Below are 72,089 nucleotides of genomic sequence, written 5' to 3' on the forward strand. Positions count from 1 at the left end.
ATTAGATATAGAGATAGTCCTTAACAAAACACCCAAATGTAATATTAAGGCTAGGACCCAACACAATATTTTATAACTTAGAAGAGGGATGCCGTAATCTAAGCTATAAGATATTTGAAGGTAGGTGAATGACGATTCACCAATTTCCACCATGAAAAACGAAATATTTAATTAGGTTTTAATTGGTTTAGAAACTCCTAGATTCTTTGAGATTCATTGAACTTTCTTCAATGTCATGTTTCAATCTCGAGTGTGCCCTTCAAGTTTTGTGACTGGGATGTCGAGGATCACAAAATAAGGTGTGAAGTAACCATGCAAATTACTTGGTACCCTTAATGTATTACCCCTCAATTGATGTGCCGGTTAACCACACACGCTCCATCGATACTATGATAAACATTAAGTCACCCTTTACCTACCTTGTTAAGTTCAAGTTAGTGTGCCGGTTAACCATACACGCTCCACTAACGACTTAAACAAAGTGTAAAGTGTAATTTCATGGATTAGCACCTTATTCACATTTTCCTAAAATAACTAAGATTGGGAATTCAATAAAGTTTAGTTACTTTAGTATTATCATTATACTTTTAATGAGAATTTATAAGTCCTTGTCCTACCCGTTCGGCTAACGACCCTCCACCGATCAAGGAAGCGGTGGGTGAGAGTGGACACCCATTAAGTTGCCATTTTATAGGCAACAACCTTATACCCCCTTATAGACCGGCTTCGTGAATGAGGCGTACTAGCGGTAAGACGACTTGATCTTATACATATATAAATATTATTAAACTTATAATATTATAAAGTATAAGGGTTGAATTTTAACTTTTAAAATTCTAGGGGTTGGAACTAAAGTTTTTAATATGACTTTACATGTTCCAAAACTTGAGGGCAAGTTTTGTAAACTTTCAAAACTTTTCATTTCTCATAACTTATGAGTTAATGGTTATTAAAAATGAAGACTCTTCAGTTTTTGTAACCTATGTGTTCTTTTAATGGTTATTTATAAATGTGACTTTTGGTTATCCATAACTTAAGAACTAGTTATGGACTCCATTAAAACACATAAAGATCAAGAATTAATCTAATCAATTATTAGCACATAATTTCTATGATCTTCTAAACTCATATGTTTATGAATGTTCATATCAAAAATTTCAAGAATCGTAAGTACATATACAAAACTTGAAATTTTGATACGAGCTTTTGAACAAAACTTCGATTTTTCAAGTTTTTTTTTTGCATCAAGTATCAAATAAACAAACCAGGCTCTGATACCACTGATGGGTTTTGAGCATTCTAACACTCCTATGGTGTACATGCAACCCTAGAAACCTTGGATCTATGTTTGACTATGATACATGCAAATAATTATTTTTCCAAGGTTCTTATCCTATCTAGCATGACATGGGGAACTTGAATCAAATAAAGCTAGTAGAATTACTTACCTTGTAGTTGTAGTTGATTGCTTGGAGTTTTAGAGCCTAGCACCAATAGTGTGGATGCCTCAAATGGAAATCACAAATCACCACAAACTTGGAACTTTGAGAGAATAGTAATCACCTTCTTGAAATCGGCCCTCTTACTTTACTCACCATAACTCGTGTGATTTCAAGAACCAAAGCCTCCTTTATATAGTGTGGTGGATTAGGGTTACATTCATGTAAACCCTAATACCCATGTCTTTTCATTTGCATGAGATCCATGGGTTAAAGCTCCATGGAGTATCCATGGACTTTCCATGCAAGCCTAGCCCATTCCAAATAAGCATTAGCCCACACTATATAAATACAAGAGCCCATATTTAATTAGTCATACTTTTGATCTCTAAATTAATTCTAGATTAATTATAGATCAATACTAATTAAATAATATGATTTTATATTAATATATTAGGACTTATAATATATTAATAAATCATAACTTATACCATTCTCAAACGATTATCCATAAATTGTTCGGGTGAAGTGCAACCCAAATGGACCATGCCGGGTCGGGTCAAGTACATACCAAATATAGTTATGGACTTAGACACTATATCCAACAGGGTTTTTGAGAATTAGTCCTGCCCAGACCTTTCTTTGCTCGCTACTCCAACAGTGTGTAGTTCCCAAATGTCTCGACTTGCCTCCGGCTCTGAGGGATCTATTGGTACGACTGTTGGTACATTTTTTAGTGTGTCGGGAATCTAGACTAGGAAGTCTGCCAAAGCTTGGACTTTGATGCTGGTGCGTGGGCGATAATCTATGTCGTGTTCGCCCATCTTGATCGCCCATTTTGCTAGGTGTCCCGATTTCTCTAAGCTCAACAGGATTTGTTTTACTGGGTAACTGGTCAGGACCTCAATCTTGTGGGCTTGGAAGTAGCGCCTGAGACGCCTTGCTGCGTAGATTAACGCGAGCACTAGTTTCTCTAAGACCGGGTAGTTAAGCTCATGACCTTGTAACGTTCTGCTTACGAAATTTATTGGAAATTGTGTCTTATCCCTCTCGATGGATAATACCGATGATATGGCCTCGTCGGATGCTGCCAAGTACATTTGCAAAGTTTCTTCTAGTAGAGGGCTCGCCATGGCTAGGAGCTGGTGTAAAGCTTCTTTCAGGTGCAGCAGGGCCTTGTCGGTCTCTGCTGTCCATTTGAATTGACTTTTATCAACGCAACTTTTCAAGGTTTGGAAGAGTGGGAGAGCTTTCTTAGCCGACTTGGCAATGAATCTACCAAGTGTCATCAACCTTCCATTGATCTCTTGTACTCCTTTGAGGTTGTGAAGGGTTTTAGAGTCGAGGAATTCTTGTATCTTGGTTTGGTTTCAGAGATATGATTCCTGCTCTGATACCAATTGAAGAATCAAAGAATTGAGTAATGAATTAATCAGAGTATGAATTCAAGTATGAATGTGAGATTTGAACACAGAATGTAAATATGATCTGTTATGCTCTATTACGCTTTCGAATTCTTTACAGAGTAAAAGAGACAAGTCTGTAAAAGTTCTTATCTACCTCTAGTAAATAACCCTATATATAGGGAACTGAAAGCGTACAAAAAATATACTAAGGCTTTGACACTAACGCTTCGAACATAATCGCCTTAGTAAAATACATTACAAAATATTCGAAGAGTACGAAACATACTTCGACTAATTACAACTATTCGACCCTTACAGAAAGGTTTCTTCAATGTCGTAAAGCACTACTGTTTCATTATGGCTTTTGATAACCATGCCATCGACATAGAATTTGACGTTTCTACCAATTTGGTTTGCAAACACTTTGTCCATCAGGCTCTAGTATGTCGCCCCAACGTTCTTAAGACCGAATGACATCTTTTGATAACAAAAGGTGTGGCGATCGGTATGAAAGGTCGTTTTCTATTCATCTTCTCTTCTCATCTGAACTTGATGATGAGCCCTTGTAGGCATCGAGGAAACGCTTGAATTGAAATCCTTCCAAGGACTCAACTTTTTGCTGTATCTCCGGGAGCGGGTAGTGATCCTTTGGGCAGGCGTTGTTTAGATCGGAGTAATCGATACACATCCACCACAATCCATCATGTTTTTTTCACCATCAATGGATTTGTTATCCAGGTAGGTAAAATTGCTTAGTGGAGAATGCCTGCGTCTGTCAACTTCGCCACTTATGCATTTATTTCCTCGTTATCATCACCCGTTTGCCCCCTCTTTTCTGTTTGATTAGGACACTTCCTGTGATAACATTCAGGTTATGCTTGATGACCTCGCGATCGACTCCTGTCATGTCTGTAGGTTTCCAAACAAGGACCTTGGAGTATTGTCTTAGGAGTGCAACTAATATTTCTTTGGGTTCTTCCGATAGGCTGGCGCCTACTGTTTGCTCTGGATAATCCAGGTGGATGATGTGTTTTTCTGTGTGGCATTCTTTGTTTGATTTTTTTTAAATGGCACCAGCTCTGGTGCAGCAATGACTTGATGGCAGTGGTATAAGTGTAGGTTAGTAGCGACGGTTGTGGCTGACCCGATGCGTGTGATGAACTTGACGATACCGTGGATTGTTGACAGTATGGCTTGTAGCTAGAAAAGTGTGGTCAAATGTTGTGCTCGACTGGAAAACGTATCACTGAGAATCCAATCGTTCGTGTGGTCTTGTCTTTCCCATTGTGACTAACTAATGTGAGTGGTAGATGTATGGTGCCCACTGGCCATAGGTTATGCCCAGTGAAGCCTACGATTAGGCCGCCTGTCATAGGTTTTAGAACTTCCTTCCAGGAGGTGGGCGGCTTCATGAAGCAATGTTCATAGAGTATATCGGTTTTGCTAACGTTGTCTATGTAAACATGGTGAACTTACGTTTGGCGTATGTAACCAGTGACCAGGAGTGGATCCCTGGGGTCCTAGTTGGGTGGCCTTGGATCTTCTATTGAGAATTTGATGTTGAGTATATTTCTAGATAATACCTCAATGTCGACCTCCACTTCGTGTGTTCACTTCTCTTGCGGGGCCTGGAGATGGTGAAGATGTCTTTTATGATACTCACAATACTTGTCTTTTTCTTTTTCAGCCGTTGGTGGCGTTTTCTCGATGGCATGTATTTTCATTCGACGATTTCGGTGTTCGTCTTTGCTGAACGGACGATATCTCCGAGACGAATGTCGCGAATGCCGGTTTTGCTTGTCATGGCCCCCGCCCTGGCGCTCTCGATGAGCAGTATTGGGCCGGGTGACTGATTCTTCTTGTTTTATGTCAACATTGGCAACAACCTTTAGGTTGGCTTCTTTTCTCTCTTCACCCTTGATTTACCTGAGATATTTCTCAACTCTGTACTTGAGTTTTTCCATTGATTGGGGTACCGTCGCTTGCATCTTCTTCGATAGAGGGTTGGGGAGTAAACCTTGGGTGAAGGCGCTGGTGACAAGGAATTCCTCTTGACCCGTGACGTTTAGCGTTGCTAGAGTGAATCTATCGCAATACACTCTTATTGACTCTCCATCCTTTTGTTTTCACGCCATGATTGAGTTCGTGTCTACCTTAACTTTCCTTAATTGCGTGAAATTATTGAGGAAAAGGTACCGTAACTGCTCAAAGCTTGAGATGCTGTCAAGCCGTAGTGCCTTGAACCACTTTTCTGCATTTCTTGATAGCATGACAGGGAAATACATGCAAGTGAACCGTTTGTCCATTCTCAATGATGTCATGGTCCACTCGTAAGTGTCGATGTGTTCGTCTGGATCAGTGGTGCCATATACTTTTGGATGTTCGGTATCACCGTCAAGTGTGGGATCTCGAATTGTAAGAGTTCATGGCAGAAAGCGGAACTGGTACTCCTCATCGGGTTTTCCATGTGTGGGTATGGAAATCCACCGTACATCATGAATTGTTGAGCGTAATACGGGTTGTCGTATGTCTGATTGTACATCGCCACTTGCGATATGTACGGTTGTTATTATGAGCTCATTTGTGTGTTTTGCAGCAACTGTGAGCTCGATCCCGGCTACTGGAGCGTGTGCAGATTCGGCTCCTGCGACTGTTGTGTATGAGGATTGAGTTGATGTGTCGATGACATGTGAAGATTAGACTCCTGCGTCGATATTGTGTGAGGGTTGGACCCCTACGATGGTGGCACTTGGGGAATGGATCCCTACAGCTACTGGATGTAGGGATTGAGCATCAGTGGTTGCCGTACGAAGAGCGGAATGTGTGACATGCCAGCTATGGGAGAGATTCGATAATTCGACATTGGGTGTTGCACGGAGGACAATATGGCTCCTGTGGACCTAGTATTCGTCCCCGCTTGCTGCAAAAACGATTGTGGCTGAGAAGCCGGTGGCTATGACTGCTGATTTGGTGGTTGTGACTGCGGAGTCACCATTATTTGTGGTGTTGCGGTCGTGGTTATGACCAGATGCTCTGTTATGATGGGTGGTGATCTCTATAAGGCGGCTATTGACGCCGCTGCGGTGTCCGTCGTAGAGCCTGGTGGTTGTGCAGCTAGCGTTTGGGTGGAGGCTTGTCCTTCTGATGCAGATGCTTATGTTCCGTCAAGCGACGACATAGATCTGAGAAGACTTAACTCTCCTATTCTGGGTGCCATAGGTCCTTTTCCCATCATTTTCGACGTCTAGTGTCGTATCAAGGTTGTGTAACTCTGAGTACACGCCCGAATGGCGCCAAATGTTGTTATATGTAGTCTGAGCTTAACATCGTATCATGGTGTTTCCGTCTAGGTTAAGCCCTGTAATCATAGCAATGAAGAAGCAACATCAGTCGACGTCCAGGAGGTGGTCCTAGGTCGAAGCTCCGATGGTCTAGTTCGTATGAGTGTCTGTGGGAATATGGAGAATAGGGTTTTAGACAGAAGGAGGTGATCCCTTCCTTTAGAGGAAAAGGGTTACTTTTATACATGTCCTCTTCTAAACGTGATCCCAACATTATCCTTTGTCCCGTCTGGGCCGACAGGACGTGGAGGAGTCCCATTGGTCGATCGTGCACCATTAGTGGTCATCTGCTATTAATACAGAGGAGACAGAGGACAACGCTCTGAGCGCTACACTTGTCACTATGGGAAGTGACCAACTGTGTTTTGGATTATTATATACAGGAGATTATCGTCTGGTATTGGACCTGGGTGCGAGAGCGCCAAGTACCAAGGTCGTAGTACGAGACCACTAAGGCGAAGCCCGGGTCAGGCACTAGGCTGGGTAGCGACCGTTAACTAGTTCATCCTAAAGATAACAGTTCTATTATCTTTAATGTATTCCTAGTGGGATATGTTAACACCGATATACTAGGAAAATATTATACCCAGAAGTTATGTTGGCCGATTTCCTAGGATAACTTAGTACCTAGAAGTAATGCTCGCCAAATCTTAGGATAGACATTGTACTTAGCTGTTATTCTTCCCTAATATCTTGTTATCCAGATAATCGTGTATATATATATATATATATATATATATATATATATATATATATATATATATATAAAGTGATAATTATGGAAGAAAACGTAAGGATGGACAATGTAATTAACTGTACCATAAAACGATAATTATACTTAAGATCAAGTAAGGAAAAGATAAAACGATAATTATACTTAAGATCAAGTAAACACGTATTAGTGAGCTGTTATTATTTATCTTATAGCTTGATTAAATTCGGCTAATCCCGAACCTATAATCGTTAATCTTGGGAGAGCCAGAAAGAAATGTATAGATCTATACGGGGCTGACACATCCACCTGCGATTGCTAGCTACAATCCGGACATGATAACTTTCTTAAGTATAAAAGTAATATTATTTGACGTCCGATGAAGCGTCTTGTGAGGTATGTATCTGTCCACATCGTCGATTATAGGGGCTCATAGTAATGCTATTTAAGGGAATCTTAATTTAAAACTACCTAGAGGAACGCCTTCGAGTAGTTGTATGATTAGATTAGATAAAGATTATAAAGATTAGGATATGTAATACATCATAATGGAAAGAACGGTTTTTAAAAACATGAATAGTTTTCGATCAAATAAACTAATAAAAACAGAAAACTATAAACCTATTAATTCACCAACTTTATATTGACGTTTTCAAAATACATGTATTCTCAGGAAGATGAGCGTGGAGAGTAGCTGTGGAAGGAAGGATGCCATCAAGGAAGTTGTTGGAAGTCGTTTCCGTTTGTTTTATGCCTAGTTATGAATAGAATGTGTGCGTGAACTCCAAACAATGTAACCCTGAAATAATTTATAATAAATAAAAGTAATGTTTGTGTTATACTTTGTGTATTGTTCAACATACCTTCCATCGTGATCCAATGTCCCTATGTCGCACAGCCCGACGTTTCCACCGCCGATCGGGGGTGTGACATTTAATATTCCCCATCTTCCTTTTAGAAGGCCAAAACATCATTTGATAACATTTCTTGTTGATGAATGTTTCATGTTAAAGAATTCATTTGTTATAGTTGTTTGGTGTCCATGACACCATTCATTTAAGTGATACATTTGCCCTCTATAAGGGGTTAGAAAACTCTCTCCATTTGTGTATATGACATCAACTAAATAATAACCTGAAAATAAGTTTTATAGTTAATAACAATTTATAAATAAGATTTATAGTTAAAAAAATATAAATAAGATTTACATATCCGGTCTTAGAACTTTCAATCCATGAGAGCAAACAAATAACTCAAGTGTGAAAATTTGTTTCTTTACCCTTCAACTCCATTGCAAGTAGAAAGTTAATATTGTTACCTTATTATGTTGTCAAGTTACATATTTTCTTGGCTTCATACTTATACAACTGACATAACATGTCAAGACTTAAGACATATCAAGGTAAATCTAAATCAACCAAGATAAATTATAGGAACACATTACCAATGGTAAAATACATCAGTATCCCATTAATAAAGCAACCTTGTATGCAGAATCAGGAACCGCATTGTTTGGTTTATCCTAAATAACATGTGTTAAATTGTTAGCAATATCACCAATATAGAGGATTAAGCTTAAACATCACTATACCTAACACTACAATGGTCTCCAAAGTTTGAATAAAAAATGAATTGCCAAAAGCGAATTTGCCACAAGCCTTATAAGTCGTAATTTTCAGTTCAAGGTGCAAAATCCTTCCAATTAACATGCTATGAGTATGGTTAGTATTACTGCAATTTGTGATTTGTCTTGCACAAATTTTCTTCTTCAATATGGGGTGTACAGAAAGCAAGCATGTGTGCTTCTACAATACATATGGTCTTCTAAGTTTAAACAATGCAAGGAATTCCCTGACTTTCAGGTATGGATTTTATTATGAGTGCTTGAGGAAGTATGGAAAAGCCAATGTAACTTTTAGATTATCTACCTCCTGCCCTTATTGAGATCCAAGTATGCAAAAACACCCACCTTGCTTATTTATTACCTTTTTTATTTACCAAAAACTAGAACAAAATGGTCAACATTTGAGATTATTAATTTAATTTTACTATGTGTTTTTTCATGTCCTGAGCTTTCGAAGATTTTGAGTTATCTCTGTAAGAAGGTCAACTCTTTCATCACCTTTTTGGAGTGTCATTCCAGTGTGCTTCGAGTCCATCACACTCATTCTCTCCTTAATCAAACGCATATCTCTTTCCAAGCTTGCCTTCTTTTCTTCTTCTGCTAATTAACATACAATCAAAATTACAAAACCAACAATATAAACTATTAATTTTACTTGGGTTTTAGTGTTTTATATGGTAATGTAATATTGTCTCGAAAGTAGTAATCTAAGGGGGAATGGAATGGAGCATTACAAAATGAATGAAAAAAAAGCATGCTTGTTTTGCTACATAGGATTGGAATGGGATGTTCTTCATATTTCGGACTTTTTCTTCGCATTCCGAAGTACGAAGTCATTTCAGAGTATTCATAATGGCGGATAAAAGTTGTGAACATGAACATCAATGTAACACCCGAAAATTTCAAGCAAATTTAAACTTTTAAATTCACATCAAATTCGTCAAACATTACAACTTTGTTTTCAAAATATTATTTATCAGAGTATATCCCATAAACATAAACATAAAGTGAGGAGCTGTACGATCATGCCTTCGCCTTGCCGCGATCCCCTGATGTACCTGAAACAATAAACTGAAACTGTAAGCCCGAAAGCTTAGTGAGTTACCCCCAAAATACCGATACACATATAGTCCACACAATCATATCATAATAAACTGAACAGAACAACACATAACTGGTCCACAGCCCTACAGACTGTAATACCCACGAGCCCACAATACGAGTCTCCCTCAGCCCGTAACTGGAATGCTTCCAAACCCACAGTACGAGTCTCCCTTAGCCCGTAACTAGAATGCTCCTAGGGTTTGTTGGCTACCGCACGAAGCAGTACAACCTCAACCCATCCCATATAACAAACACATAAATCATAAGAATCGAGCATGCCATAATCATATAACATCACTAGTAGTCCTACAGACCTACCTAACAGGCATATCTACTAGCATGTAATACTAAGTCGTACTCAACATCTATCACAGCTCAAGATAACATATCAAATGGGCCGGCCTTGGTGTCTTAGACCCCTTAGTATAGTGAGGATAACTCACCTCGCAACTGTCATCTGAAACTAGAAAGCTCGACTCTCGCATCACCCACGCGAACTCCCCTACCTATAGCTACCATAAAACCCTTTTCATAAGTTTCCAAATTACCAAAATACCCTCAGAAGTCAACTGGTCAACTCTTGGTCAAAGTCAAAGTCCACAGTCAAAGTCAACAGTCCATGTTGACTCGACTCGTCGAGTGTAGTTCACCGACTCGTCGAGTCCTTCCTGAACTCGAGAAGTCGTGAAATCCTTGATTGGCTCGTCGAGTTCCTTTCTAACTCGCCGAGTTCATACGTGTCCAAGAATTGGGAGAAACCCTAGCCGACTCGCCGAGTCTTCGAACGACTCGTCGAGTTCAAGGCAATATTCAACGGACTCGCCGAGTTTGTTCATCAACTCGACGAGTTCATGACCATCTTCAAATGACTCGTCGAGTTGACTATGCAACTCGTCGAGTCCTTGCAGACCTTCATCCATGCAGACATTTTTTAAGCCATGCCAAGGTTCCAGATTACAGATCCAAGCTTCTAAGGCATGTTTATCACGTAAAGTTGCAAACTTTACACGCATGCAAGGCCCTAAAGGCTCTAAATGACCAATCTAAGCTTCTAATGGAGCTTCACACCTTAGGAGAGTCTCATCCTTGCAAGAGCTGGAAGCTTTATGGATTTAGGACTCAAAAGTGGTTCAGATCTGAAGTTTCAACTTCAGATCTAGCTCCCATACCCAAAATTCCTTCATGAATAACTAAAGAAAGCCCTAGTTTTCTCATATGAATGATTATAGAAGAAAAGAGATTAAGGTATCAGCTTATTACCTTCAAGATGTGCCCAAACAGAAGTAGACTCTGGATCCACACAAAATCCTTGATGCTAGCCTCTTGATCTACAAGTTTCCTTCACAAAAGTCACCTCTCAAAGCTCCAAAACACTCTCCAAGCTCTCACTCACGGGAATTAGGGTTTCTGGATCTCAAGGGGTGATAGAGGACAGTGGGAGGCGCTAATGGTCCAATATATAGGGTGCAAAAACCCTGAAACTTAGGGTTTCCACTGCCAGCTCCTACTCGTCGAGTCCCCCATGCCGACTCGACGAGTCATTCATTAATTGACGTGTCCTGGCCCGCTGCTACTCGACGAGTCGTAGCGTCAACTCGTCGAGTAGACCTTAAACATGAAATCTAAATGGAAAATTAATGATACCTGATGGTTGGGATATTACAATTCTCCCCCACTTGACTTAGACTTCGTCCTCGAAGTCTGCTGTAGCGAATAACTCTGGGTAATGCTCCCGCATCTCAGCCTCCGACTCCCATGTCCACTCGGATCCCCTCCGATGTTCCCATTGTATCTTCACCAACGGAACCTCCTTGTTGCGCAAGATTTTCACTTTCTTTTCCAAGACGGTAATCGGCCTCTCAACATAATTCAGGCGCTCATTAAGCTGAATGTCATCTAGTGGCACCACTTCCTCCTGGTCCATAATGCACTTTCGCAATTGCGAAACGTGAAAAGTGTTGTGAATCCGGCTGAGCTCATCGGGTAGTTCCAGCCGGTACGCCACTTTACAAATCCTGACGATGACCCTGAACGGCCCAATATAGCGAGGACCCAATTTTCCCCGCTTCTTGAAGCGGATCACACCCTTCCAGGGTGAGACCTTCAGGAGTACCATGTCACCGACCTGAAACTCTAACTCGGATCGGCGCCGGTCGGCGTAACTCTTCTGCCGACTCTGAGCGGTCTGCAGCCGCTGCCTAATCTGCTGAATCTTCTCGGTAGTCTGCAAGACCACCTCCGTCCGACCCATCACCCTGTGACCAACCTCTCCCCAAAAAACCGGGGTGCGACATCTCCGCCCGTACAACAGCTCGAATGGCGGGGCGCCAATGCTGGAATGATAGCTGTTGTTGTAGGCGAACTCTGCAAGCGGTAGGTGGGAATCCCAGCTCCCACCGAAATCAATGACACACACCCTCAACATATCCTCGAGGGTCTGAATGGTCCGCTCGCTCTGACCATCAGTCTGCGGATGGAATGTTGTGCTGAAGTGCAACCTCGTGCCCAGCTCCTCGTGAAACTTCTGCCAGAAGTGGGAGGTAAACCTGACATCCCGATCAGAGACAATGGAAACGGGAACCCTATGGCGAGACACGATCTCGCGAACGTACACGTCGGCCAATTTCTCGGTCGATGAGCTCTCCCGTATGGCCAAGAAATGGGCACTCTTGGTCAATCGATCCACGATGACCCATATAGCATCAAACCCCTTCGCCGTCCTCGGCAACTTGGTAATAAAATCCATCGTGATCTGTTCCCATTTCCACATGGGAATCTCCAGGGGCTGCAGCTTGCCATGCGACCTCTGATGCTCGGCCTTGACCATCCTACAGGTCAAGCACCTCTCGACGTACCAAGCGATTTATCGCTTCATGCACAGCCACCAATAGCTCAAACTCAAATCTCGGTACATCTTGGTGGCCCCAGGGGTGAATAGAAAAATGAGACTTATGAGCCTCCTCCATGACCGTCTGCCGGACCCCACCAGACATCGGGACCCAGACCCAACCGCATCGGGTCAATAATCTCCGGCTATCCTGCACAAACCGGGCATGCTCACCCTTGATCCTCTCCAGCTTCCAATTTCCGGTCGCACGCCCTCAACCTGGGCATCCCTGATCAAACTCACAAGCGGAGAGTCTACTGTTATCCTCATACATACCGCTGGGGCGGAAGACCCAGCTGACTTGCTACTTAGAGCATCCGCAACCACATTCGCTTTACCAGGGTGGTAAAGGATCTCGCAGTCGTAGTCCTTGACTACATCCAGCCACCTGCGCTGCCTCATGTTCAGGTTTGGCTGATCCATGATATGTCTCAAGCTCTTGTGGTCCGTGTATATGGTACAATGGACCCCGTAAAGGTAATGTCTCCATATCTTGAGGGCGAACACCACCGCCCCCAGCTCCAGGTCATGCGTAGGGTATCTTGTCTCGTGCGACTTCAATTGCCGCGACGCATAAGCTATCACTCGTCCTCTCTGCATGAGGACCGCCCCTAACCCTGTGATGGATGCATCATAGAACACCACAAAATCCTCAACTCCCTCGGGGAGTGTCAAGACTGGGGCCTCGCACAACCGCTGTCGGAGGGTCTCAAACGCCCTCTGCTGCTCAGGGCCCCACCGGAATTCCACCCCCTTCCTCGTCAGACGAGTGAGGGGTACCGCAATCTTGGAGAAGTCCTGTATGAATCTCCGGTAGTACCCTGCCAATCCCAAAAAGCTCCTGATGTCTGAGGGAGATTTCGGAACCTCCCACTGCATAACCGCCTCGATTTTGGCCGGATCGACCAAAATCCCCTCTTGGTTAACGAGATATCCAAGGAACTGGACCTCTCGTAGCCAAAACTCACACTTCGAGAACTTGGCGTACAGCCGTTCTCGTCTCAGAACTCCCAACAACTCCCGCAGATGCTCCTCATGCTGCTCTCGGGTCTTGGAATACACCAAGATATCATCTATAAACACTATGACCGAGCAATCGAGCATCGGTCTGCAGACCCAATTCATCAGGTCCATGAACACTGCTGGCGCGTTGGTGAGCCCAAACGACATCACCATGAACTTGTAATGTCCATAACGAGTTCGGAATGCGGTCTTCTCCACGTCCTCCTCTCTGACCCTGACCTGATGATACCCAGACCTCAAGTCTATCTTGGAAAACCAAGATGCGCCCTGCAACTGATCTAAGAGATCGTCTATCCTCGGGAGTGGGTAACGGTTCTTCACCGTTAACTTGTTCAACTCCCGGTAGTCAATGCACATCCGATGCGAACCGTCCTTCTTCCGGACAAAAAGAATCGGTGCTCCCTAGGTCGAATGAACTGCTTGCCCAACAGTTCCTGTAGCTGTGACGACAGCTCTTGCATCTCTGGGGGTGCCAATCGGTACGGTGCCTTAGCGATAGGGGCCGCACCTGGCACCAGGTCGATCTTGAACTCGACCTGCCTCTCCGGAGGTACACCGGGTAATTCCTCTGGGACCTCTGAAACTGATGTCTGATCTCTCACCCGCGTATCTACCACATACGCTAGATAACCCACACACCCATGCTGAAAGTACTGCCGAGCCCTGGCAGCTGAACAAAACCCTAATCCCACTCTGGTGCCCTCGCCATATACAATCAGTTCTCCCCCACTTGGGGTTCGAACTACCACTCGCTGGCCCTTGCAATCAATCATAGCACCGAACCGACTGAGCCAATCCATGCCTACAATCACGCACACCTCCCCCATGGGGATCGGAATCAAATCTATCGGAAAGGACACCCCGAAAATCTCCAAATCACACCGTCGATAAACTGAAGAAGCAGAAACCCCGTGTTCATTGGCGATAGACACTCGCAACGGACACTTTAACTCGCCTACTGACACACTGAACTCTCTACTAAATGTCTGGGATACGAAGGACCGACTCGCCCCCGAGTCAAATAAGACCAAAGCAGGCAAATAGTTAACTAAAAACGTACCTAATCACAGGTACAACAGATAATCATACAGCAGATATAGTAAACGAGATAAAGGATAGAAACATACTAGCAACTACATCCGGTACTGTCTTGGCCTCCTCAACCGTCAGCTGAAAAGCACGCCCCTGAGCCCTCGGGGGCTCCGCCCTACCCTGTCTCCCATCTGTAATCCTCAATGTAGTCGGTGCTGGAGCCTGCGCCGGATTGGCGGCGAGTAACGGGTAGTTGGCCTTCAAATGGCCAACCTGATCACAATGGTAACATAACTTCATACTCGGAATCGGAGCGGCCTGGCGACAATCCTTCGCATAGTGCCCCCCATTGCCACACCTGTGGCACCCACTACTGGCTCGACAAATCCCGGAATGAACCCTGCCACACTTCCCACAAGAGCGGCTCTGCTGACTCCCAGACCTCAAATCAGCGGTCTTAGACCGCTTCGGCGCCGGCTGCGACTGTGTCGGGGTCTGCCGCTGCTCCCTCAGCTGCAGCTCAATCTCTAACTCCCGCCGTCTGGCGGCCTCCTGCAACTCCAGAAGAGTATCACATCGTTGGGTAGATACAAACTGTCGGATATCAGTTTTGAGCATACTCAGATAACGGGTCATCTGAGACTACTCGGAAGCAAACTCTGGGCAGAACATCTCCCGCTCAGTGAACATACGGGTGATCTCCGTCACCGACTCCCCATCCTGTCTCAAACTCAGAAAATCATGTGCCAATCGTTCCCGCTCGACCCGCGGAATGTATCGAGCACGGAACATGTCCTGGAACTGCTCCCACGTAACTGCAGCTCTCTGCTCATGAGAGTAAGATCCTGTAGTCAATCTCCACCAGTCCTTGGCCCCAAGCCTCATCAGGTTCAGGGCACACCTGACCCTCTGGTCAGTAGGACATGAGCAAGTGAAGAAGCACCCCTCCACGTCAGAAATCCACCTCATAGACTTGATGGGGTCCTGAGTCCCATCAAAAGTAGGGGGCTTCATGTTGTCGAAGTCCCTGTACTGGAAAGCCCGGCTGGCTCCTCCTCCTCCTCCTGCCGCTGTTACAGCCGTAGTGGCTGCAACGGCAGTCGTCTCTGCTAGGGCTGCGTATCGCTCGTCGAAGTACTCGACCATGGCGGTCTTAACAGACCCAAACATCTCCGGTAGCTGAGCCCGGAACAGAGCATCAACCTCATTATGTAGAATCTCTCGGATCCTGGCGTGCAACTCATCTGTACCCATCTGCACCACAGGCTCTGGTGCTGGTGGCCCTTCCTGGCTCGCATCTCCTACCCCTGATCCTGACCCGGAACCAGTGAAACGTCTCGTGATCGCCATACTGAAACACACCATTAAAACAATCAGATAAACACATAGTAACTGGGAGCCAACTCCCGACTAACCCTAGGGATTGTGACTCACTTGACACGCGTATGGGTCCTGTGCTTTCAGTAGTATGGGCCCCTACTACCTTCCACACCTACCCATATTTGTCTCAAGCATCACCACAATTCCCTAACTGAATACACAACATAGCGAGCGCTCAGTCCTCACTCCTAGAGGAATGCTAAATATCTCCTAACTGGCCTCTCGGCCTCACACAGCCCACCTATCCATGAAACTTCCACCAACCCTGCAGCACTAGTGTATGCTAGCCATACATAATGTTGTACCCTATAGACTTTTGAATGTCCAATCCTACCCTAAGCTCCCAATCAAACAAGAACAGAACATAAGGCCAAATCAAACATTCTCAGGCTATAAGATCTTGGTTATGTATAACCGTGATGCATACACTAAGCAACTACAGTAATGATGTCAATCTCATATAAAGGAAACCCTAGGCTAGCAGGCATCATGTAATCAGACAATTCTATCATGCAATTCCTGAAGATCCCTAGCCTAGTACTAACATGTTGTTCTAACATATCTCATAATCAAATAACTTGTATGGTATTTTGGGGTCTACTTACTAGCTCCGGCTGATCGTACATCCTGCATCCTCCTTTACTTATTTTGAAAACCTTTTTAAAAAAAAATCATTTTGAAAATCCTTTCCTTGAATTGAGACTGGAGTTACACGCATGTTCCTCCAATTCACTCAAACCAAGGCTCTGATACCAACTTGTAACACCCGAAAATTTCAAGCAAATTTAAACTTTTAAATTCACTTCAAATTTGTCAAACATTACAACTTTGTTTTCAAAATATTATTTATCAGAGTATATCCCAGAAACATAAACATAAAGTGAGGAGTTGTACGATCATGCCTTCGCCTTACCGCGATCCCCTGATGTACCTGAAACAATAAACTGAAACTGTAAGCCCGAAAGCTTAGTGAGTTACCCCCAAAATACCGATACACATACAGTCCACACAATCATATCATAATAAACTGAACAAAACAGCACATAACGGGTCCACAACCCTACATACTGTAATACCTACGAGCCCACAGTACGAGTCTCCCTCAGCCCGTAACTGGAATGCTCCCGAGCCCACAGTATGAGTCTCCCTTAGCCCGTAACTGGAATGCTCCTAGGGTTTGTTGGCTACCGCACGAAGCAGTACAACCTCAACCCATCCCATATAACAAACACATAAATCATAAGAATCGAGCATGCCATAATCATATAACATCACCGGTAGTCCTACAGACCTACCTAACAGGCATATCTACTAGCATGTAATACTAAGTCATACTCAGCATCTATCACAGCTCAAGATAACATATCAAATGGGTCGGCCTTGGTGCCTTAGACCCATTAGTATAGTGAGGATAACTCACCTCGCAACTGTCGTCTGAAACTAGAAAGCTCGACTCTCGGATCACCCACGCGAACTCCCCCACCTATAGCTACCATAAAACCATTTTCATAAGTTTCCAAATTATCAAAATACCCTCAGAAGTCAACTGGTCAACTCTTGGTCAAAGTCCACAGTCAAAGTCCACAGTCAAAGTCAACAGTCCATGTTGACTCGACTCGTCGAGTGTAGTTCACCGACTCGTCGAGTCCTTCCTGAACTCGAGAAGTCGTGAAATCCTTGATTGGCTCGTCGAGTTCCTTTCTAACTCGCCGAGTTCATACGTGTCCAAGAATTGGGAGAAACCCTAGCCGACTCGCCAAGTCTTCGAACGACTCGTCGAGTTCAAGGCAATCTTCAACGGACTCGCCGAGTTTGTTCATCAACTCGACGAGTTCATGACCATCTTCAAATGACTCGCCGAGTTGACTATGCAACTTGTCGAGTCCTTGCAGACCTTCATCCATGCAGACACTTTTTAAGCCATGCCAAGGTTCCAGATTACAGATCCAAGCTTCTAAGGCATGTTTATCACGTAAAGTTGCAAACTTTACACGCATGCAAGGCCCTAAAGGCTCTAAATGACCAATCTAAGCTTCTAATGGAGCTTCACACCTTAGGAGAGTCTCATCCTTGCAAGAGCTGGAAGCTTTATGGATTTAGAACTCAAAAGAGGTTCAGATCTGAAGTTTCAACTTCAGATCTAGCTTCCATACCCAAAATTCCTTCATGAATAACTAAAGAAAGCCCTAGTTTTCTCATATGAATGATTCTAGAAGAAAAGAGATTAAGGTAACAACTTATTACCTTCAAGATGTCCACAAACTGAAGTAGAATCTGGATCCACATAAAATCCTTGATGCTAGCCTCTTGATCTACAAGTTTCCTTCACAAAAGTCACCTCTCAAAGCTCCAAAACACTCTCCAAGCTCTCACTCACGGGAATTAGGGTTTCTGGCTCTCAAGGGGTGATAGAGGACAGTGGGAGGCGTTAATGGTCCAATATATAGGGTGCAAAAACCCTGAAACTTAGGGTTTCCACTGCCAGCTCCTACTCGTCGAGTCCCCCATGCCGACTCGACGAGTCATTCATTAATTGACGTGTCCTGGCCCGCTGCTACTCGACGAGTCGTAGCGTCAACTCGTCGAGTAGACCTTAAACATGAAATCTAAATGGAAAATTAATGATACCTGACGGTTGGGATGTTACAATAAACTAGTTAATTTATGATAAATAAGTAGCTTTCTATGGCTCTAAATCTGAATTAACATTCCATTTTGGACACGTTCCTGGAATTTCAAATATGTTATTTGCAATCCAGACTATGTTATTTTGGTTAATATTCAATAAAAACAAATACAAAAGTAAAGGAAGAAAGAACTAACCTGGAAAACCTCGATATCCTCAGGATCGTATGTCATTTTACTTCGTTAAATATCTCCAAAATGTCAATTATTTCAGTGTACATTCCGCATCAACATTAACTAGGGGGTCATTCAGTCTGGAACCTGTTTCGGAAGGGGCCAGACCGCCAGGCTCATGACCAAAATGCCCTCTCCCCGAGTAGTTAGTCATTTTGCAAAAGGTAAATTTATAGATAATTTCTTTAAATCACATTGTGTAATGGTTAACTTAGTCAATATCTAAAACATATAGGATAAAATGATAATAGTATGTTGTTTTTTTACTTTATTTTGTGATTTTTGTGAACGGATAATAGATTAACGCTATTGAAAAACTAAACAAACCAGAACATAATGTCGAGTAAAACAACACTGATCAAACAATTAATGTTATTTCCTTACCGACATTAAACGACAAAATAGAATTACGAAAATATTTATTTAAATCAGAAGCAGTACCAGTCATCATCACAATTTACAGGTCATGCTTCCTGCGTTATAAACACACGCGATCAGTTAACAGTTAACACGTATGAGATAAGGAAAGAAGTCGTCGGAAGTTGAAAACTTAATTAGGTCTAGAAACTTCACCGGCCGGGAGAGAAATAATGGGGCGGAGGAAGCTCGAAATAAAGCGGATCGAAGATAAGAGTAGCAGGCTAGTGACGTTTTCGAAGCGAAGAACGGGATTAATTGAGAAAGCACGGCAGCTTTCCGTGCTCTGCGACGTCGATGTCGCCGTCATCATATTCTCCGCCCGCGGCAAGCTGTATGAATTCAGCAGCGGCTATACTGCTAACAGGTGCCTTTCATCGTCTTGTATGTATGTTACTTCGATCTGAAAATCTGTTCGTATATATATGTACTCGTTTTCCTGAGCATCACCCGTACATTATCTTTAATTTGCACAGTGTACGAGATTTTTAGGGCATAAACAAATGATTTTATGTCTAACATGCATAACACTAACACGCAACCACAATATGGTCGAGGGCTCCATTTTTAGGTTTCAACTTTTTGATGGTATATATGGGGAGTTTCCAAGTCGTTTCTGGTGCCTGAAAGTAATGTTAATTAGCTGGTGAACGTTTACATGTTGATTCGGTTTTTGTCGTGTCTAATGCCTTCTTCTTTTTAAGCTGTGCTTGCTTCCTACTTGTTTCCATTTCGGTCATGAAGATAGTAACTAACAACACATTAATTTTTGAATGTTTATAATTGTATGCTTGCTATTTTGGTTCATTGTTATAAATTACATGGTTCTTAAAGACTTAAAGTTTTCCCTCGGACTTTATTTTGTTTTTGAATGTGAAAATAGAATTTTTTTTTTGTAAAGACCGTTCTTACTTTAGGTTTTCAGCAAACCAATCTCAATATACAAGTGGATATAACCTTTATATCTCAAAATCTTCAAGATTTGTAACAAATGTAATTGCCTTCAGATTTTATGTGGACCATCACTTAGACTTGTGTGGGCCTCTCTTCAATATAATATTCAGATTTTGATAATAAAGGATTATTCCCTATATATAGGAAAGACTAAACTATACAAATGATCCCTGTGGTTTGCTCAAAATTGTCACTTTGGTCCAAAAAAGTTTTGACTTGCACCACAGGTCCAACGTTTTCATTTTGTTGCGATTTTGGTCCAATTTGATTTAGAAATATTTAAAATGACGGATTTACCTTTGGTACTTTCTTTTTTCATTTTTTATTTATTTAAATGTTTTTTATGATTAAAAGAAAAATAAAAAAGAATCTCTCTCTCTCTCTCTCTCTCGCCCCCCCCCCCTGTCATGACCCATTGCCATCAAACACCCCAACGTCGCTGCTGCCTTCCACCTGTTGCCTCCGTTCCAGCATTCACCTGCCATCACCCTCCACTAAAAACCACCGACTGTGTGGCCACCGTGCAACCACTACAACTCCGTCACCACCCCCATTTTCCCTCTTCTTCTATTAAATGAAGCTTGTCTTGATCTGATGCCTTCCCCCTCGTCGTAAACGGTCGGACACAAGAAAAAACCACACATCAAGCTATCGTTGCAGCTCCTGCCTTCGTCACCCACTCCGCCATCACCAGTCACAGCCACCATCTCCAGCTTCTGTTCTTTTGATTTTCTCCAATTCCACTCCTACTGCAAGAATCTTCAGGATTTAGGACTATGTTCAACAAACAGATAGAAGCAATGCGCCCTCCATCTTTCTCCATTAAAGCATTCTACATTCTAGGGTTCGAATTACCCCCTCTTTGCAGTGTGATTTTACCAGATATTGAAGCTTGTCCCGAAAACTTTGATTTAGGTGTGATTAGGGCTCGAAAACCCTCAATTGGATCAACAATGATAGCGTACCTGCAACATGCCCTTCTTCGTTATCATCGCCACTGAACATCCTCTCCGGTGAAAATGATGAAAGAAAAAAAATGACGGGTCATTTGATTCCTCGGTTTGGCCCTTTGCGATTCACACAAAAAAATGGCAATGGGGACTTACGTAGTAGCAGCAACAGCATAACATAGGTGGTCGATGGTGGTGACCAAGAGCAGCTCTACGGTGGCAGGAGGCTGCCCGACAGCCTAGTGACTGCTTCTTTTTTGCTTATGTCGGCAGTGGTCATCGGAGGCGAAGAGGGAAGAGGTAAGGCAGCAGGTTGGAGGGTTGTGTGGTGTTGGAAATAAGAAAGAGAGAGAGAGAGGGAGGGAGGGAGGGAGGGAGAGAGAGAGAGAGAGAGAGAGAGAGAGAGATTTCATTTTTATTTTTTTTATTTTGTTATAAAAAAATATAAAAATAAAATAGAAAATGCAAATTTTTTTTATTTTTTCTTTTAATCAAAAAAAGTATTTAAATAATAAAAAAACCGAAAAAGGAAAAAATAAGGGCAAAATAGTCATTATGAAAAAGTTTATAGAAAACTGGACCAAACTCGCAACAAAATGAAAAATTTGGACCTCTGGTGCTAGTCCAAACCTTTTTGGACCAAAGTGACAATTTTTAGCTAACCACATGGACCATTTGTGCAGTTTTGTCTATAGGAAATAGTTAAATTAGCACGGAGATAGACTTGTGTGGGCCTCTCTTCAATATAATATTCAGATTTTGATAATAAGGGATTATTCCCTATAGGAAATAGTTAAATTAACACGGAGATGCAAAAAAAAAGGGAGAATCTCATATATGCCATTCTTAAACATCAAAATATCATATTACCCAACTTAATTTCTAAATATCATATTTATCATTCATAAAATTTCTAAATATCATATTTACCCTTCATAAAATTTCAAAATGTCATATATGTCATTTTTAAAAACATCAAAATATCTTATATGTCCTTAAATATCAAAATATTGTATATGTAATTTTTAAACATCAAAATATCAATGGTAATATCTAAAATATCCTCCATATACAACATGATAATAATCAACAACAACAAAAACTAAACAATCAAAATATACATTCCATAGAGAGGGTTGAAGATGAATCTTTTTGGTTGTCAAGAGGGCGACATTCCAACAATTTAGAAGTTCGCATTCCATTATCTTAGACGTAAGGATAATATGGTTAAAACTTTTAATTATTATAATAATTCTAAGGTATAAAAAATGATTATAAAATATTAAAAACATTATAAAAAAGGATATGGGCAAATATAATATTTTGAAGGTTTATGAAGGGTAAATATGATATTGAGAAATTAAGCTGGGCAAATATGATATTTTGAAGTTTAAGAGGGGCATATATGAAATTCTCCCAAAAAAAGAGTAAATAATAATAATTCAAGACCACTATTAGTTTTCTAGAGTTTTTGGGAGAGATCCCAAAAAATGGCCAACGTTGTGTTCTGTTTTAACATCATTTTAATAAAAAAAAAAAGTGCATGTCCTATCAAATTGGCATTGTAGCATCTCTTTCTTGAACCATAATATAAGTATAGAAAGTTGTGTTTTTTTATCATTATTTAAATTCAACATGTATCAAGTCCTAGCTATCATATGAGTATTAGGCCATAGGATATGGGGGCATGCAACCTACAACAAAAAGAGAGAGGAACAGAGAGGAAAGAAGAAGACAGAGAAACATAGAAAAGAGAGTCAATTGGTTGTGGTCTCTCGTGGTATATACCACATAAGACCACGATCGTTGCTTTAGGTCATCACCACAAGACATCCAAATAGGTGTGCACGGTTGTGCCCTCCTCCGTCTCAAGAACGAGAGCTTCGTGCCATGTATATACCCCGCAACTTTATGGTTGTCTATTTCTCGGACCAATATAAGCATATGGGAGATTGTATAATATTATTCTAATAAGGAATTTTTGCAAAGATCATGTTCATCGATCAATCAAAATGAAGTGATGGATTTTGAGCAAATCATCAATCCTATGGTGCACATGCAAAAACCTAAAGCCTTGGATCTAGGTTTCTCTATTGTACATGCAAATTATCCAAGGCTTACAAACCCTAATCTAGCATACAACAAAACTTAAAAATAACATAAATAACCAATAAGAATGTTACCTTGATTGTTGCTTGAAGATCTTCAGCTTATGAGAACCTAGCACCTCAAATGCGATGCCTCTAATGGATCACAAACACCAAAGCAAGTTGAATGATCTTGGAGAGAGGGGATGAGAGGCTCAAAATCGGCTCTAAGACTTCTTAGAGTTTCTGGGTGCCGATTTCTGAAGCCTTAGGGGTCCTCATATAGTGGGGCTGCTAGGGTTTCAGTAAAAACCCTAATTGGATAGCTTAGGCCTTAAGCAGTCCAATCAGAACCTTCTGGAATAAGGCCTTGGACAATTTCAAGGTGGGCTTCCACCCTAATTTCGTCCACCCCTTTATCCATATGATCCACAATCCAAAATCCAATTATCTTATAATTATAATTCCAGTCCCCTAAGTTTAATTAATATTTTTTTATCACAAAAGTAATTTCCTAATTAATTCTTGACCAATATTAATTAATCAATATGATTTCTCTTTTAATATATTATTCTTATAATATATTAATAAACCATAATATCCTATTTCTCCACTAATCATCCAGTCAAGTTGCTCTGGTGAAGGCAACCCAAAAGGACCATGCTACAACCGGGTCAAGTACATACCAAATATAGTTATGGACTTAGACACTAATCCAACAGTCTCCCACTTGGATAAGTCTAATAACTATAGATGCAAGTATAACTTCAAAATCCGATTAGCAATCGTAGCTCTCAAAAGCCGTTGTCGAACTCTGACTCGTCGTTTAGATAAGGGATCGTATAATCCTCTGTTCTCAAGATATCGTGTGGACAATCACATGGAACATGGTCATACTTATTGTCCAACAGTTTGTTTCTCGATCTCTGATTTGTCTGACATAGAACTTAATTGAACACATCAATTCAGTCCTGACCGGGCCCGCCACATAAGTCAAACCAAATCATCGAGGGGCCTAAATATCGCTTTTATCCTCTTAGGATAAAAGGAACAGATAAACTTCGACTTATATGCATTTACTATTCACTCATCAAATTATGCACAACAATGCATTTTATAACATCAAGTTAATGATGCGTTTACGCATTATCAATGCACAACCAACTCGCAAACAATAAACCATATATCTAGGTTTAAAGATTATATGATATTATCGTCTTACGATCACTCGTGATAAATTCCATGAAGTGATACAAGTAAGCGTGGGTTTAATCCAATGCTCAAATCTTATTCATAAGCACTCATGAACGTGGTAGCAAACTTTTGCTATGTCTAATACACTTTAGACAGACTACAAACCAATTCACGACAGTCTTCTTTCATATCTACTTCCAACATATGAACGACTGTGGACTGTTCGAATATTCTTATTATTCAGGAAGTCAAAACATGCAAAGTGAAACAATAGGTAAATAATTAACACAAGATAGTAACTTTACTTATAAATAATACTCCTTTATTTAATCATCAAATGTTAATTACAATTTATCTATTACACGTTTAAAAACTATCTAATCACTAAAACTTATATCGTCCTTCAGCCCAATGCTCCTAGCATGCTGCAAGTGTTTAACCCTACTCAGTCCCTTCGTAAGGGGATCTGCTGGGTTTTCTTCTGACGATACCCTCTTTACTATGAGGAGTCCCTCTTCTACCCGATGTCTAATAAAGTGATATTTCCTGTCGATATGTCTGGATCTGCCATGATCCCTCGGTTCCTTGGTTAAGAAAACCGCACCTTCGTTATCATAGAAAATTTCCATAGGCTCCTTTATGGCTGGTACAACTCCAAGGTCTCCGATGAAGTTCTTCAACCATATTGCCTCCTTCGACGCTTCGCTCGCTGCTATGTACTCTGATTCACACGTTGAATCAGCCACGATCTCTTGCTTGGAACTTTTCCAAGCCACTGCTCCTCCATTCAGGGTAAAGACCTAGCCTGACTAAGATCGGAAGTAGTCTCGATCGGTCTGAAAACTGGCGTCACTATACCCTCGTACCCTTAAGTCATCACTCCCACCGAGGATGAAAAACCATTCCTTGGTCCCCCAAAGGTACTTAAGAATATTCTTGACTGCGGTCCAATGCGCTCTACCAGGGTTCCCTTGATATCTGCTGACCATGCTCAAAGCGAAGGCCACATCAGGGCGAGTACAAGTCATAGCATACATGATCGAGCCAACTGCGGAAGCGTAAGGTACTCGACTCATTTCTGCTATCTCGGCTTCAGTACTCGGACTTTGAGTCTTACTCAACTTGGTATTGTTTTGGATCGGCAACTCCTCATTCTTGGAATTCTCCATACTAAACCGTTTTAGGACCTTTTCCAAGTAAGTATTTTGACTAGGTCCTATTAGCCTTTTACTCCCGTTTCTCACTATCCTTATTCCCAGAATATAGGCAGCCTCTCCGAGGTCCTTCATAGCGAAGCACTTCCCAAGCCAGGACTTAACCTCCTGCAGGGTTGGGATGTCATTTCCTATGAGCAGTATGTCATCGACATACAGTACGAGGAAGCTAACTATACTCCCACTGGCTTTAACATATACACAGGACTCATCCTCGCTTCGCAGGAAGCCAAACTCTTTGACTTTCTCATCGAAACAAAGATTTCATCTGCGAGACGCTTGTTTCAATCCATAAATGGATTTCTCAAGCTTACACACTCTATTAGGATGCTCTGCATCGACAAAACCCTTTGGCTGACTCATGCAAACATCCTCAGCCAACTTCCCATTAAAGAAAGCGGTTTTGACATCTATTTGCCATATTTCATAGTCATGAAATGCATCAATGGCTAACATTAACCTAATAGACTTTATCTTCGCAACTTGTGAGAAGGTCTCATCATAGTTAACTCCAGGAGTTTGAGTAAAGCCCTTTGCAACCAATCGCGCCTTATAAGTGTGTACTTTCCCATCCATGCCGGTCTTCTTCTTGAAGATCCATTTTCACCCGACCGTCTTACGACTTGGCACATTGTCAACCAAATTCCAAACTTGGTTGTCATACATGGACTGAATCTCGCTATCCATAGCCTCTTTCCATTTTGCAGACTGCGGGCCTGCCATGGCTTCCTTGTAGCTGTTTGGTTCATCCAAATTTATTAGTGTACTATCACTAATAAACGTATCACCTTCAGTAGTAATATGAAAACCATAAAACTCCGGTGGAACACTAACTCTACTGTAACGACTAAGAGGTAGGGACTCGTCAACAGGTTCAACAGGAGTTTCCTCCTCAGGTTGAACGCCAGTGTTAGAGGTTCATTCATTGTTTGATTCTTGAAGCTCTTCAAGATCGATCAACATCTTATACATGTATCATATACATCTTACACATGTATCAAACCCTCAATTTTGAGTTCCTACAAAGTTCATCATCTTAAGTACTACCCTTAATTTTGGGTATCCCACAAAGTCCATCATCACGGGTACTACCTTCATTTCCAGATAGCCAACAAAGTTCATCATCACAATTATTACCCTCAATTCTCGGTAGCCCACATGTTTATCGTCTAAGTTTCAATCTACTATCTTATGCCAAAATTACACTTCATTTCCAAATAGCCAACAAAGTTCATCATCACAATTATTACCCTCAATTCTCGGTAGCCCACATGTTTATCGTCTAAGTTTCAATCTACTATCTTATGCCAAAATTACACATCATATTACTTCAACACAACTGGTTCACACGAGTTTTGCAGTCAAGTATTTCCTTTCTACTACTTAGGGCCATCATACTTATATAATTAATATTAATAGACTTCGTCTTAATACCTACTAATGAAATAATATATGCATGGCCATTCCATCTACTACTTTTACACAGTCTCTCATATAGAAATACCCTTTTTGACTGATACTTATTTCATTAGCATGACAATCATTATTCCATTTTTTCTATCTACAAGCATTTTTATAAATACAATATCATACCCTTTTCCTATCAATGAAGCTTTGAGACAAAAACATCCATGTCCATACTAAGTATCCGTATGTTGAATAAAAAATATTCAATTAAGAAGACTTAATTGCCAATTTGGAATATCCTAATTGGTAGAGACATAGCATAGCCTCTTAGTTTGCGAGGATAGGGATGTCAGGGTTCGATCCTTGGTGCTAACAAGAATTTGAGTATTGACACTAACATCTAACCAGTCAAGCTACCATTAAAAAAAATAGTAAGACTTAACGTGGTTTGCGTCTAAATAAACTAAACGTGGTTTTCGATTTAATATTACAATTTATGTTATGATTGATTAATTTCGAAATTATTTATGTATTGATTTTGTTTTAATTTCGATCAAGATGGTTAATTGATATATGAACCATTGTTTGTAAGTTAATGTAATGTTATTTTTTCTATTAATTAATTAAAAACAACTGACTTGGAAAAAAACTTAATTATAATAAAAATAAGTTTTGATATTTTTTTATTTAATTTTACTTGTCGTTCTACATTTATAATATTTAAACCTTTTGAATATTTTGAAAAACAGTATTTGAATATATTTTTTTAGGTTTTTTTTATATTTTGTTTTATATTTTGGATTACATAATATTAAAATTAACAAAAAAGTATATTGTAATAATCATTTTAAAGTCTAGCAATAATAGGATAATATTTTGTATTTAATAACATATTTAAATTAATAAATTAATTATATTAAGTTGGAAATTGAAAGTTCATTGATGTTTCAAATGCATATGGTGATAAAAAAAAATGCATCCAGTATGATATGAGTAGGCAAATACCCGCGCGTTGCGTAAAATACAACAATATATTTGAAATCTGTACAAATATATGTTTTTTAAATATATCAATGACGTTGTTGTTAGCTCTTATATAATAAATCGGAATAAACATTGTTTGTTTTGAGTTATATGATAATGTATACATCTTTTAAAACTATATAATCACAATTGTCTCAATAACTTCAACGTGCTGGTTAATCATGAATAAAATTAAATATAATATATGGTTTAATAATATTTGTAGCTGTTGTTATTATTAATTAATTTTAAAAAGTTTGTATGCTTAAGATTTTAATTTCTATCATTGTAATTATTTAAAACATCAAACATTGTTTTTTTAAAGGTAACAATATATTTTAATTTATACACTGTTATTTTTAACTATTTTTGTTGTAAGTATTTTAAAATAGCATATATTTAATTCGGTTTCAGAAATTTAACTTTTTTAAAATTTATTTGATTAATATTTGTTAGTTTCTTTGATTGTAATTATTTAAAACAACAAACATTGTTTTGTTTTTAAAGATAACATTATAATTTTTTATATAATATTACTTTTAACTATTCTTATTGGAAATTATTTTTAAGCTGCTTATTTAAAAATTCTTAATGATTATAGAAAATATTTTCATGGTTTTTTTTTGTTAATTTAGGATTGCAATTTAGGTTTAACACTATAATTTATAACTTTTAACTAGTTATAAAATAGTCTCTCGATATTTTTAAGTTTAACTGAAATTTTGATTTAAGTTAACCGTTTCACATTATATTGAAATTAATAATTTAACTATTTTGCATAAAATCATAAATTATACAAATGTTGTGACTTTAAAATAACAATTGTTCACATACAACAACGTATCTAAACTAATAAGTTTGTTAAAGTTATAATTCTATAAATAGAAGCAAAATATGATATTTTAATATTGTAGTTTAGTTAATCTACGATTAGAATTTAGTTTTTGCATTAATTTAACATTATTAACCAATTTATAATAATTATTAGAAAGAAATTGAAAAGTTATGGAGGTTTCAAATACATGTGGTGCAAGTAAAAATGTCTCTTTTATAAGTATACTAGGCGAATATTCGCACGTTGTGTAGAATAAAATTATGTAATTAAAAGTTGGCAAGTACATGTTGAAATTAATTATGTTATTAATACTAACTATGAAATAATAGTTTATTACACTAATTTGTTATGTAAAATTGTAATGATTTTGTACCATTTTATAACATCTATTAAAATGATATCATTTAATGATCGTTACTTGGAGCTGACTTATGAATACAACTAAATATAATTTTCGATTTAAAGTTATTTTTAACGTTAAAATTAAGTAATTTAGAAATTATTTATTTGATATTTTTTAAGGCAACATAATATAATTTATAAGGTTATGTTATTTTTAAATATTAGTATTGTTAATAGTTATGATATAAAAACCATTTATTTAGAAAATTTTCAATTTTAAAAAAAATTAGTTTTGGAAAACATAAAGAATCCATCTTAAAGTCTTTGCAAAATAAAAGGAAATATTCTTCAGTTGTAGTGCTCGAATCTGTTCACCCTTAGTTAGTTGTCGTACCATAAAGAAAATCATATCGTGTTTATTTTTTTTCATTCATAAGACAATAGTATCCTAAAAAGATCATGAATCAATCAAAAAGTCAAATAAAAAACTAATTAAATACAATATGTTTGTTTGAAAAAAACGAACATGCATTATAAAAAATTGATCTTGAAACACATTTGTTTTCTTCACATAATTATAAAAATTTGACCTTGAAAATATATTTATTTTCTTCATATTAATCATGTTGTTTAAAGCTTCCAATCTAACATACAACCATCTCTAATCCTACCAAAATATTCTACCAACTTGAATTATATATATCTTAATATTAATCAATTTGAGTCATAAGTATCATTATATATAATAAATTAAAAACTTTTGAATGGTAATTTAAAATCATTATTACTAAGAAATATGAAAAGACATGAGTTTCAAATGAATGCGATGCTTGGAAAAATGATTCTATTATAAGTATACTAGACGAATACCCGCGCATTGCGTAGCGCAAGTTAAAAATATATTGTTAAAATATTGAAAAATATATGTTTAAAATGGTTATGTTATTGACATTAACTTTGAGATAATATTTTTACATTAATTTATATATATATATATAATCTTAATTATTTCGAACAATAATATTCATTGACATCAACCCACCTTCCTCATTAATAGAATTAAATATAATTATCTATTTAGTATTATTTTTAACAATTACTATGATTGATTAATTATATTTTTACTTATGATGTTCATTTAAAATACAATTTATTTGTAGCTAAATGTAATTTATAATTTGATGTTATTATCATTTAAAATTATTATTCACTAATTTAAACCACTTATTAATAATAAGTTAAAGAAGACTTTTAAGAAACAGTTAATATTATTATTAAAATGTGAAACATACACTAAATAATAAAGTGATAAGATAGACAATTTGCATTTCAAAAGAGACTTGCATGGATAATGACATATCTATGATTTTTATAATTTGATTTTATTATTTGTAGTTATTGTTCATTAATTTTAAAACCAATTATTATTATTAATAAGTGAAAGAAACTTTTAAAAAACACTTATTATTATAATTAAAATGTTAAATATATACTAAAATATAAAGTGATAAGATAGACAATTTGCATTTTAAAAGATACTTACATGGATAATATGGATAATATGACATATCCATGATTTTTAATTAATTATTGTTTTGAAGCAACACGAACATACAAACATATATACAATAGTTAATTAAATATTATATATATCACCTTCCATAACATATGATCGATAACATGAATCTATTCTAATTTACATTAAAATTTCAACCAAAACATGCAATGATATTCTTAAATGAATACTTAAACCAAGAAAATATAAAAAGAATTAGTATATAACAAACTTACAAATTAAAAACTTCAACATAATAACATGGCTCGAAAAATGGTCCAAAGTCCTCAAACCAATACAAAAACCTTTAAACTTGTTTTCTTTGTGAATTTTGTATGTGATTTGTATTTATGTGTCTACTCAAAGAGATTAGCCTTTTTATAGTAGACTATCCATTAATTGTTTGTTAAACATATTATATAATTTATAAAACTTTTGAATTGTTAATTATTATTAACAGACTTTTGAATGGTATTCATTAAAATGGGAGGTTTCAAATGCATAAGGTGTTTGCAAATTTTTGTGGGGGTTTCAAATGCATGAGGTTTAAGGAAAAATGCATTCTTTATAAGTTATAAGTATAAGTATAGTATGATATATATATATATATATATATATATATATATATATATATATATATATCAGTGTTGTAAAAATCCCGATTAGGTCCCGATTAATCTCTGATTAATCCCTAGGCGCTACTCGACCGATTAGAGAGCGCCTAGCGATTAATCCATACATACACAATGCCTGAAACAGTAGAACTCGATGAAATTTTAACACTTTGAAGAAGTTATATCTTAATAAAAACTATTTGAGGTATGATTAATGTTGTATTTATCATATTAACCTATTTTGTTATGATATTATTGACATTTACGAACTTTTATATGATATTAGTCATATTTAATTTTTTAAAATCTAACAAATTAGCAATTAATGGTCCCCGATTAATCTCTTCCTAACCGATTAATCTCTTAGCCCCAGTCCACAGACTAGCTAACGTCGAACGATTTTTACAACCTTGATATATATATATATATATATATATATATATATATATATATATATATATATATATATATATATATTATTTTGAATCATATTATAAAATATATATCTTTCAAAATAATATCATTTAGTAGTATTTACCTGCGGTTTGCGTCTAAATAAACTAAACATGGTTTTCGATTTAGTATTACAATTTAGCGTTATGATTGATTAATTTAAAAATTATTTATGTATTGATTTTGTTTTAATTTTGATTAGGATGGTATATATATATATATATATATATATATATATATATATATATATATATATATATATATATATATATATATATATATGAACCATTGTTTGTAAGTTAATGCAATGTTATTTTTTCTATTAGTTAATTAAAAATCACTTATTTAGACTTAATTACAGTAAAAACTAATTTTTTGACATTTTTTATTTAATTTCATTTTGTCGTTCTACAGGCTACATTTACAATATTTAAACCTTTTAAATATTTAAAAAAATATTATATATATATATATATATATATATATATATATATATATATATATATAGGTATTTTTTTTATATATTGATTTTTGTTTTAGATTTAACATACTATTAAAAATTATTTATGTATTGATTTTGTTTTAATTTTGATTAGGATGGTTTATATATATATATATATATATATATATATATATATATATATATATATATATATATATATATATATATATAGGTTTAGGTTGTATGGAAAACAAAAAACCTTAAAAATCAAAAAAATGCATAAAAAAATATTTAGAGATCACAAAACTTTTTTTGAATTTTTTTTTATAAAAAATCGCAGCTTTTTATTTTCATAAAACCTGCGATATTTTCATAATATTTTTTATTTTCAGCGAATTTCTTTATAAACCTGCGATATTTTCATAAAAAAAGTCAAAAAAAAGTTTTGTGATATGTAGGTATTTTTTTATGCATTTTTATGATTTTTAGGGTTTTTTTGGGGTTTTTTTTTGTTTTCCAAATAACCCTTCCCTGACTTAGTTATAGTAAAAACTAATTTTGTGACAGTTTTTATTTAATTTCATTTGTCGTTCTACAGGCTACATTTACAATATTTAAACCTTTTATATTTTAAAATATATATATATATATATATATATATATATATATATATATATATATATATATATATATATATATAAGTATTTTTTTTATATATTGATTTTTGTTTTAGATTTAACATACTATTAAAATTAACAAATAAATATATTATAATAATCATTAAAAAGTCTACCAATAATAAGATAAAGTTTTGTATTTAATGAGATATTTAAATTAATACTTTAATTTTATTAAGTTGAAAATTTAAAGATCATTTAGGTTTTAAATGTATAAAGTGATAGAAAAAATATTTTTTATAATATAGTATGAGATAGTTTTATAAATAGCCAAGCACTAGACATTTAGCCCAAATACATTACAGGAATATAACATAAATCATTAATGTTGATAAGGCCTACTTGATTTTGTTTTCCCTCATATGAGTTTCTTTTATAGTTTAACCGGGGAAAATAATATTATTGGAAGAACTCACCAAAAAAAATAAGAACATTTCCTCAAACTTCTAAACTTTTACACGTTTATACCCATTTTTTTTGGTAAATTACAAGAATCATCCCTCGTGCATATTTCAAAAAGCACGTTTAGTCCTTATCTTCAAAAATTAAATCGGATCATCCCTCATGTTGTTAAAAGTTGCATGCTTAGTTCCTAACATAATAAAATGACTATATTGACATTTTCAATTTTTTTTTCAATTTTTTTTAGTGTTTCTGATTAATTTATTAATAAGAAATATTTTAATTAAATTTTATGGGTCACACCCTTCTATCCCTTCCCCTTTATAACTTTTTCCCCATTTCTCCTATGTAACCATTGATATTCCTCTCTAACCATTGAAATTGACGATCTATGAAGCCGCCGACAGCCGGCAACCATAAAGTTGCCAACAACGAAATCTTCTCACCTACTGCTTATCAACATCGCTCGCCGTCAAACCCTCACCCACTGCTCTCTCTTAAGACTCCAAGATCCCTCTCTCCCCACTTGACTCCGACCACCTGTCAATGGCCCTAGTTCTGTCGCACCAGAAATCACGACAACTCCACCGAAAATCACCATCATCTCCGCCAAAAACCACCTCAATATCTCTTCAATTATGGCGATCTAGACAACCATCGGACCACCGTTTACTCTGTTTCTATCTTCTCTCAGGTCATCTCGATCACCACCAGACTACCTACTTTCACCCATATCTTCTTTCAGAACACTGATGACGACCAACCACCATGATTACTAGAAAAACAGCGAACAACGCCCACCATGACTTTTGCACATATGGCTGAAGTTAGGATTTCAAGATCTACAAACAATTTTTGGACCGATCGGGGAGGAGGTTAGAGTTTTAACATATGCATATGATTTTTGGAACTCAAGATCTTGAAAACGATTTTTGGGGATTTGTTCAAACGATTTATGAAACAAATTTCCAAATTGAATTAGTTCTATCTTCAGATTCGGAGTATTTTTGGTGTCGGATTTGGAGATCTAGGTTTGGATTTGTGCAAATGATGTTTAAAAAAAATTCTTGCATTTGGTCGGAGTTGCAGGTTTCTAAAATCGCCAGTGAAGTGTGATGAAGAGGTTCCGTTTCATGGCAGTGAAGGAGACGTGGTTGAGGGTGGGGTGGGGTGGGGTGGACTATATTTTTTTAAAATTAAATATAATGATACTAACATTAAATTAATTGGAAATAAAATACACAAATGGAATTATGATCATTTCAAATATGGCATGGACTAAAATCGCACCAAAACCGCATATCAAGGACAAAGCGTGCACACTTTAAACAAACGAGGGACATTCCGATATAATTTTTGAAAATAAGGATCGAGCGTGTCTTTTGCACCTGTAAGAGGAACGATTCGTGTAATTCACGCTTTATTTTTTCTTTTCATTTTTAGAATTTTTTCATCTATTTCTCACATTTTTTTTACTATTTTCTTAAATTTATAACTATTCATGCATAATGTAAGGAGTTGATATTACTCACCACTCACCACAGATTATGGGAGATGTATATTCACAATTAAGCGGGTGGGTATGCTCCCACCGTAAATTGCGGTGGGCTGAGGTGGCTGGTGCGTGGCGCGGGGAACACCACATCCGGTGGTATGTAGTTGTGCGGTGAACCCCTCACATGAGGTCATTCCACTACACGTTTCTTCTTTCTTTTTGACCATTGGAACTAATAAATTTGAATATATATATATATATATATATATATATATATATATATATATATTCTTTTTCTCTACAATAAATAAACAACATACTTTCAATTTTATACTACAACACAAACACCTAAAACCTCTATATTCTTTATATATCAAATTCAAAATGTCATCTTCATATTCCACTTCGTCTGATACGTTGGCTTTGCGGGAATCGATGTTTATTGGGAACATTATGCAAATGACACTCGCTTATCTACAAGAAAACGAAGTTGAAAGTTCGTGTTCAAAAACTAGAAAAAATCATTTACAAAGAAATCGTGTAGTTAGGCACAATCATCTTGTACAAGGCTACTTTGCCGATGATGACGTCTACGTTGTAAAATGTAGACATCGATTCAGGATAAAGAAAGAATTATTCCTACATATAGTTAATGAAGTGAAGAATCAATTTCCATATTTTCAACTGAAATGGGATGCGAGAGGCAGTCAAAGTTTCTCTCCAATTAAAAAATATACAGCGACAATTCATCAACTAGCATTCAACATAAGAATGGACTCATAGGATGAGTATTTGTGGATGTCAAAGTGAATGACACGAGAATGTCTTTACAAGTTTGTTAAATCTTTGATTATCCTCTATCGTGACCTATCTTTGTACACACCTACAATTAACGACGTCCACCAGCTGTAAACGACATATGAAAGCAACCATGGGTTTCTTGCAATGTTTGGTAGTATTAATTGTATGCATTGGGGGTAGACAATGTGCCTTAATGCGTGGCCCGGTCAATTCATATGAGGTGATAAGAAACAATTGACGAGAATTTTAAAAGCAATTGTGTCTCATGATCTTAGGATATGGCATGAAAATGTTGGTGCATCGGGTGCCAACAACGACATCAATGTTCTAGACTAATCACCGAATGGAGCATCGAAGTTAACTACATTTGTGAAATCATTCCCATGTCTGGTGGGATATATCGGAGTTAACTACATTTGTGAAATCATTCCCATGTCCAAGAGACGAAAAACGATTAAAGTCTAAGGCGACTCAAGAATCAGCTAGGAAGCATGTCGAACCAGCCTTTAGTGTTCTTAGTGATGTTAGTAGATACTCAAAGTCTCGGAACAATCATATGAGCATACAAGAATACATAGCTTGATGTATGCATGCATTATATTGCATAATATGATTTTAGAAGGAGAAAAAACGATTTGTCACTAAAATGAAGATGAAAATTTACCAATATTCGAAGGAGTGTGTATTTGTACAACGGACTACATGGCGAGTAGAAGGAAAGTATATGACCGTGTTGTACATCAAAACATTCATGTTGATTTGATGGAACATATGTACAATAATCTTCTAAATCCGTCGACAACAATTCGTACAATGATTTGTTTGACGATACAAATGAGGATTCAACATGTCTGAAGAAGATTAATGAAAGAGTTTTCTCTTTATTGATTTTATATAATTATTAAATTATATTTTTATATATTTATTTAGAAAAAAAGTAAGTTGTGATAGGTGATCATTTCTTATTAATGAAAGGACGAAGAGAAATCAACGCAAGGATGAGTCGACAGGAAAAAAAAATGATAGTACACAAAACAAGAAGGGAAAATCACAAAATAAATAAATAAAAATAAAAATACTACAGATATATACAATGAAAAAATAAAAATCGCTAACTAATCTGACCTAGATTGTTTCTTAGTAAAAGATCATTACTAGTTAGCCATTTTTATCTTTAACTAACAAACGTGTATTAGATTCTAATGTGTACATGCCCATATCCTTGTTTATATAAGATACTTTTTATTTTATTATTTATATTGAATACTTATGAATGTATATCAAATATTCTTTTTTAAAGTATTTCATAAATTTATATAAAGTTGTAAGACGATTTCATTACTTTTACTTAGCGTATGTGTTCAGAGGCACAGACTTAGAAACAATGTTTGATAGGTTGCACAATTTTTTTTTCCACTTAACAAGTGGCGTATCCCGGATTTCAATATGTTAGAGGTGGCAAAAAACTATCAAATAATATTTCTGGGTCGGGTCAAAATGGTTTTAAACAAGTTTTCAAGATCAGGTTATTTTCTTTAATAAACACTACCTCACCTAAAACTCCAATATAGAAGCTAACCTTAATAAACACCACAAGACCTAAGGACTCCAAAAATAAATAGCACCAAAAAATACAACACCTAATTAAGGATTCCAAAAACAAACAACTTTTGCAGCTTGTTAAGTTTTGTAGCTAATGTATCTGACACTACAAAAAAATAACAAGTATGAATATGATTGTAAATGAATCAATCATTAATAATTTATATATGTTGATCTTGTTAGAATTTTGTTATGTGAACTGAGGTTTAAAAGTAAGTGGTCACCATGTCAATTGTCACCATGACAAAATAAAATAAATTGATAAAGCAAATACAAAGTGAGAACAAGAAATACAAAAGAAAATACAAAGGAGCTAACAACAAAGAGTAAGGATAAAACAAAGCTACCAAAGCTAAACAAAATATAGCAATGAACTTATGAAGTGATCATCAAGGGCAAAATCGACCACACCAACAAACAAGCAGACCATATGTGACCAACACTAGGAACCGACAGGGGCAAAATTGTCCACTCCAAGGGTTTTTGAATTTCTTTGGTTTCTACTTTCTACATTGCATGCTTGTTAATGACTTGTTTAAATGTTGTACGTATAACTATAAGTATACCTATAATATATATATATATATATATATATATATATATATATATATATATATATATATATATATGTTCCAGTGTGGAGCATATTCTTGCTAGGTATGAAGCAGAAGGCAGGAGCATGAAAGGAGATGGCCAAGATTCAGTAAGCCTCCCTCATACGTACAACTTCTTAATGAGCTTAATTCATTGTTTTCATAATATATATATATATATATATATATATATATATATATATATATATATATATATATTTGTATAAATATGAGTTAATTGAGATGTATTACAGGAACTTCCATTGAAGTGCACAAAATTCAGAACATGTAAAGAGCTTCTACAAATGGTGGACAGGTAATACGTAAACATACAACACACACACACACACACAATGGTAAGTTAGAAGATAATGATTTTAATGATACCCAACTCTTTGCACAGGCTTGTTGAAGAGAATAATAATAATAACAAGGAGCTCTCTTTGGTTGAGATGACACAACTTGAAGAAGAACTTGATGCTGCTCTTATGCAAACAAGGTCAAGAAAGGTGATCCTTTTCATTTGCTGCTACTTGTTCAAAATTTACCTATCTATTTTAGTTTTTGAATTATTTTCATCATGTTTTGCATTAGTCACTGATTAGTAGGATCTTATTATGATATTGATATATTTACATGTTTTGCATTTAGTCACTGATTAGTAGTATCTTATTATGATATTGAGAAAAAGGGAATACTTAAGAGGTTGCCTTTTAAACTCCATATATTGACAGTGATTATGGTTGATGATGCAGACACAGTTGATGATGGAGTACGCATCCACCCTCCAACAACAGGTATATAAAGATAAAGTAAAAAAAAAAAAATCATCTTTTAGAGTATTACACAAAGTATAAGATCCATAGTGCACTTACTGTATTGCCATTACTCATATAATAGCACTCGATTGTCCCAATTGTGAATACATTCAGTGGATTGCTAGTGAAGTCCAACCAGAGTCTTTATTGTTTGTATATATGATGAGGCTAATTCATCTGGTTAATTGCAAGGTCGTTAAGATCATACACATACATGATACACCCCTTCTCCTTCTCCTTCTTCTGTTTGTGTATGTTTGATACCAATCATACCAAGTAAGAACCTGCATAAACACAACATCAGTCTAATGATCTAATCTACATTTATCATTGTGATTGTGAGCAGGAAAAGGATTTAATCAAAGAAAAGGAAGAAATCGTACAGCAGGTAAATCAATTATCCTTTGGAAATTGAAACAGATTTGTGTTTGTGCTTGTGTTTGGAAATATGGTTATATGAATTGGAAATTGGAAATTTAAAAGGACAAAGTTAATGTCTTCTTGCTTTGCTGCATACAGTGTTTGGAGTGTGGTAGTAGTTCTGTCATGTGTTGCGATTTCTATTGTTGCAAATATGGTTATATGAATTGAAAGTTTTAAGTATAATGAAATTGAAAAAATTAAAGTGGATCGTTCGCTTACAGATTGCATCAGCGGAGCGTGTGTTTGGGATTGGGGGTGGAGGTCTGAACAACGACCCTTCAATTAACCAGATGGATTCGCCGCAACATCTGACTCTCCCTCTTTTTATTACCTAAATCCCTGGCCTCTTCAATTTCAATTTCATCCCTGCCAATTGCAAATCAGATTCAGATGTTTTGAAATATAAAAAAAAGCCGATGGCAATAATAATCCTCTGAAATATGTTGGAATGTGTTTGTGTGAGTTTATTGTGTTTGTTTGTGTGTGACTACAACTCTAATAAATATTATTATTTTTTTTTTTTTTTTTTTTTTTTTTTTTTTGGTCAAATGTCATCCTCTTATTCAATTTGTCAAACCTCATTTTGTGTTATTTTAAATTAATTTTTTTTTTCCATATGTCATTTTATAGTTTTTCTATTTTAATAAATTTCACATAGTACTTTAATGTAATAATTACAATAAATGTAGTAATAAATAAATATCAATATAATTAATGGACTTACCTTTTTATTTTAAAATTTACAAATTAAAGTCCATTAGTTTATTTTGTTTATTTATTTAAATTTAAAAGATAAAAAAATCAATTTTAATAATACATTATTTTTTTTATTTTCTTATAAATCCAAAGTTCTTAAATATATAGACCTTTATATTTAAATTTTTTTAATTAACTCATATAATATATGAGTCTTACACCTAGTGATTTAATAGATATAATATTTAATTACCAAATTATAAGATGGTTCAAAAGCCTCATGAATATGTTGATTATTTTAATTTTCAACATACATAATAAATTAAAATTAAAATAATTATACTAGCTAATTTTTTTTTTTTAAATTTCCCAATAAATAATCGTACAAATGAAAAACGACCCAAATAGCGATAATTTTCGTAGATAACCATCTACGAAAATTTTCACAACAAGAAATATAACTTTTAGGGGCGCCACCATTAGGGACGACAGCTACCTTTAGGGACGACATCCGACAATTCGCGTTTTTGTCGTCGCTAAAGGTCCCCGTCGCCGCTAATAACGTCGTCTCTAAAGGGTGGTACCGGCGATCCGTGTGAATGCCTCCGGATCAAGTCCTGGCCCTACGATTACATCTTGATCCGACGGATGGGGTTAACGAAAAAATTGGCGCGTGTTTTCCCTCCAACGTGTCACCGCTAATGGTTAATCGGCGTCGCTAAAGGCGTCGCCCCTAAAGGGTGACCTTTTTGTTCCCCTCCAGGTAACATATCGCAGATCAGGTACCACCTCCAGTCCATTTCTCTCTCGTTCTTCCGGCGATTTCAACACTTTTCCGGTGACTAGAGACTCGTTTTGCATCTTCCATCGACTATTAACCACCGGTGCACCCCACTTCTTCAACCGGAGTGATTTCCAGCTCCTCACCGGCGTACCTGCTCCACCGGCGACGTTCTGAGTTTCCGACGTACTTCTCCACCGACAAAGGTTTGTTTTCCTTTCTGATTTCCACCGTTTTTTTGTTTTTGTTTCCATTTCTCTTTTTTTTTGCTCATTTTACTGCTTTTGGTGGTCTTAAGGAGATTTCCCCTTTACAACCACCAAGCACCGCCACTACTGCCTGTCTCCGGTGAATTCCCAACTGCCACTGCCGCTATCTCCACCGTTTTCATTTCTAGTTCTACAACCACAACCACAACCACAGGTGCATTAATATACTCTATGTATGTATGAATTTGATATATATGTGTATTAATTTGATATATGTGTGTATATATGTATATATGAATTTGATATATATGTGTATGAATTTGATATATGTGTGTATATATATATATATATGTATTTGAAAATGTGTTTGATTATATGTTAATTTAGTATAATCAAAAGTTATATATCGTGAGTACGTGTATTTGGTTTTAATAATGTGTTTGATTATGTGTTTTTATCTTTTGTTAATTTTATTAACTTCTATGATTTCATTAATAATATTACTCAATATTTGTAATGTAATTATTTGTATTATCTACAAATTATAATATACTTTTTTTTTTATAATTTAACTTTTTTTCTACCTAGGCTTGTTAATTGTATATAACCTGTTAATTTAATAAAAACATCGTTGAGGTGCATGTTAATTATAAATTGTAGGATAGTTATTTTGTTGTTTATGTTTTGGATTGTCAAATTAATCAAAATTTATATATAGTAATTGCCAATTGTGATTTTTCATTTTTACTTTTAAGAATATTATATTTTGTCCTCATTTTTTACATTGTTAACTATATTATGACATTTCTTAATTTATTATATGTTTTCGTCGACTTTTGACCTAAATATCTTGATAGTAATAATTTGTGTCAACACTGCATACCCTATATCTTTTTTCTAGATCCGCCACTAAACTTATGTTATAATTTTTCATATTGTGTTATATATATATATATATATATATATATATATATATATATATATATATATATATATTGTTATAATATTTCAGGATGTCATTTTTTTGGGTTGCATTGGTTCATCTCATGGCTGCTGTGATGGGCCATGGAGGTGATGGTGGTGACGAGCCACCACATCCGTTCGGTAGAGATTTTGGTGTTCACCAGATTGATGGTAATTAAGATTTATTCTAATTCATTGTATTTCATATTGTATGTATATAAAAAACTATCTTTAAATTTATTAATATTTTTTTTGCAGCTGTACCTCCCAGACGAAGAGACGAAGAGACGAAGAGACGAAGAGGCATGACAGTAAACAAGAAAATGCATCGGCTATATGAAGCAAACGGCAGACAACCTCTAAAAATAATATTTGACATGAATACTTTTGTGCCGATTGGGGATGTATATGAATGCTTCATTCGGGAGGTTGGAAGTTATATTTGGCGCGACATAGCTTTGGATAAGAATACCTGGAAAGAAGTTCCTGGAGCCGATCGAAATGGCATGTTTACATATCTTTCGGTAAATTATTTATAAAGTTATATTTAACATGTTTAATTTTGATTTATTTTTAACTTCTCTTTTTTTTGTAGACATATTCTGATTTTCAAGCCATTTCAAATGATCCCGATGCTAGAATTTTATGGGCATCACTGAACCATCGGATATGTCAACGGTATAGAGGCCGCAAAAATATTGCAAAAGGTAAATTTATAGATATGCTAGAGGGTGCGGAGGCAGCAAGGGCTCGACCCCCCGTGGGTATGGATTTAGGGCGTTGGAGTGCTACTATTGACCACTTCTTAACTGATACACATTGTAAACGATCCAGTGTAAACAAAGAATGCCGGAAGAAGCAAGTAGTTAAGAATCGTGGAGGGACGTGCAGCTACGGTAGTGCTTCTTTCAAAAATGTAAGTTACATTAATGTTTATTTAGTTATACATGTTTTGTAATGTTTATTTTAGTATAATATATTTTTTAATGTTAAACAGAATTTGAATAAACTTGAAGTATTTCACCGTGCACATGTCAATAAACAAGGGGAATTCGTTGACCCGTTAGTTGAACAACAATATGTAAGTTATTATTACTTAAAAATGAAGTAGAATATTGTTTTTTTTGTGTTTGTTTTGAAGTATATTGACAATCTTCGTGAAATGCAGAATGCTTTAGTTGCTGAGGTAGCTTTACAAACTCAGCACATAGCCGACTTCGGTGGTGATCCGAACTCCATTGATTGGATAGCCTTATTTGAGAAGGTATTAGATGCTCGAAGGGGACATGTGAGAGGCATCGGGCCTAAGCCTTCCGTAGCGGGTACAAGTGCTCCCACCCAGTGGCACTCACAGTCACAAACACCGCAACAAACACAGGTACTTATTAATTTGTTGTGAATTTTGTTGTTTGATAGTTTGGTAGCTTGTTAGTTTGTTAAATTGTTATGAATTTGGTAGTTTGTTAAATTGTTAAGGACTTCATGTGTTTGTGACTTAATTGTTAAGTAATAATAATTTGTTCTTATAGTATGATATATTTTAACTTATATTCTTACTTTGTAGGATGTGGATGTTAACGTTTTTCTCCAAAACCCGGCGTTTGTGACTGCACTTGGAGATATTATCCGTTCATTTAGCAAACAAGTTGACAATGCGACCAACAACGACGAGGAAAACGATGATGGGGACAACGATTAATATATATTGCTTTATGATATGGATGATGTTGTTGTGGATTTAGATGATGTTAATGTGATATACTTTCTTTATGTTATTTGATGTTTTATGTAATGCAGATTTTTAAATTATAAGTTTTATAATTTTATAAATTCTGTATTTTTATAATATAAACTAATATAAAATATAAATTTTATCTAAAAAAACAAGCATTAGTGGCGACACCTTTAGGGACGATCTTCAGCATTAGTGACGACACATCCCGCCGGAATATTTGGTCGGAATAATACTGGCCGGTTGCCGGAATATTATTAGGGACGCCACCTTTAGGGACGACAACTGGTATTAGCGACGACAGGTATTAGAGACGACGCCTTTAAGGGACGACTTTTGAGTATTAGCTACGAGGTATTTGCGGCGACCCAATTGGAACGACATGTCATCCCTAATACCTTTAGGGGCGACTTGCTTGACTATTTGCGACGCATTTTGTCGTCCCTAAAGGTGTCATTTCTTGTTGTGTTTGGTCTTCTACAAAAAAATTATTATTTTGACAAAACGACATTGTTTTGGACATGTTGACTGCGAAAATCTAGGTACATTTCACAGATTACATTTATGAAAATCTAGGTGCTATTTGGTTTGCAGAATATTTATGAAAAAATTGAAATTGGAATTGGACAAAGAATCTGTCAAGAATTTGAATCAAATTCGATATCCTGTTTGGTTGACAGGAAATGAAATTGAAATTAATTTCAAATTCTGTTTGTTTGTAAAAAATGGAATTGAAATTCATATAAAATGACAACATTGCCTTTTTTTTTGTCTGTTTGCTTAATTTTATTTTGTTTTTTAACTTATATGTAAAGATATAGAGTAAATTACATGAATGGTCCCTATGGTTTGGGATAATTTGCATGTTTGGTCCCTAACTTATTTTTTTAACTCGGAAGGTCCCTACAGTTTGTTTTTTTTTGCGCACTTGGTCCCTCTCTGTAACGCCCGTAGATCAGGGCTAGTCAATTTAGAGACGTTAAGCGTCAAAAATGACTTTTTGATAGAAGATTATTTAGAATGAATAATATTAACTAAGTTGTAGTATATGTTACAAGGATTCCGTACATATAAAGAACGTTGAAATCTGAGTTATAACGAAGAAGTTATGACATGTCGAAGTTTCGCGACAGAACCGGCACGACACAACGCGACGTAAAATATGAATTTACGATAGAGCGATATTTAGCCTTAGCGATCTAAATGAAAGTCATAGAATTAGTTAAACCGAGAGCGTGCATAAAAAGAACGCCCAAATCTGACTTCATATGAGGAAGTTATGATTTTCCAAAGTTTCGACTTAGCAGTGTGCAGCCCGAATACTCGATTTGAGATCGAGCGGTTTTTAGCCGAAACAATCTAAACGAGAATTGAATATCTCATCAATGGTAGTGCAACGGTAAAAAGACAGACGAAAACGGACGTCGGATGAAGAAGTTATGAATTTATAACGAAGTTTTCCTGTCCCGGCCTACTAAAAATAATATAATAAAAATAAAGTCAAATTAGCCAACAGAGTCTAAACGAGAGTTGTAGATCATAATCTCACCTACGCGTGGATATAAAGAACGTCGAAAACGGAGCTCGTATGCGAAAGTTATGAATTTCTGAAGTTCGGGGCGTGAACCCCAAGGCTGTGTCAGAGCTCACGAGGTGAGCATATGTGGCTCACGAGGTGAGTCAGTTCACGAGGTGAGCATTAGTGACTCACGAGGTGAACAGATGATGGACGTCTTCCAGGGCAAGTGGCCATCACGAACGCAATGACGTATCGAGCTCACGAGGTGAATATTAGAAACTCACGAGGTGAACCCAGAAAATTCACCTTATAAATAGAAATCGAGGGTCAGCCGATTTTGGACGCGCCTTCTCATCTCTCCCACTCCAAATACTCTCTCTAAGCCCTATTTTAACCCCCCGAAGCCCCGGTATCATCCTGAGACCCGAAGCGAGTCCCGAAGCCCGAAGATCCCGAGAAGAAAAGAGTTTCCGAGCCGAAGCTCTGCTTGCGAGAAGCCCGGTGTGTGAAGATATCCCGGTTTCACCGGAGAATTACTACTCAAAGAGCCGTAGTACTGTCTGAGCATCGTCTAATCAAGTGAGTGTGTAGTTACTTTCTTCTACCGCATAGATATGAAGTATTTGCTATGAAATATGTGCTATGTGTTTATACGTTGTTTGTTTACTTGAGATGGTTGTTGAATGAATGTTTTATACGAGTTTTTAAATAATTTTAAACTGTATATGTAATTTATATCTACAAATATGTTAGGTAGAACATGTGTAAATGAAACAGTTGGTGTGTGATAAAATAAAATGATGAGAGGCATCGATGTTGTTTTTGATCTAGTCATCTAGCGGAGTATGGATGACGACCACTGACTCTTTCTAGACAGTCCAGTGGAACACTAGCAGGCTCATAACCTGTAGGTGTGGTGAACGATGTGTTCACCGATGTACTCTATCCCCCTCATGGTTGCCTTTAGGACATCTATTTTTAAGGAGACCCCTTTGTAGTAATGTCCGTCCCGATGAAAAATCTTAGATTAGATCCCTTGAGATAGATGTTGTTTTAGGGACGTAAAGTGAGGATAACGGGAATGGGTAATCGGGTTATTGTTGGTTGGTGAAATTAAATATAATTATTTATTGTGGGTTGAAAACCCTATATGCTCACCAGGCTCCCAAGCCTGACGCACTCAGTTTTGTTTATATTACAGGTAGTGGCGCGAGAACATAAGTTGGATGACTTAATCAAGATGTTCTGATTTTAGACTTGTTGTTATATGTAACTGTTGTAAGGTCTATTTTACATTGTTTATGCCTTTGGTCTGTATCGGAACATGACATCCCGAGATTTTGTTATTTAATGAAAATACATTTCTTTAAAGAAATGCTTTGATAAATTCTTATCATATTTTGTTTTGGGAACAAATTCCGCATCTGTTTTCCATAAAAGATTACTCTGATTTATAAAACAAAGCATAAACAAATCGGTCTTTTCTGGCCGTGATTTTGGGGATGTCACAGTTGGTATCAGAGCATTAGTTTAAGCGAACTAGGAATTTGTAGGATTTCTAGACTTAAACTTAGATTGCTAAGCGATGATTGTGAGATGAGTGTCTACCATATTTTAGAGACGAGCACTAGTATATTTTAGGAAAGATGCCCAAAATGCTTTTATGTGCTAAATGCTATATGTTTGCCATATATGATATTGTTTGTTCGGATCTATGGTCTGATGCCGACCGGATCTGGAAACCTTATGTGTTTAGGATTCTAAGCGTACGACTACGATATTAGAACTAGCATGTAAACGTTTCGGAGTGATAAGGATGATTTGAATATCTATCATGAGTGAGGATCTAAATTCACCTTATTCGGTGTATAGATCAACAATGGTGAGAACGAGAAGTGGAGTTGGAAACGCAAACGAAAACAGGAATCAAGCACCTGTGATTGAACCAGTAGTTGTGGCAGCAGCAGCACCTGAGCCAATGACAATGGTTGGTGTACAAATGATGATTCAAACAATGTTGGATCGTCAGATGGAGGAAACTAAACGTCTGCTTCAGCAAAATCGTGAAGAACTTTCAATACAAGTTGAAGAGCCCGAAGTGAATGGAGGGCGGTCAGAAGAAGGAAACTTAAGTGGGATTATCGGTCAAGCCGACCCACCATTAGTTCGACAGAACAATCTGGATGGAGGAAATGACGGACGTGGATGCAAGTATAAGGATTTCATGGCATCCAAACCATCGTGTCTAGCTGGAAGCCCGACACCAGTGGGAGTTATGGACTGGATCTCCGAGATGGAGACGATGTTTGAAAGTTGCGAGTGTAGCAACAGACAGAAGACCGCTCTTGCGATTCCTCTGTTAAAATCTGGAGTGCTGAGTTGGTGGAAGCTATTGGCTGGTTCTATGCCCAAGGGGGAAGCTAGCAAGATGTCGTGGGAAGATTTTGGGGTGCAACTAAAGATGCAATATTGCTCTGAGCAGGATCTTCTGGAAATCAATAATGAGTTCCAGAATCTGAAAAAGGGAAGGTTGAGCGTCACTGAGTACGCTACTAGTTTTACGGAGAAAATGAAGCTTGTTCCCTACCTACTTCCAACGGAACTTTCCAAGGTCAACAAGTTTGCCCTCGGATTACCAGCGGACTTTGGTCCGATGGTCAAGCAAGCGACCACTCTGAAAGCCGCCATTTGGGCTGCTTGGAATGTCGAGACTCAAATAAGAGAGAAAGGTCTGGAGAGAGTTGAAGTTGGAGAGAAAAGGAAGCAGGAAGGATCTTCAATGATCAACAAAGAAAGCAAGTGGTGTGAAAAGTGAAAGAAGAAGCACTTCAGAAGATGCGATGGAGAAGTGACCTGTTATAAGTGTGGTAGGACCTATTCCAGAGATTGTACGTTCGACAATAGGAAGTGTTACGAATGTGGAGATGGTGGTCATATTTCGAAGAACTGCCCAAAGAAAGACGAAGCTGCAAAGAAAAACGCACCGCCACAGCAGAGAGCATTCTACATGATCCTCGACGAAGCGAATCAAGGATGAGGATTTTATATCCAAGGATCAAGTTATGAAGTAGCAGTGCGAATAGTAACTTATGATGTAGCCTATTAGAGGCATAGTATAGGGTGAACTTGAACTTTTGTGTAATCGTTTCAAGATATAATATAAACCCTGGTTTTGTTATCTGATGTGATTGTGTGATTTTGTATGGTGACTTGGTTGACTGAGGGACAATACTTGGGACGAGTATGAGTAGGTGTGAATAGTAGTAGAGATCTATACTACTGGAAGCACAGGACTCACGCTTGGATCAGGGAAAGTCACAAGGTTACCAAGAAGCTTGTAATTGAGTTCGTTTTATTCAGGTATGTCATTACCATTGTTTCGGTAATGACTAGTAAGATGGTTGTTATTCCGACCCTAGTGGTCATATCAAATTGAGTCCGACTACGATGATTTTGTTACATGGTTCAGAGGACCAAGTTCGATGTAGCATTTGACTAAAGTCAGGAGATTGAAATAAATGCGGTCATTGGTAACGCGCTCGTTTTTAAAGAAGTTAGTAGCTAGAAATGCTACAAGCTAAAATGTGATCATATCACATTAGAATATGAAGGAAAGTATATTCCATTCTGAAATTTGACTCTAAGAGACTTGAGTCTAAGCGTTGCTTCATACGATGAGAGGTCATTAGAACATGACCCATCGATCTGTTACAATAGATAAAGCAAAGTATTTATCCTAAGAAGAAGAAGGAGTCCATAATAAGGACTTATTATGTAACTTGAAGGTTATGATTGAAAGTCCAACATAGTACGAAAATCAGATGCAAGATTGAGCATCGCCTGCGGTCAAGAAGTCCAAGAGTTAGATACTCATTCAAAGAAACATAGAAGTTATGATTATTACCTAGGATGAAAAGATAACGTATGGAACCATTATACAAGTCCTATTTTCGTTGATGATTTCGGGACGTAATCATCCTAAGGGGGAGATAATTGTAACACCCGTAGATCAGGGCTAGTCAATTTAGAGACGTTAAGCGTCAAAAATGACTTTTTGATAGAAGATTATTTAGAATGAATAATATTAACTAAGTTGTAGTATATGTTACAAGGATTCCGTACATATAAAGAACGTTGAAATCCGAGTTATAACGAAGAAGTTATGACATGTCGAAGTTTCGCGACAGAACCGGCACGACACAGCGCGACGTAAAATATGAATTTACGATAGAGCGATATTTAGCCTTAGCGATCTAAATGAAAGTCGTAGAATTAGTTAAACCGAGAGCGTGCATAAAAAGAACGCCCAAATCTGACTTCATATGAGGAAGTTATGATTTTCCAAAGTTTCGACTTAGCAGTGTGCAGCCCGAATACTCGATTTGAGATCGAGCGGTTTTTAGCCGAAACAATCTAAACAAGAATTGAAGATCTCGTCAATGGTAGTGCAACGGTAAAAAGACAGATGAAAACGGACGTCGGATGAAGAAGTTATGAATTTATAACGAAGTTTTCCTGTCCCGGCCTACTAAAAATAATATAATAAAAATAAAGTCAAATTAGCCAACAGAGTCTAAAAGAGAGTTGTAGATCATAATCTCACCTACGCGTGGATATAAAGAACGTCGAAAACGGAGCTCGTATGCGAAAGTTATGAATTTCTGAAGTTCGGGGCGTGAACCCCAAGGCTGTGTCAGAGCTCACGAGGTGAGCATATGTGGCTCACAAGGTGAGTCAGTTCACGAGGTGAGCATTAGTGACTCACGAGGTGAACAGATGATGGACGTCTTCCAGGGCAAGTGGCCATGACGAACACAATGACGTATCGAGCTCACGAGATGAATATTAGAAACTCACGAGGTGAGCCTAGCTCACGAGGTGAATATTAGAAACTCACGAGGTGAACCCAGAAAATTCACCCTATAAATAGAAATCGAGGGTCAGCCGATTTTGGTTGCTCCTTCTCATCTCTCCCACTCCCGATACTCTCTCTAAGCCCTATTTTAACCCCCCGAAGCCCCGGTATCATCCCGAGACCCGAAGCGAGTCCCGAAGCCCGAAGATCCCGAGAAGAAAAGAGTTTCCGAGCCGAAGCTCTGCTTGCGAGAAGCCCAGTGTGTGAAGATATCCCGGTTTCACCGGAGAATTACTACTCAAAGAGCCGTAGTACTGTCTGAGCATCGTCTAATCAAGTGAGTGTGTAGTTACTTTCTTCTACCGCATAGATATGAAGTATTTGCTATGAAATATGTGCTATGTGTTTATACGTTGTTTGTTTACTTGAGATGGTTGTTGAATGAATGTTTTATACGAGTTTTTAAATAATTTTAAACTGTATATGTAATTTATATCTACAAATATGTTAGGTAGAACATGTGTAGATGAAACAGTTGGTGTGTGATAAAATAAAATGATGAGAGGCATCGATGTTGTTTTTGATCTAGTCATCTAGCGGAGTATGAATGACGACCACAGACTCTTTCTAGACAGTCCAGTGGAACACTAGCAGGCTCATAACCTGTAGGTGTGGTGAACGATGTGTTCACCGATGTACTCTATCCCCCTCATGGTTGCCTTTAGGACATCTATTGTTAAGGAGACCCCTTTGTAGTAATGTCCGTCCCGATGAAAAATCTTAGATTAGATCCCTTGAGATAGATGTTGTTTTAGGGACGTAAAGTGAGGATAACGGGAATGGGTAATCGGGTTATTGTTGGTTGGTGAAATTAAATATAATTATTTATTGTGGGTTGAAAACCCTATATGCTCACCAGGCTCCCAAACCTGACCCACTTAGTTTTGTTTATATTACAGGTAGTGGCGCGAGAGCATAAGTTGGATGACTTAATCAAGATGTTTTGATTTTAGACCTGTTGTTATATGTAACTGTTGTAAGGTCTATTTTACATTGTTTATGCTTTTGGTCTGTATCGGAACATGACATCCCGAGATTTTGTTATTTAATGAAAATACATTTCTTTAAAGAAATGCTTTGATAAATTCTTATCATATTTTGTTTTGGGAACAAATTCCGCATCTGTTTTCTATAAAAGATTACTCTGATTTATAAAACAAAGCATAAACAAATCGGTCTTTTCTGGCCGTGATTTTGGGGATGTCACAGTTGGTATCAGAGCATTAGTTTAAGCGAACTAGGAATTTGTAGGATTTCTAGACTTAAACTTAGATTGCTAAGCGATGATTGTGAGATGAGTGTCTACCATATTTTAGAGACGAGCACTAGTATATTTTAGGAAAGATGCCCAAAATGCTTTTATGTGCTAAATGCTATATGTTTGCCATATATGATATTGTTTGTTCGGATCTATGGTCTGATGCCGACCGGATCTGGAAACCTTATGTGTTTAGGATTCTAAGCGTACGACTACGATATTAGAACTAGCATGTAAACGTTTCGGAGTGATAAGGATGATTTGAATATCTATCATGAGTGAGGATCTAAATTCACCTTATTCGGTGTATAGATCAACAATGGTGAGAACGAGAAGTGGAGTTGGAAACGCAAACGAAAACAGGAATCAAGCACCTGTGATTGAACCAGTAGTTGTGGCAGCAGCAGCACCTGAGCCAATGACAATGGTTGGTGTACAAATGATGATTCAAACAATGTTGGATCGTCAGATGGAGGAAACTAAACGTCTGCTTCAGCAAAATCGTGAAGAACTTTCAATACAAGTTGAAGAGCCCGAAGTGAATGGAGGGCGGTCAGAAGAAGGAAACTTAAGTGGGATTATCGGTCAAGCCGACCCACCATTAGTTCGACAGAACAATCTGGATGGAGGAAATGACGGACGTGGATGCAAGTATAAGGATTTCATGGCATCCAAACCATCGTGTCTAGCTGGAAGCCCGACACCAGTGGGAGTTATGGACTGGATCTCCGAGATGGAGACGATGTTTGAAAGTTGCGAGTGTAGCAACAGACAGAAGACCGCTCTTGCGATTCCTCTGTTAAAATCTGGAGTGCTGAGTTGGTGGAAGCTATTGGCTGGTTCTATGCCCAAGGGGGAAGCTAGCAAGATGTCGTGGGAAGATTTTGGGGTGCAACTAAAGATGCAATATTGCTCTGAGCAGGATCTTCTGGAAATCAATAATGAGTTCCAGAATCTGAAAAAGGGAAGGTTGAGCGTCACTGAGTACGCTACTAGTTTTACGGAGAAAATGAAGCTTGTTCCCTACCTACTTCCAACGGAACTTTCCAAGGTCAACAAGTTTGCCCTCGGATTACCAGCGGACTTTGGTCCGATGGTCAAGCAAGCGACCACTCTGAAAGCCGCCATTTGGGCTGCTTGGAATGTCGAGACTCAAATAAGAGAGAAAGGTCTGGAGAGAGTTGAAGTTGGAGAGAAAAGGAAGCAGGAAGGATCTTCAATGATCAACAAAGAAAGCAAGTGGTGTGAAAAGTGAAAGAAGAAGCACTTCAGAAGATGCGATGGAGAAGTGACCTGTTATAAGTGTGGTAGGACCTATTCCAGAGATTGTACGTTCGACAATAGGAAGTGTTACGAATGTGGAGATGGTGGTCATATTTCGAAGAACTGCCCAAAGAAAGACGAAGCTGCAAAGAAAAACGCACCGCCACAGCAGAGAGCATTCTACATGATCCTCGACGAAGCGAATCAAGGATGAGGATTTTATATCCAAGGATCAAGTTATGAAGTAGCAGTGCGAATAGTAACTTATGATGTAGCCTATTAGAGGCATAGTATAGGGTGAACTTGAACTTTTGTGTAATCGTTTCAAGATATAATATAAACCCTGGTTTTGTTATCTGATGTGATTGTGTGATTTTGTATGGTGACTTGGTTGACTGAGGGACAATACTTGGGACGAGTATGAGTAGGTGTGAATAGTAGTAGAGATCTATACTACTGGAAGCACAGGACTCACGCTTGGATCAGGGAAAGTCACAAGGTTACCAAGAAGCTTGTAATTGAGTTCGTTTTATTCAGGTATGTCATTACCATTGTTTCGGTAATGACTAGTAAGATGGTTGTTATTCCGACCCTAGTGGTCATATCAAATTGAGTCCGACTACGATGATTTTGTTACATGGTTCAGAGGACCAAGTTCGATGTAGCATTTGACTAAAGTCAGGAGATTGAAATAAATGCGGTCATTGGTAACGCGCTCGTTTTTAAAGAAGTTAGTAGCTAGAAATGCTACAAGCTAAAATGTGATCATATCACATTAGAATATGAAGGAAAGTATATTCCATTCTGAAATTTGACTCTAAGAGACTTGAGTCTAAGCGTTGCTTCATACGATGAGAGGTCATTAGAACATGACCCATCGATCTGTTACAATAGATAAAGCAAAGTATTTATCCTAAGAAGAAGAAGGAGTCCATAATAAGGACTTATTATGTAACTTGAAGGTTATGATTGAAAGTCCAACATAGTACGAAAATCAGATGCAAGATTGAGCATCGCCTGCGGTCAAGAAGTCCAAGAGTTAGATACTCATTCAAAGAAACATAGAAGTTATGATTATTACCTAGGATGAAAAGATAACGTATGGAACCATTATACAAGTCCTATTTTCGTTGATGATTTCGGGACGTAATCATCCTAAGGGGGAGATAATTGTAACACCCGTAGATCAGGGCTAGTCAATTTAGAGACGTTAAGCGTCAAAAATGACTTTTTGATAGAAGATTATTTAGAATGAATAATATTAACTAAGTTGTAGTATATGTTACAAGGATTCCGTACATATAAAGAACGTTGAAATCCGAGTTATAACGAAGAAGTTATGACATGTCGAAGTTTCGCGACAGAACCGGCACGACACAGCGCGACGTAAAATATGAATTTACGATAGAGCGATATTTAGCCTTAGCGATCTAAATGAAAGTCGTAGAATTAGTTAAACCGAGAGCGTGCATAAAAAGAACGCCCAAATCTGACTTCATATGAGGAAGTTATGATTTTCCAAAGTTTCGACTTAGCAGTGTGCAGCCCGAATACTCGATTTGAGATCGAGCGGTTTTTAGCCAAAACAATCTAAACAAGAATTGAAGATCTCGTCAATGGTAGTGCAACGGTAAAAAGACAGACGAAAACGGACGTCGGATGAAGAAGTTATGAATTTATAACGAAGTTTTCCTGTCCCGGCCTACTAAAAATAATATAATAAAAATAAAGTCAAATTAGCCAACAGAGTCTAAACGAGAGTTGTAGATCATAATCTCACCTACGCGTGGATATAAAGAACGTCGAAAACGGAGCTCGTATGCGAAAGTTATGAATTTCTGAAGTTCGGGGCGTGAACCCCAAGGCTGTGTCAGAGCTCACGAGGTGAGCATATGTGGCTCACGAGGTGAGTCAGTTCACGAGGTGAGCATTAGTGACTCACGAGGTGAACAGATGATGGACGTCTTCCAGGGCAAGTGGCCATGACGAACACAATGACGTATCGAGCTCACGAGATGAATATTAGAAACTCACGAGGTGAATATTAGAAACTCACGAGGTGAACCCAGAAAATTCACCCTATAAATAGAAATCGAGGGTCAGCCGATTTTGGTTGCTCCTTCTCATCTCTCCCACTCCCGATACTCTCTCTAAGCCCTATTTTAACCCCCCGAAGCCCCGGTATCATCCCGAGATCCGAAGCGAGTCCCGAAGCCCGAAGATCCCGAGAAGAAAAGAGTTTCCGAGCCGAAGCTCTGCTTGCGAGAAGCCCAGTGTGTGAAGATATCCCGGTTTCACCGGAGAATTACTACTCAAAGTGCCGTAGTACTGTTTGAGCATCGTCTAATCAAGTGAGTGTGTAGTTACTTTCTTCTACCGCATAGATATGAAGTATTTGCTATGAAATATGTGCTATGTGTTTATACGTTGTTTGTTTACTTGAGATGGTTGTTGAATGAATGTTTTATACGAGTTTTAAAATAATTTTAAACTGTATATGTAATTTATATCTACAAATATGTTAGGTAGAACATGTGTAGATGAAACAGTTGGTGTGTGATAAAATAAAATGATGAGAGGCATCGATGTTGTTTTTGATCTAGTCATCTAGCAGAGTATGGATGACGACCACAGACTCTTTCTAGACAGTCCAGTGGAACACTAGCAGGCTCATAACCTGTTGGTGTGGTGAACGATGTGTTCACCGGTGTACTCTATCCCCCTCATGGTTGCCTTTAGGACATCTATTGTTAAGGAGATCCTTTTGCAGTAATGTCCGTCCCGATGAAAAATCTTAGATTAGATCCCTTGAGATAGATGTTGTTTTAGGGACGTAAAGTGAGGATAACGGGAATGGGTAATCGGGTTATTGTTGGTTGGTGAAATTAAATATAATTATTTATTGTGGGTTGAAAACCCTATATGCTCACCAGGCTCCCAAGCCTGACGCACTCAGTTTTGTTTATATTACAGGTAGTGGCGCGAGAGCATAAGTTGGATGACTTAATCAAGATGTTTTGATTTTAGACCTGTTGTTATATGTAACTGTTGTAAGGTCTATTTTATATTGTTTATGCTTTTAGTCTGTATCGGAACATGACATCCCGAGATTTTGTTATTTAATGAAAATACATTTCTTTAAAGAAATGCTTTGATAAATTCTTATCATATTTTGTTTTGGGAACAAATTCCGCATCTGTTTTCTATAAAAGATTACTCTGATTTATAAAACAAAGCATAAACAAGTCGGTCTTTTCTGGCCGTGATTTTGGGGATGTCACACTCTCTTACCTAAAAAGAGTTTTTTGCCCTTGATTTTTTTAATTTATTTAAATAAACACACCCCTAACCTCACTTCCACCTCACCTTACCTTACCTTACCTACCCCACCTTATTTAAATAAATTAAAAAATCAAGGGAAAATATTCTTTTTAGGTAAGACAGGGACCAAACGCGCAAAAACAAACTGTAGGGACCTTTCGAGTTAAAAAATAAGTTAGGTACCAAACGTACAAATTACCCCAAACCATAGGGACCATTCATGTAATTTACTCAAAGATATATTACATTCATTTCGTCCCATATTAATTGTCCATGTTTTTTTTTCGGTTTGTCCCCAAATAGTAGCATACTTCTCAAAATAAATATCATTTTTACTAAAATACCCCTCATTATTAGTTAACATACAATGAAATTAAATGCAACAAAAGGGTAAAATTGTCATTTCATTTAATAAAGTTGGTAGTGATTAATGATTCTTTAATTTGTGTTTTTTTTGTCTGTGGACGGTAATTTTAGGATGGAGAGAGTTTAAATTATAAAAATAGTAAATTTTCATTTTATTGAATGACCATTTATCTCAATATATTGAGAAAATCATGTTAATAAACATCATAACTTAATAAAGTCATTCCACTTCACATCCCAACGATTTTCCAACATAACAATAAGCAAGCAACAATTTTTCCAACATAACGATACATTATAAATAGATAAGCAAAATGTCAATTTAATTGGTTGCTCCCCAAGATGCAAACATAGACTCTGCCAAATTATCTCTAAATATGGTTCATTCGTTCGAAGTCCCAATAGAAGTAATAGCATCAACATCTTAATGTCCAAGATCTTCGATTCCCTCTTCCCGATCATAATTGTTGTCAAATGGATCTACTTTCATTTCCTGTCTTATGAAGTTATGTAGGAGACAACATGCCATTATGATCTTATTTTTTGTTTCAACTGGATAACACGAATTGTCCTTTAATATTCCCCATCTTCCCTTCAAAGGACCAAAACATCGTTCGATAACATTTCTTATTGACTTCATGTAACAACGTAAATTTCCGAAACAATTTTTCATTTTTAAAACATACTTTTATTCATCAAAACAATATCAAGCAAACTGTATCCACTGTCATAATAATAAACTAAACCCAGAATCTCAAAACATAATCTCTATGAGTGTGTACGAATCATGTCGGCGCCTTCCCGCGATCCTCGCTAGTACCTGAAACACATAACACAACAACTGTAAGCATAAATGCTTAGTGAGTTCCCCAAATACCACATACAACACATACGCCTTTCCAGGCCATAACTATGTAGGATCTTCCGATCCATGTGTCTCAGGGGACTTCCGTCCCGAATCCCGGTAGACCTTCCGGTCCTACCCGTATCGACCTTCCGGTCCATGTCATCTTGACCTTCCGGTCCATACCATACATAACATACATAGCACATACATATCACATAACCGCATATAGCACATACATCTCATAGCATACAAGACCTTCCGGTCACACATAGGTACCCTTCCAGGTACAGTATAGTGAGAAGACTCACCTCAATGAAGTCGGATAAACTCTCGTGCTCAACGTCCCGACTTAGCCTCCTCCTATTATTCAAATAACATCTCCGATCAATATTCTCTCATAGTCTCATCTCTAAAGATTGGGTAGAAGGCCATTCTACCCCTCTCTGAACTCTCTTGAATCAGTCTTGACCAGAACCCTAAAGTCAACGGTCAAACTTTGACCCGACTCGTCGAGTGCACAAGGGCGACTCGGCGAGTCCATGCGGGTTCTCTGAATCCTTCTAGCCTCTCTTGGCTCGTCGAGTCATCGTCCCACTCAACGGGTTACACCTGTCACGAATCGCGGGGCAACCCCGACTCGACTCGTCGAGTCCCATTCTGGACTCGGCGAGTTGCATCCATGTCAACACTGAAATGACCTTCTGAGGTCAGATCTACTTCTCTAACCTATAGATCTGGCCTTCCCAACCACTATAATCATGTAAAGGTCCGACCTTTACACTCATGCAATGTCCAATAAGCTCCTTTGGGTGAAATAACCTCTAGAATGGCAACCTAGGGTCATATCTCTAATGGAGTAGCAAAAAGCAAGGTAGATAGGACTCTCTGGACCTCTTAAGGTCCAGATCTAAGAAGAACTCCACCTTGGGACCTCACATACTTCGAATCCAAGCCAAAGAAGGCATAAGAAAACCCTAGATTCAAGTAGATCACCAAATACACGAGATTGAGCACAGATTAGTACCTCTAGCAGCCTCTTCTGATCAAATGGGTGATAGATCTGAGCTCCTCAATCTTCCTTGTTTGTCCTCCTTCCTTCTTTCTTGCAAAATCACACTTAGAATGATGAATTAGCCCTCCTCTTGCACTACAAGCTTTCTCTCTGCTCTCTAGGGTTTCTCAGGGGTGCGTTGGCCGCAAATGGAGGCTATAAAGGCCTTTAAATAGGGCACAGACCCCGAGAATTAGGGTTTCACTTTTCAGCGCGGACTTGCCAAGTCCATGCATCGACTCATCGAGTCCTTCATTAAATCGGACAAGAAATGCGCGCTCCTACTCGGCGAGTCTGAGCGCCTACTCGGCGAGTCCCTTCCTAAAACTCAAGATAAATACTTAAAATAAGATACCTAGGAATCCGGATGTTACAATTCTCCCCCACTAGAATCAGACTTCGCCCTCGAAGTCTTGCTCGGCAAACAACTCTGGATGCTGCTTCCGCATCTCCAGCTCCGGCTCCCAAGTCAGCTCGGACCCTTTCCGATGTTGCCACTAGACCTGCACCAGGGACACTTCCTTGTTCCTCAGAACCTTGATCTTCCGATCCCAGATTGCGATTGGCCTTTCAACATAATTCAGGCTCGCATTTACCTGAATATCCTCCAGTGGTACCGCTGTCGACTCGTCGGCTATACACTTCCTCAACTGAGACACGTGGAAGGTGTCATGAATCTGGCTCAGCTCCGCAGGTAGCTCCAACCGATATGCTATCCTGCCCACCCTCGCGGTCACCCTGAACGGCCCAATATACCGGGGCCCCAGCTTGCCCCTCTTCCTGAATCAAATCACTCCTTTCCAAGGAGACACTTTTAGGAGTACGAAGTCTCCCACCTGGAACTCAAGCTCGGATCGTCGCCTATCCGCATAACTCTTCTGACGACTCTGAGCCGTCAATAACCTCTGTCTAACCTGCTGTATCCGCTCTGTCGTCTGAAGCACTATCTCAGTGCTACCCATCACACGCTGCCCTACCTCTCCCCAGCAAATGGGAGTCCGACACCTCCTCCCATACAACAACTCGAAGGGAGGCATACCAATACTCGAATGGTGGCTGTTGTTATAAGAAAACTCAGCCAACGGCAGATACATGTCCCAACTTCCCCCGAAGTCCAACACACATGCTCGGAGCATGTCCTCGAGCGTCTGAATCGTCCGCTCACTCTGCCTGTCCGTCGGTGGGTGGTATGCGGTACTGAAATGCAGCCTCATACCTAACTCCTCATGGAACTTCTTCCAGAATCTAAAAGTGAAACGTACATCTCGATCTGACACAATCGAGATCGGTACTCCATGACGCGATACCACCTCTCTCACGTACAACTCTGCCAATCTCTCTGCAGAAGAGCTCTCACTGATAGCAAGGAAGTGAGCGCTCTTCGTCAGCCGGTCGACAATCACCCAAATCGCATCGACACCCCTCGCGAGCCTTGACAATTTGGTGATAAAATCCATGGAAATCTGTTCCCACTTCCACTGGGGAACCTCAAATGGCTGCAACTTGCCATGTGGACGCTGGTGCTCGGCCTTAACCCTGCGACAGGTCAAGCACCTCTCAACAATCCATGCAACATCCCTATTCATACAGGGCCACCAATAGTCTTTCTTCAAATCCAAATACATCTTAGTGGCTCCGGGATGGATCGAGAACCTCGATCTATGCGCCTCCTCCATCAGAATGGTACGTGCCCCGCCTGCATACGACACCCAAATCCGACCTTGAAAGGTCATTAGCCCTCGGCTATCGGTAACGAACTCAGATACCTGCCCAATCACTCGCTCTCTCTTGTGGTTCTCCGGTATCACGGCCTCTATCTGGGCCACCCGAATGGTGTCCAACACCGGAGTCATCACTGTCAATCTCAAGCAAACATCTCGTATCGGGGCACTCTCCGGCCTACGGCTCAGGGCATCAACTACAACTTTAGCTTTGCCCGGGTGGTACAGGATCTCACAATCGTAATCCTTTACCACGTCCAACCATCTCCTCTGGCGCATATTCAGATTAGGCTGATCCATCAAATACTTCAAGCTCTTGTGCTCCGTGTATATGGTACACCGAACCCCATATAAATAGTGACGCCATAACTTGAGGGCGAACACCACTGCCCCCAACTCCAGATCGTGGGTGGGATACCTCGTCTCATGAGGCTTCAGCTGCCTCGATGCATACGCTATCACATGCCCCCTCTACATAAGTACTGCACCCAACCCTGATATCGATGCGTCACAATACACCACAAAATCCTCCATCCCTTCCGGGAGGGCTAACACCGGGGCTTCGCATAATCTCTGGTGAAGTGTCTCAAACGAGGTCTGCTGCTCCGGACCCCATGAAAAAGCAACACCCTTCCGGTTCAACCTGGTGAGAGGCACGACGATCTTGGAGAAATCTCTGATAAATCTCCGATAGTAGCCGGCCAATCCTAGAAAACTCCTGATCTCGGTGGGTGATCTCGGCACCTCCCACCTCATAACCGCCTCAATCTTGGCCGGATCGACCAAAATCCCATTCTGGTTGACGAGATGCCCCAAGAACCGGACCTCCCGTAACCAGAACTCGCACTTGGAGAATTTGGCATAAAGCCTCTCCGACCTCAATACCCCGAGGATCTCTCTCAGATGCTCCTCGTGCTGCTCTCTAGATCTCGAATACACTAAAATATCATCAATGAACACGATCACCGAACGATCCAACATCGGCCTGCACACCCTGTTCATGAGATCCATGAACGCTGCCGGTGCATTGGTGAGCCCGAAAGGCATCACCACGAACTCGTAATGCACATAACGAGTCCTGAACGCCGTCTTCTGGATATCCTCATCACGCACTCTCATCTGATGATATCCAGACCTCAGATCAATCTTGGAGAACCAAGACGCTCCCTGCAACTGATCGAACAAATCGTCGATCCTCGGTAATGGGTAACGGTTCTTGACCGTCAACTTGTTCAACTCCCGGTAATCAATGCACATCTGGTGTGAACCATCCTTTTTCTTGACAAAAAGGATCGGTGCTCCCCAAGGCGAACTACTCGGTCTAATAAACCCCTTCCCCAGCAGCTCCTGAAGCTGCGAGGATAACTCCTGCATCTCTGGCGGCGCAAGGCGATAAGGCGCCTTGGTGATAGGCGCTGCCCCCGGAACCAAGTCGATACGGAACTCTACCTGCCTCTCGGGAGGCACACCCAGCAACTCCTCGGGAAAAACATACGGGAACTCACGCACTATCGGAACGTCATCCATCGAACTCGGCCTCCCAGCGGTCTCTCGTGTGTCACATAAGCTACAAACCCGCTGCAGCCCTGCGGTAAACTCTGTCTCGCTCTGGCAGCCGAACAAAACGCTGACCCACATCGGGTACCCTCGCCGTACACCGTAAGTACTCCCCCACTAGGGTCTCGTATCGTCACCAACTGTCGCTCGCAGTCTATAACAGCCCCAAATCGGCTCAACCAATCCATGCCCACTATGACACATACGTCCCCCATTGCAATCGGGACTAGATCTATCGTGAACTCAACACCGAAGATCTCGAGTACACACCCTCGAATCACATCCGTAGCATACACCGCTCGCTCGTCAGCTATGGAAACTCGTAGAGGTCGAATCAACGCCTCTCGTCGGCTACTGATGTGCCGACTAAACGCTATCGACACAAATGATCGACTCGCACCCGAGTCAAATAACACTCGGGCAGGTACAGAACTCACAAGAAAAGTACCTACGCATATCATAATATAAGCACAATATCTCAATTCAGCATAAATAAATAAAGAATACATACCAGCCACAACATCGGGCGCTGCACGGACCTCCTCCGCTGTCAACTGGAAAGCTCTCCCGCGAACCTTCGGTGCCTCGGCCTTCGCTGGCCGAACCTCGGTAACCCTAGCAGCAGGTGCAGATCCCTGTGTTGATCCCTGATGTAACTGCGGGCACTCGACCTTCCGATGGCCAGTCTGGTTGCAATGAAAGCAAACCATAAACCCCTTGGGGCAATCCTTGGCGATATGCCCCTCCTTGCCACATTTGTAGCAAGCACCTGATCGACAGACCCCATCATGTCCCTTTCCGCACTTCCCACAAGTGCGGCCCTTCTGGCCTCCAGATCTCGTATCAGCGGACTTTGCCTGCTTGGCTGCCGGCTGAGACTGTGCCGGCCGCCGATCCATCCTCTGAGACTCGGCCTCCTCCCTGGCCTGAGTCTCCAACTCAATCTCCCTCTTCCGGGCATTTGCCTGGAGCTCAGCAAATGTCCGGTAAATCGAGTTCAACACGAACTCCCGAATATCCCTCCTCAAAACGCCCAAATATCGGCTCATGCGTGCCTGCTCAGTAGACACCTGCTCAGGGCAGAACATTGCCCTCTCATGAAACTTCCTGGTAACCACAGTAACAGAATCAGTACCCTGCTTGAGGGTCAAGAACTCCTGAACCAACCGTTCCTTCTCCACCGGGGGAACATACTCGTCTCTGAACATAGCGGTGAACCTCTCCCAGGTCACCTCTGAAATCTCTGCAAGAGTGAAGCTCGCCATCACGAACTTCCACCAGTCCTTCGCTCCCAAGCGAAGCTGGTTCAGCGTGAACCGTACCCTCAGATGCTCCGGACATGAACACGTGTAGAAGCATCCCTCGATATCAGAAATCCATCTCATCGCAGCGATCGGATCCTGCGTCCCATCAAACTCTGGTGGCTTCGTGTTGCTGAACTCCCGAAACAACAACGAGTCACCTCCCTGATGCCTGGCAGCATCCACAGCTGCAGTAGCTGCAGCAGCCTCAGTCACCGCTGCATACCGCTCATCAAAAGTCTCAATCAATGTGGTCTTAATAGACCCAAACATCTCCGGAATCTCGGCTCGAATCGTCGCTGCCACCTCATCGTGGATCATCTGACGAAGCTCCTCGTCACTCACGCCGCTCGTCTCAGGTCTGTGGCGTGTCCCAACCATGATGTCTCTGAAATACAACATAATAATATCAGAGACTCGCTCGAGCATACTCGCGCTCGATAACTCAACCCTACTTGTTCCCCAGTACCCTAAGGATTCTTACTTGGACTGTGCACTGATCCGGTGTCTTCAGTAGTACGGGCCCTATACTACCGTCCACACCGCATCAATGTTCACCCCAAGTCCTCCTCCTAGGATCCCAGATCACAAGTACTCTATATCTCACTGGCATAGGCTACCCTTTGGTAGACCTCTCATCAGCTCCTCACTGCTACATACTCGCTCTCAAGCATCACATAGCAGCAAAATCCTTCCTAGGCTAAGGCATCACAAAATCAGTCCACTCTAGTCCTAATATGAATACCTAGCCAACTCTAGCATGCATATCATATCATAAATATCTCATAACACATAATGTAAGGGTATTTTGGGAAATCACCGTTCAGGCCCTGGCTGATCGTACACACTGCTTCCTTCTGCCTTTCTCAAAATCTTTTACACTCTTAGAAAAATTGTTTATGTTATGAAAAACTTTCTCAAATCCTCAGTTTGAGTTCAGATTCATCCGAAGATGCACCCGAATCCCTCAAACCAAGGCTCTGATAGCAACTTGTAACAACGTAAATTTCCGAAACAATTTTTCATTTTTAAAACATACTTTTATTCATCAAAACAATATCAAGCAAACTGTATCCACTGTCATAATAATAAACTAAACCCAGAATCTCAAAACATAATCTCTATGAGTGTGTACGAATCATGTCGGCGCCTTCCCGCGATCCTCGCGAGTACTTGAAACACATAACACAACAACTGTAAGCATAAATGCTTAGTGAGTTCCCCAAATACCACATACAACACATACGCCTTTCCAGGCCATAACTCTGTAGGATCTTCCGATCTATGTGTCTCAGGGGACTTCCGTCCCGAATCCTGGTAGACCTTCCGGTCCTACCCGTATCGACCTTTCGGTCCATGTCATCTTGACCTTCCGGTCCATATCATCTTGACCTTCCGGTCCATACCATACATAACATACATAGCACATACATATCACATAACAGCATATAGCACATACATCTCATAGCATACAAGACCTTCCGGTCACACATAGGTACCCTTCCAGGTAAAGTATAGTGAGAAGACTCACCTCAATGAAGTCGGATAAACTCTCGTGCTCAACGTCCCGACTTAGCCTCCTCCTATTATTCAAATAACATCTCCGATCAATATTCTCTCATAGTCTCATCTCTAAAGATTGGGTAGAAGGCCATTCGACCCCTCTCTGAACTCTCTTGAATCAGTCTTGACCAGAACCCTAAAGTCAACGAAACTCAACGATCAAACTTTGACCCGACTCGTCGAGTGCACAAGGGCGACTCGGCGAGTCCATGCGGGTTCTCTGAATCCTTCTAGCCTCTCTTGGCTCATCGAGTCATCGTCCCACTCGACGGGTTACACCTGTCACGAATCGCGGGGCAACCCCGACTCGACTCGTCGAGTCCTATTATGGACTCGGCGAGTTGCATCCATGTCAACACTGAAATGACCTTCTGAGGTCAGATCTACTTCTCTAACCTATATATCTGGCCTTCCCAACCACTATAATCATGTAAAGGCCCGACCTTTACACTCATGCAATGTCCAATAAGCTCCTTTGGGTGAAATAACCTCTAGAATGGCAACCTAGGGTCATATCTCTAATGGAGTAGCAAAAAGCAAGGTAGATAGGACTCTCTGGACCTCTTAAGGTCCAGATCTAAGAAGAACTCCACCTTGGGACCTCACATACTTCGAATCCAAGCCAAAGAAGGCATAAGAAAACCCTAGATTCAAGTAGATCACCAAATATACGAGATTGAGCACAGATTAGTACCTCTGGCAGCCTCTTCTGATCAAATGGGTGATAGATCTGAGCTCCTCAATCTTCCTTGTTTGTCCTCCTTCCTTCTTTCTTGCAAAATCACACTTAGAATGATGAATTAGCCCTCCTCTTGCACTACAAGCTTTCTCTCTGCTCTCTAGGGTTTCTTAGGGGTGCATTGGCCGCAAATGGAGGCTATAAAGGCCTTTAAATAGGGCACAGACCCCGAGAATTAGGGTTTCACTTTACAGCGCGGACTCGCCGAGTCTACGCATCGACTCGTCGAGTCCTTCATTAAATCGGACAAGAAATGCGCGCTCCTACTCGGCGAGTCTGAGCGCCTACTCGCCGAGTCCCTTCCTAAAACTCAAGATAAATACTTAAAATAAGATACCTGGGAATCCGGATGTTACACTTCATGTTAAAGAATTCATTTGCCGTAGTTGGTTGGTGTCCATGACGCCATTCATTTAAGTGATACTTTTTCCCTATATAAGGGGCTATAAAACCATCTCCATTTGTGTATCCGACATCAACTAAATAAATAACTTGGAAATAAGTTTTTATCGTTAATAACAATTTATAAATAAGATTTATAGTTATATATATATATATATATATATATATATATATATATATATATATATATATAAGATTTAAATACCCGGTCTTGGAACTTTCAATCCATGAGAGCAGGCAAATAACTCAAGTGTGAGAATTAATTTGTTTCTTTACCTTTCAACTCCATTGCAAGAAGAAAGTTAATATTGTTACCTTATTAGGATATCGAGATAGATATTTTCTTGTGCCCCAACACTACAATGGTCTCCGAAGTTTGAATAATAAAAGGAATTGCCAAAAGCAAATAAATCACAATCCTTATAGGTAGTAATTTTCGGTTCAAGGTGCAAAATCCTTCCAAAGAACATGTTATGGTTAATGTTATTGCAAGTTGTGATTTGTCTTGCACAAATTTTCTTATTCAACATGGAGTGTTTGCTTTTACAATGGTCTTCTAAGTTTGAACAATGCAAAGAATTCCATGACTTTCATGTCATCTTTTAGGTATGGATTTTATGATGAGTGCTTGAGGAAGTATGGAAATGCCAATGTGAGGAAATATTTTACTGACCTTTTTTATTATCTACCTTTCAGTGCCCTTATTAAGAGCCTCTCCAGGCATGCAAAATCACCCACCTTGCTTATTTGTTACTTCTTTTCCTATCAAAAACTGTAACAAAACGGTCAAAATTTAAGATTATTAATTTAATTTTACTGTGTGTTTTGTCATGTCCTGAGCTTTCGAAGATTTTGAGCAATCTCTGTAAGAAGGTAATCTCTTTCATCACCCTTTTGGAGTGCCATTTCAGTGTGCTTTGAGTATCCACTATCTGATTCCATTACTCTCATTCTCTCCTTAATCAAACACATCTCTCTTTCCAAGCTTGCCTTCTTTTCTTCTTCTGCTAATTCACATACAATCAAAATTACAAAATCACCCGTATAAAATGTTAATTTTATTTGGCTTTCAGTGTTTGGGTAATGTAATATTGTCTCGTAGGTAGTAATCGAAGGGGAAATAGAATGGAGCATTACAAAAGAATGAAAAAAATTCATGTTTGTTTTGCTACATAAGATTAGAATGGTATGTTCTTCATATTCCAGACTTGTCTTAATATTTCAGACTTCTTCTTCGCATTCCAGAATACGAAGTTCATTTCAGAGTATTCATAATGACGGATAAAAGTTGTGAACATGAACATAAACTAGTTAATTTATGATAAATAAGTAGCTTTCTATGGCTCTAAATCCGAATTAACATTCATTTCGGACACGTTGTTAGAATGTCAAATATGTTATTTGTAATCCAAAATATGTTAATAACATAAAAATTTTATGTTATATTATAAAAGCAGCTAAAAGTTTTTTTTATAAATTATAATTATATTTAGAGATTTCACAAATTTTTTTTATTTTTGTATAAAAAAATTTAAAACGATAAATAAACAAATTGTTTTAACTATTTGAAGTAAATGTGGTTTATATTTCAAAATACATGAAATATGTTTATATGCAATTTATTTAGCTATATATTATCTTTATATGATTAAAATTTAATGTTCATATCTTTTTCTTTATTTAACATTTTAACTATATTTTATTTATAAATTGTACAAAGCAAACATGTTTGAAGTTGAATGACTCCCGTTCCATTCCTTCAATCCAAACCAAACATGATAATGGAATGTAAATAATTCATTCCATTCATTCGTGATTCTATTCCATCGCACCAAACACTCTTACTTCATAAAATCAAATATAAAATTAACTTTGGTGTAAAAGCACACATAGGTACCAATATCTTTATCATCTGTAGTCGACTGTATAAGGCTAAAGGGTGTGGTGATGTTTTTGCCAATGGTAAAACTGTGCCACAAAGGTGCCACATTAGCTTTTATATTTTTTTTACAATTTTTACCTATAAACTAGGGTGTGGTAATGGTTTTACCTATGAACTTTTTCCTTTTTTTTTAAATTAAAAAAATATAAAAATCACATAAAACAAAAAATAAATATCAATTACTTTGTTTAATACTTGTAAACGTAAATATTAAGTATTTATCCTAAATAATAACTTTTATATTGTATTAATATATAAAATATAATTATTTGAAATTGATAATGGGCGTGTTCGGAAAAATTAGCTGGTAGCGGATAACTTGTAGTGGGTAGCGGGTAGCTTGTAACTTGTAGCGTTTTGTTAAACGCTACATGAAGTAGCATTTGGATTTGGAGCGTTTTGTTTAAACTAAACGTTAGAAGCTTATAGTGTCAAACAAAGCTTTTTGTTCAAAACGGAGCAGTTTGTCAAACGCTAGAAGCTAAAAGCTTTCAAACGCTCCCAAACGCTCCGTGCCGAACACGCCCAATGTATACATATTTGGTTTTACTCAAAAATTCATCTAAGATTCCATAATAAATTAATAAGAATATATTGAGATATCCGATTGTTTTTATGTATATATTCCATAGAATTGTAAAAGAAATGTCGAGTATATTACACAGTGATATGGTTTAATTTCAGCCGAATAAACATCATTTTCAAATAAAACTCGGCCCAATTGATAAATTCTTTCATTTGAACGGTAAGCCCAACCGTGCAAACATACCAATGGTAAATCACCGCCGGCAAAAAAAAAAAAGTAGGGGCGGTGTTCACGGCCGGTAAAGGTGTCCACGTCGGACTACCGTCGGTGAATCCGTTATGATACCGTTCAGCCTAAGAGTTTCTAAGTTATTCAACATCCCAAAAAACAGAAATCTCTCACTTTCAAAATCATCACGATCACGAAAAAATCTTTGTATATCTTCCTTGTTAATTTCTCCATATTTCTCTCTATAAATCTGAAGCTCTTTTCCATCATCTTAATATCTTTCTCCTTCTAAATAAGCATATTTTTAAGTATCTGAATGGCTTCTTGATCATATTCCGCTTGTTCTTCCATCATTCTCTGATACTGCAACGCCTCCATTTCAATGGAAGCTTTCTCAGTTTTCAATCTTGTAATCATCGCCATGGAAAAAGGGTGAAAATGTAAATTAACAAATTGTTAAGAGTAGAGTGATTTATGTGAGTGTAAACCTACTTGGGTGTGAACCTGACACGAGTAACTGCAGCACCCTCTTCTGTTGACAAATGAATGCTTCCTTTGTTAACATTAGAATGACAGCTTCTTTATTTCATACGGTGAACACAATAAATTGCCACAATACTTATAGTGGCTAGCTTTAGTATAAATAGATGTTGTATTTTCAGTTGTAAGACACCACAAAACAGAAAGTGATAGAGTAATACTTAGAGTGAGTATTAGAGGGTTGTTTTCTTTCTTGTAATTGAGCGTGTAAGCTCTTTCTTTTGTTCCAGTTCAGAATAAAAGTTTGATTCAACCCCAACAATTTAGATCGAGATCCATTTGTTTGTATATTTAACGAGAGAGAAGGTATGTTTGTGTAATACTAAACAATGTTTGAAGTGATTAGGGAGTGAAAGACATTCCTAATGTTTAGGCTAGTTGCATGCTTTGTAAGAACGAGTCTTCTTTGACCAAAAAAGAAAAAAATAATAATGGTTCTCATAACATAAATTCTTTTTACATAATTTCCTTTCTTTATTTTTACTTTATGTTACTGTTATATTTATGCTTAACTTCATTACCGGAAACATGCATGCAATTAAAGTTAATATATCACTGCTAGCAATTACATCAATAAAAAGAAGACGTCAATATGTTTAAACCTTAATGTGAAATGAAAATAAGAAAGTAATGAAGTTTGTTAAATTTCAAACTTACTGTTTCAAATTTCGTATAACACAAGAGTTTTAAATTTATGTTCATAATATAGTGAAATATTGTTTGTTAAATTTGTAGAGCCATTTTGCATAGAACCATTTCGCAGTGGTTAACACCAAACCAGATATGAATTATGAAATATGATGCAACTTCATTGATAACTAGTATTAGTTTGACTTCAATTTTTGGATCCATATAAACCTAACAACATTAATGGCACTTCTGTTCTGGGTTATATTTCAAGTTCGACAGATGAACTTTAACAATATAAGTTCATGTGGACCATCGATGCTCAGCATATACTAATTGATAACAATGCATAAATCTTGTCGGTAGTAAATAATGTAACCTATGCTTCATCGATTCAAAAAAAAAAAAAAAAAACTTGTGTACAGATACCCGATTCCAGAAACAGAAATTGGGATTCAAACCAAACCAGAAATCAGGAAATCAATTAAACGATGAATCAGAAAGAAATAAACCTCTAAATTTAAAATCTAAGAAGAAAATAATGTAGACCATCGATTCGAGAAAAATATGTGTTAACCAGAAAAAGAAAACCGGACAAAACAAACCAAAATCGGAGATACACATACCAGATCGGAGATGAAGAGTAGCCGGCGCCGGCACCGGTGATCTGGAGCGTCGGTCGGAGGAGGGTGGAGCGGAGTTCGTAGGAGGGACGCTATTGCAGGAGAAGCCTTCTCCCCTGCGGTGAAGAACGATGTGAACGTGAGCTGCGATCCATACGAACGAGAAAGAAAAAAAGGCGGGTTATTTTTGTTTAGGTTTTTTTTTAAATTACAAATCTAACCTACTCCTAAACTACACCTTAAATCCACCTATGTTCACGACGGGACTTGAACCTTCAACCTCAAGGAGGGAGAGCAACACCGGATACCGCTGGGCTAGAAGCCGTTTTTGAGAGTCAAAAATATTTTTACTTTTTGTGAAAGTATTTGGATATAACAAAAAAAAAAAAATTAAAAGTACTTGTATATAACAGAAATATTTTTAAAATAACTTTTACCAAAGGTACTTTGTTTTATACATTTACAAAAATTTATTTTCAAAAATATTTTTGTTAAATCCAACTACTCGCCAACTTTGACGGTGGGTAATCTGGGCGGTTGCTCACGGCTCATGTTTTAAAAGGACCTAAAATTCCTAAAGTATATATTATAATTCTATAGAAAATAAAACTAACTTATCTATAAAAAATGTTAGGAGAAGTATTTTCTTTAAATTATTTGTTTTTGTAATGGTTTAACCATATTTGTGTTTTTTTAATATTAATAGTCAATTTTATAATGGTGTGGTATCTATTTTCGATTTGATTTTTATTATATTTATGAGTTTGGAGACCTATTTTTTTCATTTTGTTCTGGGCCCACTATATCTTTGGACCGGCCCCGATATTCACCATCAATAAAGTTAACGTCGACGATAATATATATATATATATATATATATATATATATATATGTATAAAAGGTTTGCTATTATTATTTTTTTGGATCAGCAAATCTAATCTACTATTAATTCCACATATGTTCAAGACGGGACTTGAACCCTTAACCTCATACAGGGGCGGAACACGGACATTAGAACTAGGGGGCCGAATCCAACATTCAAAATAAAATTATATAGAAAGTAATCAATGTTGTTAATGACAATAAAAAGAAAAATTATAATGTTAACAAGAAGTAGTAACTAGTACCAACTATGGTAAACATTAAGAATAGAAAGTAAGATCAATTTTTCTATTTAATACAACCCTATTACTTTACTAAGAGCTTGCTCATGTTCTTTGGTAGATCATCATAGTAACGTTTGTGGATATCATTACAAAGGACTAAAAAAAAGTGACCATAAGAGACTGAGCATAGACAGACTGAAGAAAACCATACTAGTAGACAGTGCAAAAGTTACACAACATAAATGTATGTGAGAATATTGAAGCATACAACCCTTTTATTTCCTACTTTCAAGATATCCATATGTGAAAGAAAGATGCAGTAAGACCAAATGATGGAACTCATTTAACCAAACACAACTATTAAACTGAATTAGACTTATGAAGCCGATTATTCATCTGGTAACTAATAAAACACATTTAGGAGGATAAGACATCTCAGGTAGCAAATAATAGATAAAATTCCCATAACACATCATCTACTGAGTACAATTATTGAAACCCCTTTTCCATTATTTTGGGAACTTAAAGGATTTTAACCCTTAAATCATATATTAAACTAATAAAAAACGATGTTGGCCTACCAATATGAATAAGATACAATAAAGTAAACGGAACAAAAAGTATAATGTACAATTACCTCAAAAGATCAAATAGCCTTCATTATTACTGATTGATAAATTCGATTGTTGAATCTTAAAATGCTCAGTCATGTTCATATTCAAATCAAAATGTTACGAGTACGAAATCTAATTTCAAATTCAAAATGGATGTTAACAATGTAAATTCAAAAAAAATTGTACCAAAACTGGGTTGCAAAACCCTAAAGAACATACAAGAAAATGACAATTCTGGAAAATAAAAGAATTAAAGAGGAGAATGAGAAGGAAGCATACAAATTAATTATGGTAGATTACCATAAAATTGAGCGATTTAGAAGAATCGTTGAAGCAAAGATGGGTTGATTATGAATGACGGCAGTAATGTTTTACAAATATCCTCCCTCTGAAGGTCCTAGGTCTCGCCAATCCTCACATATAGGAGCCCAAACAACGAGGAGGCCACAACCTCATCGGCCCTAAGAGAACCGCTTATGCGTCCATAACCGTTGAGTATTCGTATTTTGAAGGCTAAAAAACGGAGGGGCCATGGCCCCCTCTGGCCCCTTAAAGCATCCGCCCCTGAAATGAC

General features: G+C 38.1%; 2 protein-coding genes and 2 long non-coding RNA genes across 8 annotated transcripts in view; 2 read left to right on the plus strand and 2 right to left on the minus strand.

Moving 5' to 3' along the window:
* The first annotated feature begins 19,275 nt into the window (after positions 1–19,275).
* Positions 19,276–39,554, plus strand: LOC145103775 (agamous-like MADS-box protein AGL27). 4 transcript variants are annotated; one of them, XM_079041039.1, is made up of 7 exons: positions 19,276–19,612; positions 37,908–37,974; positions 38,119–38,180; positions 38,268–38,373; positions 38,620–38,661; positions 39,029–39,070; positions 39,327–39,554. In XM_079041039.1, exons 1-7 carry the CDS (start codon positions 19,398–19,400, stop codon positions 39,438–39,440), a joined length of 648 nt encoding a protein of 215 aa, XP_078897165.1. In that variant the 5' UTR covers positions 19,276–19,397; the 3' UTR covers positions 39,441–39,554. The 4 variants fall into 4 exon arrangements, with proteins under 4 accessions (XP_078897165.1, XP_078897167.1, XP_078897166.1 ...); XM_079041041.1 differs by having other exon boundaries at positions 37,929–37,974; XM_079041040.1 differs by having other exon boundaries at positions 19,276–19,591.
* Positions 38,560–39,461, minus strand: LOC145103777 (uncharacterized). Its single transcript, XR_013706861.1, has 2 exons — positions 39,325–39,461; positions 38,560–38,966 (listed from the first exon to the last, which is right to left on the minus strand). It is a non-coding gene; the product is annotated as an uncharacterized LOC145103777 (long non-coding RNA).
* A 525-nt stretch (positions 39,555–40,079) lies between the features above and the next one.
* On the plus strand, positions 40,080–43,566 carry LOC145109648 (uncharacterized). Its single transcript, XM_079046846.1, has 8 exons — positions 40,080–40,788; positions 40,881–41,005; positions 41,804–41,925; positions 42,013–42,278; positions 42,350–42,670; positions 42,752–42,835; positions 42,923–43,132; positions 43,319–43,566. The coding sequence occupies exons 3-8, from the start codon at positions 41,805–41,807 to the stop codon at positions 43,451–43,453; spliced, it is 1,137 nt and encodes a 378-aa protein (XP_078902972.1). The 5' UTR covers positions 40,080–40,788; positions 40,881–41,005; position 41,804; the 3' UTR covers positions 43,454–43,566.
* A 24,294-nt stretch (positions 43,567–67,860) lies between these two features.
* The window catches only part of LOC145109649 (uncharacterized), a 4,315-nt gene continuing 86 nt past the window's right edge, over positions 67,861–72,089 (minus strand). Inside the window, exons 1-4 of one of the 2 annotated variants that reach the window (XR_013709119.1) lie at positions 71,816–72,089; positions 69,799–69,911; positions 68,498–68,537; positions 67,861–68,411 (exon numbers count right to left, since the gene is read on the minus strand). The exon at positions 71,816–72,089 is cut by the window's right edge and continues 86 nt beyond it. This is a non-coding gene — a long non-coding RNA (uncharacterized LOC145109649). Of the gene's footprint in view, positions 68,538–69,798; positions 69,912–71,815 lie in introns of both variants that reach the window. The other variant, XR_013709118.1, reaches the window with a different exon arrangement.

The sequence above is a fragment of the Lactuca virosa genome, chromosome 4, assembly GCF_052849685.1.
Source record: "Lactuca virosa cultivar CGN04683 chromosome 4, Lactuca_virosa_CGN04683_v6, whole genome shotgun sequence".
NCBI classification, from domain to species: domain Eukaryota; kingdom Viridiplantae; phylum Streptophyta; class Magnoliopsida; order Asterales; family Asteraceae; genus Lactuca; species Lactuca virosa.

Excerpts from the sequence above, each read along its gene's own strand:
- LOC145103775 (XM_079041039.1), top strand. The coding sequence starts at position 19,398 with ATGGGGCGGAGGAAGCTCGAAATAAAGCGGATCGAAGATAAGAGTAGC. Across the intron at positions 38,374-38,619 it reads TGCAAACAAGGTCAAGAAAG|ACACAGTTGATGATGGAGTA; the intron begins GTGATCCTTTTC and ends TTGATGATGCAG. Across the intron at positions 39,071-39,326 it reads AGGAAGAAATCGTACAGCAG|ATTGCATCAGCGGAGCGTGT; the intron begins GTAAATCAATTA and ends GTTCGCTTACAG.
- LOC145109648 (XM_079046846.1), top strand. The coding sequence starts at position 41,805 with ATGTCATTTTTTTGGGTTGCATTGGTTCATCTCATGGCTGCTGTGATG. Across the intron at positions 42,671-42,751 it reads GTAGTGCTTCTTTCAAAAAT|AATTTGAATAAACTTGAAGT; the intron begins GTAAGTTACATT and ends AATGTTAAACAG. Across the intron at positions 42,836-42,922 it reads CGTTAGTTGAACAACAATAT|AATGCTTTAGTTGCTGAGGT; the intron begins GTAAGTTATTAT and ends CGTGAAATGCAG.